This window comes from Equus caballus, unplaced genomic scaffold, assembly GCF_041296265.1.
Source record: "Equus caballus isolate H_3958 breed thoroughbred unplaced genomic scaffold, TB-T2T haplotype1-0000340, whole genome shotgun sequence".
In the NCBI taxonomy this organism is placed as follows: domain Eukaryota; kingdom Metazoa; phylum Chordata; class Mammalia; order Perissodactyla; family Equidae; genus Equus; species Equus caballus.
In genome coordinates, this window is record NW_027221872.1 from 429,923 (window position 1) to 502,011 (window position 72,089).

Genomic DNA, 72,089 nt, shown 5'->3' on the forward strand with positions numbered 1-72,089 from the left:
GGGAGCCCATTCAATCTGTTTCCTATTTCATTTTCACTTATCCCTTATTTTTGTGAATATTTCATTCCTTTCCAGCAAAAGATGCCCTAGGCTCATCTTGTACTTTCCCTTCCCAACCTCAATCTTGTACTTGCCCGCCTCAATCAATCGTTTCTCTAATTCAACACTTGAGACTTATCATCTGCTTCCCCATTATGTGTCTGCATTTCTTTTCTCCACTACTGGGAAACCTAGGCTCCACAACCTCAGTACATTTAATCGCATGCTCAGTCATACAATACATACAAAAATTTCAGAATTGCTACACTCACGCCACTGCAAAAAAATTAACTAGTCAAGCAGACTTAAAAATTCTTTGCAGTTACTGCTGTCTTTTTCTTGAGTGATGGTATATATTAAAACTACGGTGTTCAAAAATTGCTTGAATTTGTTTATTTCTTTTATGTGATTTTGATATTCATTTGAAATACAAATAGGCTCATTTATTACTTTGTTTTCAATTTCAAAGGTTTTTTCCCCATCCTTGTTGATTTAACTTTATTTTTTAATATATTAAAAGTTCCAAATGAAAACTGTACAAATGTCACCCTTCTATCACTTTCACTCTATTCCCTCCCACTCCTGTAGTCAACCATTTTATTAGTTACTGGTTATCTTTCTTTTGATTGTTTTTCCAAGCCAGCAGAATACCGTTTTTGGCTTGACTTCTTTCTGATTTCTTCTGTGTCTGATCTGTATACACTTTTAAAAGTGCTGACCCTGAGGGAACTCTCCCTTTTGATGATCTTATAGTCAACTAATTAGGGACCTTAATTACAGCTGGAAGACCCCCTTCAGCTTTGCCGTGTAATGTAACCTCATTAAGAGAATTATATCCCACCATATTCAAAGGTCTTGGCCACATTCATGGTGGATATGAGTTGTGTCCTTGGATCTAACCATAGCCCACATCAGCTGAATCACACTTGGAACACTTGCAGGACATTCATCTTGTTAAAAAAATGACACTTATTAATGATGGTAAGGATGACTTTATTCAAGGGAAAGACTATTGCAATAGGTATAGGGACCACTGCAATGGAGTTTGGAGCTGGGGAGAGAGATTGAGCACAACTCTGAACACAATAACGGCAAGTGGGAATTTATAGCCAAGGAGCAGGGTGGGGGTCAGTGGATGGAAAATTATGAAGAGGAAACATCAGGAGTAAAAGGAGCATTCTGGCTAAAGCAACCTAACAGGATTCTTGCAAAAGGCAAGTCAGAGTGATCAGACATCACCTGGGGGATGGTCGAGGATGAGGAACCTGGTCAGATATTGAAGGTGAAGGAGTATAGATAAAGTGATTTAGGAGGACTGTTGCCAAAATTGGAGAGTGCGGAGAGGAACAGGAAGCCCATGTGGAAATAAATGAAGGAAAGTCTCATTTAAAATGGAGTCAGGAAACCCTGAAGGGGGCCCCCTTCATGCATGTATTAGTCACTGCAGCGTGTGTAACCAGTACGAAGAAAGAAGATAACAAGGTCTATTTGTATAGAATTCTTTGTATAAAATTCTTTCAGTCTCCACTTCTTATCTGTGATGATAAGAATGTTAATTTTCTTCTGGACAAAGGAGGACATTTTTCACGTGGGAATTTCGTCTCCTGCTTTAAAAAGAAAGGAAGGAAGATTCCTTCAGCCCCAGCAACAATGCACTAACCACCGCTTGCAGCCTTTAAGAAACCACCACAACCTCAAACTCTTGCTCTCCTCCAATGAACTTTTATTCAAAACAATCCTCCCTAATTTCCTCCTAAAACCCAATGAAAGCTGAACTTGCCTTTGTCTCTTTGGATTTGCCTATGGTTTGCCATAGCCTGCTTCTTATGAATTTCAATTTCTCTGCTATTTCCAAATAAGTTCATTAGTTTCAGAGCCTGGCTCAATTTACCTCTTTATTTAGCTTGACATTACATGGTGATCAAACGAGACAAAACAATGAGGAACTAGCAACTCTTGAGATTGTGTGAGGTGCCCACTTGAGTCCTTTGTGCTCTTTGTTTCTGTGAGTCATCTTTTTTCTTTCAGTTTAGGAAGTCTTCTGTCAGATTCAATCTCCTTCCCTTTGGTTAAGCTCTCCGACTTTATTCAGAATCTGTTTTTGTTTTTGTGAATGCATCACCCTTCCTGGTGAGTATTCTTTTGTTTTCTATTTCTATTTATTGAAGCTCCCTGGTAATGCCGCACATTTTGTTCCAAAAGGGGGAAGGGATATTATTCCTTGTGTTTTATAACAGCTATTGAAAAACAGAGCCCCTCAAAGAAAAGGTGTTTTAGGGAATCCAAAGGCAAAATATGTTCCACCTGGTCTGTGGGCCAGGATCTTATGTCTTTCTTGAAATGAGTGAACTTTGGATAATTTGGAGTTGTAATGGCCATTCTGGAGAAACTTAGATAAATCCTCCTTAAGGGGCACCCTTAAAAGAGAGAATTCAAAACCTCTCAGAGGCAACAGAATTCATTCTTTCATTGGTATGCAGAACATTTGAAAAGACAAAATGACTCCAAAACAGGTCTAAAAGAATTCTTAGAGCATGCAAATAAAAAAAGTCTTTAGTAAACATCTTGGCCATCTGAGAAGGTAACCTTAACTTAGTCCATTTGCTAGAAACACAGTATGGATCCAACTATTCTTTTGAGTTTTGAACTTGAGACATGACTAAAATTTTTTAAATCTCTGTGTCTGTCTGTATGTCTATGTATGTACATCTATCTCTGTATATATTTTTCTTCCTCCAGATGGTATTGCTAAAATTAATTTGTAAAGAGCTCTACCTAATTGGCTTAAAAATTTAAACATTTATATAAATTAAGAATTCCTAAAACTGTTAGAAATATAGAAACCAGCCCTAATGTTTTTCAAGTTCGTGTGATCTTGACTAATCTTTAATAAATAAAAGCTAGCTTAAGTTTGTTGGTTTAATAAAACAGGCATGTATTCAGAATTATAAATATAAATTCAGAATGTAATGCAAACATACTTTTTCTACCTGGGTTTACTAGTCAGATAAGCTCATGCTATTTCTGCTACAAAATTTGTCAACAAGAAAAAGAACTTAAGATGATGGTTAACTATTTAGTGTCTAATCCAAGCATAATTGTCAAAAGCAAATAATTTAAATAAGTGTAGATAAGATCAAAGTTTATGCTAAGTTAAACTAAATAAAGTATATTCATTGAATATCTAAATTATTCCTAAATACAATAAATGTTAAATACTAAACATAAGTTTATCTACTTTTGGCTTTTTAATTTTTACAGAAAGACAAAAGATATTTTGGTCTCCTAATAAACACATTTTATGCCACATTAAAAAATATTATGAGGAAGAATATACTTCTAAAAATTTTGAAATGTATTTATAAATTGCTAATCTACTACAGGATGCTAAAATATGAGCGTTCACAGTTGCCTGCTTCCTAGTTTTCACTGGAAAGCAAACATTACACATAGTCTAAAAAGATGGAAGAAGAGCCGAAAATACAAAGTGGACCAAAGAGAAAATGTCAGAACACTTAAAATAATGAGCATGAATTAAGTCTGCACGAACTGTGTGCACAATTCAGACAAAGCCATAAGCACGCCTTTGAAAAAGTAGAAGTAGTGGAACTCCAATGAGAGTTTCTCCTACTGTGGAATGATTTACTTACAGTCCTTCTCATCCTTCCAACTGTGGTAACAGACCATTGGTGAGTTATAATTAATATTTATTTAAATAGAAAATATACATGTTATCTATATTTCTCTAAATAGATAAGTGGGTAATATATATATTCAATTTTATCTATATTCATAGATTTATTATAGAATTATTTATCTATATATAAATAAAAGAATAATTATATAAAGTACAAAATAGAGGTGTATACTGAAAATAGGAAATACACGTCAGTTTATTAAACTTTTATTTCAATTACTTTTATTGTTTTATATGAAGGTATGTGCTGAGTCATTATACATACTCTTTTTTTTGAGTAGATATTTCAGTTTTTGCAGGGAAAGATTCACCCTGAGGTGCATCTGTTGCCAATCTTCCTCTTTTCCTTTTCTGCTCCCCGAAGCCCCAGGACATGGTGGTATATCCTGGTTATAGGTAGTTCTAGTGCTATGTGAGCTGCCACTACAGCATGGAATGGAAACTGACAGACGGGTGGTGTGGTTCTGTGACTGGGGGTGAACCCAGGCTGCCAAATTGGTGAGCACCAAACTTTAACCACTAGGCTATCAGGGCTGGCTTTACACTATATTTCTTAATGTGGAATAATCCAACATGTTTGAAAGCCACTGCTCTTATACTACAGTAAGTTGAGCAACAAAAGGCTCTGTGTGGCCAGTTTAAAAAGCCTGTACAAGAACAACCACCCTTTCTGTCTCATACACGCACAGTGATAACTCCTCAAGGCCAGGCTATAATCACTCCTTAATAGGCTCATACTTTGTTGCTTTGTCTTCTCAGATTTATACAGCCTGGCAGCAATCTTTATTTAAAATAACTTTCTCCATTTCTTGTAACTTCATGGATGGTTGGGATGGCTTCCCCGATATCTATAGCTCTGCCATCAATTTAGAAATTCTTGTCCCATCTTTCAAATTTTCATGCTGCCTACTCAACTTATAGCAACCCTCTTCACAATAATGTGGGGATCTTGCTGCCCCTACCTATTCTATAATTTCCAGTCTAGCAAAGCAATGTTAGAATAACCCTGTAGACACAAGTAAATTTCATATGGCAATTTCCAAAAACCATATGGTTTATTTTAACCATATTATGTAGGAAGAGTTTACATATATTTAAAGTAATGCACATGCAGTTATGCTATCCTCTAAGAGTAAATCTATAATTATTCTGTCACAACTGCCTTGCATCACTTCTTTTCTAGATAAACTTTGTAAATTTTTGAAATTGAGAAAATGATTATGTATGAAAAGTAGGCAAAGAAAGTAGGATGCGTGTTTTCAATAAAAGAAGTATGAGGAATGAAGATGCATTTTTGTTCAAGGAAAAAGGAGAATAATTTTGTCCTAAAATAAAGTGATTGTTCCAGAATAAGACAGAAAAAGATAGGATAAAACCAAAATGGATGTAGAAAGTTGTAGAAGGTTTGTGGAAAAGGAAACTTGAGAAAGGAATGTTATGTGTGGTCAAGCTAAGATTGGAATAGATTTATTTAAATTAAAAAGAAAAAAAGGGAATTTTAATATCAAAAATACACTGATGCAAAGTTAGAATTTGGTTTTCTCTCTGTTAGGACAAAATTTTCTTAGATTACTAGTCTGCCCTTGGTTAAAAAAAAAAAAACAGTTTTCCTTTACCTTTAGTGTAATCTGCCTAGGAAGCGAAGATTCTGTGTCTTATGAAAATGTTTCCTGTGCTCCATGTTATCTTTATCAGAGCTTTGATTACTTAGAAAAACTAAGTCTTCTCAATATTAAAAAGCTAAAGCTTTTCACAATTGTATGACTTTCTGTATTTGCCTTTAAAATCTTTTGTCACTTTAGTTGAATGGATAGCTAAGTATTGCTTCACAGTGACCTTTTTGATCAAATGATTTAAAACCTTTTCTTATTTTTGACAAGCTTCCCAAGAATCAAATTATAAATAAAATCTTCTTGACCTTGAACTAACTTTGGAATTTTCCAGAGGGCCTCTGAAACATCTCAAAAGATTTGTTCTTTCTCCTTATAAAAGAGAGACATTACACTAATTAGGTTTATTTGGTATGTTAAATTATATAGGAAGCACTGTCCAATAAATTATGATAAATCTTTTTTAGGTTATATTGTATGGATGAATTTTATTAATATAAGTATTCTAGAAATTATATGAAATTCTTAAAATTATGATATAATGTTATCAGTCATAATTCTAACACTTAAGGTATTTTATATCACAGAAATAACTTGTCCTTGTCAATTGCATTATAATAAACTCTCATCAAATATTTAACCATTGCTCTTCTTAACTGTTTTGAAACTTACAGACAGTTTTAGTGTTTTACTCTGATGCTTTGGCAAAAAATTTCCTGCAAAAGTGCATCATCTTCAAAGAGATTCTTAGAAAATACTTTGACAAGTACTCTAGAACATAGCTTTTTGATAACTCTTAAGATGATAAGACTAAGCTAGGTGGGAACCTCTAAAACCCTAATGTGAAACTGGTTGCCTTGATATTTTGTTTTCCAGATTTAAAGGACCCTTTTTACTCCTCTCCTTTAAGCTATCTATAATTTGGTAAAGTGTATCTTTGCAACAAAGCTTGAAGCGTTTATGTTTTTCTCCCTACCTAATCCTTCCAGAATTCTCAAACTCTTATTAAATATCCTTATTTTCATGACAAATTATGTCTTTGCATAAGAATCTGTCGATAAGAAGCTGTTCTCCTTATGACAGTTTGCCCAATGCATGAGTAGCCCTTGCTTCCTTTGATCCACCGCTGACAAGAGGGGATATACTTCAGTTTTGCAAAGGTCTCATCAAATCCATAGAGAATAATCATACTTTGGTGAAACAATCTTTCTACAGTGTGCTCTCAGGAGACAAAAATACCAGACATCATAATCTGCTGCCCAGAGCTTTTCTCTGCTGGAAATGACAACTTCAGAAATCTCCCCTCCAACCTTGCTGGAAGGAATGTATCAGATACTATTAACCAACCCTTGAATCACCAAACTCCAAGGAATCGACTCTGGAATTCATGTGTCACATCTAAAGAAAGCACCAAATCTTGACTAGAGCTGCACACGGACTGGTAACCAGAAAGGGATGATTTCCAGGAATTAAAGCGGATGACAGCAGAAGGAGACAGCTTTACCAAGGTTACTGAACCAGGCCTGTATACCTTTTTCTCACTGTTGCTGTTTCACCTGATTTTCTCCCCCACTTTCTTGGAAAGACAATGCTCTTATCTTTATCTCCCAATCTATTCCCTAAAGGGGAAAGCTCCAGGTTTGCTTCTGTATGGAGACATTTTCTCCCATAGGCTGGAGTAAGTGCCAATGAATGCATGATCAGAAATCTCTCCCTAACATTTGGAGAATTATCCAATTCCTGGCCAAAGCAGGAGCAGCCCAACAACAATCACTTGACTTGTTGGCTAAGGAATTTTGGATTTTTGGGAATTGCATAGCCCTCGGTTAGCTACTTGCTGAGCAAAGGGGCATTTATGTGACAGTAAATATCACTTGTTGCACATGGATAGGTTTCTCTGAAGAAGTAAAAACCCAATTGCATAAAATCATAGAACAAGCACATTGGCTACAACAAATTTCATCTGACAATATGTGGTCCTTTAATCTCTTTAGCTGGTTATCTTCAGGTTTGGGCTTCTAATTTAAGACTGTTATACAAACTGAGATCATTATTCTGATCCTCATCTTATTTTGCATAATTATTTTTAAGCTTTGTACTTGTTGTCTGTCAAATCTTTGCAAAGTTATGCCCCCAATAGCATGATGTTAGCTCAGCACTTTGAGAGAATCTCCAATGCTTACCACCTTGACGAGATATAGACTTTATATGGTATGTACCTGAGAGCTCTCCCTCCTGCCCTTCCTTGTTACCCAGATATGGCCTCAATGGTTTCCAATTGCTATGCACTTTCCCTCTGATGTGGGACATGACAACCAGGAAAATTTCTTCCTGGCACCAAGGAACAAAAACCTCTAAATATGGACAACCTGATACTTGATCAGCAATGCTTTCAAGGAAAGATCTTGATGAAAGGGGTAAATGTAAAAATAAATAAAGGAAAATGTCATTTAAAGTGGACTCAGGAAGCCCTGAAAGGGAAGCTCCATGCATGTACCACTCATTGCTGCCTGAATAACCAAGAGAAATAAGGAAGAAAACAAGGTCTATTTGTATAGAGTTCTTTGTATAAAATTCTCTCTGTCTCAACTTCTGATCCATGATGATGAGAATATTACTTTTCTTCTGGTACAAGGGAGGACACTTTTCACATGGGAATTTCATCTCCTGCTGTTAAGAAAAGGAAGGAATATCTCTCCCTGCCCAGCAACAATGCACTAGCCATAGCTTGCACCCAATAAGAAACAACCATAAACTTGAACTCTTGTCCTTCTCCAGTAAACTTTGACTCAAAACAACCTCCCTAAATTCCCTCCTAAAACCTAACAAAAGCTGACCTTCCTTTTGTCTCTTTGGACTTGCCTATGGTTGCTGTATCCTGCTGTTCTGAATTACAATTCCTCTGCTATTCTCAAATAAACATTATTTTTTGAGGTTGATTCAGTTTACTTTTATTTAAATCGACACCCAAATGGCAGGCTTAGTTGAAAAAGAGCTCAGAAAAACCCGATAGGATTTGTTCAAGGAGAAACTCTTTGTCAGTCTTTACGCCTCACAAAAAGTGTTTTTAACTTAAACTATTTTCAACATAAGAAGAAAATTCAGCATTTAATGTAAGTGGGCCTCACAACTGTAAGACTTTATCTTGCATTTGTTGAAACATTCAACTTGAGTGTGATAGAGGCAGCTCTGCTCCACTGGATACCAACCTTCCAGATGAATCTGCTCCCAGAGACTGGAATTTCATTGAGGGGAAGGAAGGACAGAACCTGAGGAGGCCAGGGCAGGGTAGGAAGCCCAGGCTCCACTCATACTGGCCCCACCCTCTCAAGACCCCCCACCCTACTCTCACGGTTTCCTGCCTCCCAGGAAGCAGTTGCAGTAAGAGTTACTCTCTGGGGATTGAGTTTCCTTCTTTCCACTTCAAAACTGCCCTTTGGGGTACCCCCATTCCGTGTCCTGCACACCCTGGGTGTGTGTGGGGGGATTGCTGTGGATGTTAAAATCCAAGCCCCCACCCATCCTGCTGGCTGAAAGCTCAGCCCCACCGTGAGATGCTTCCAGGGGGTTCTCTTGGCTACAAGTTTCAGAACTGAGTCCCTTTCTGTTAAAATCTCAACTTGGCCTTTCTAACTTTGGCCATGTGGATGCCACCTGCTGCCTGACTATCCTGTTTAAAGCCCTTCGTCATCTCCCCTCTCTGCTCTACTCCCTGTGAAGTCCCCACTCTGGAGGTGGATACTCTCCCTGGTCCCCAGCCTCTCCCCTCAAGTCCCTGGACAGCAACCACAGGATGCCATGCCCTCCTGCATCCTAGGATTCTACAGGCCCCAATCCCCTTGGGAGATGCTCCCCCAACATCCTCCTCCTGCAGCCAGGCCCTACTACTCCCCAATGTTCTCCTTCACAGTCGTCCCTCTTAGAGGCCCCTGAACTTGGACTGGGGGAGGTGACTGGCCCCTGTCCTTTGACATCCTGTGTTCTGTTCCAAATTCCATCCAACTGACTGGGCCCACCAGGGTGTGATTATATTCCCATTGGCCCACTGGAAAGTGTGCCTTCCTGGGTAAGGTACATATTAATTTCATCCCTGTGAATGTATAGATGGGATAGGAGATGAGAAGAAAGGAGACAAAAAAGAACCAGAGAAATGGAGTGAGTAAGGGAGAGTTAGGGAGAAACAGATGGTAAAAGAGAGGATAGGGGATGGGTTGGGTAGAGATGACTTGGAAAGGCACAGTAAGAATGAAACAGCATGACCTAGGAAAGAAGCAGAGGGAGAAATGAAAATAGACAAAAACGGGAATCAAGCAGAGAGATGCAGGAGGGCAGAATAGAGAAGAGGGTCTTGATCAACAGTAGCAACATGGGCGACATCCAAATTTATTAGATGATGTGATGGTTAATTTCATGTGTCAACTTACTTGGGCTAAGGGATGCCCAGATAGCTGGTAAAACTTTATTTCTGGGTTTGTCTATGAGGTTGTTTCCAGAAGAGATTAGCAAGTGAATCAGTTGACTCAGTGAAGAAGATCGTCCTCACCAGCGAGGCTGGGCATCACCCAATCCATCAGGGCATGAATAGAACAAACAAGCAGATGAAGGGCAAACTTGCACTCTGCTTGAGCTGGGACTTCTGTCTTCTCCTGCTCTGGGACGTTGGCACTCCTGGGTTTTAGGCATTTGGACTCAGACTGTGACTTACACCATGGGCTCCCCAGGTTCTCAGGCCTTCAGGTTGAACTGGGGCTATACCACCTGCTTTCCTGGGCCTGCAGCTTGCAGATGGCTGAGGCTAGGACTTCTCAGCTTTCGCAATCGTGTGAGCCAGCCCACCTAATAAAGCTCATTCTAGATACCGTATATATCCTATTGGTTCTCTTTCTCTGGAGAACAGTGAATACAGATGCCATTTAAATTTCCAAATTATTTTTCCCTTTACATTTATTTTGTCAGACTCAGATTGACGTCTCAATGCGTTTCCGGTCTTTTTTATATGTTGAGATATTGTTTAGTGCTTAGTTGATGATTTTATGTACTTTAATCTGTACTTGGTAAGGATATTGATTTATTTTATATTAACAGACAAGCGTAGGTTAACCAGATAGTCTGATATTCAACAGATTTTCTTCCTCATGTTATCCGTTAGATTGATGGGCTGTGAGCTAAAGTCTCCAAAGAAGCATATGTTCTCTTCAAGTTCCTTTGGTCCTGTCTGCAGATGTTGAAGAATAGGCTGAGTTGACATGGAACTTGAAACCAACAGAGATCATCTGTTCATGGTGAATCAACTGCTCAGAGTTATTTTCATAGCTAACCCTCTTTCATGTTTTCCAGTGCCAATAATGAGGTCTTCTTAATTGCATATTTTTCACAGTTTAATGTGATTTTCTGGAAAAAAGCATTGAAATGATTGAGATCAATGTGATTAAAACCAGGAAAGAGAAGTCTCTCTCACTCAGGAGTATGAAATGTGGTCCGGAATCTTTAGCCTGTGCTAGTTACTCTCTACTGGCTTCTCCTACTCATCTCCTTGCCTGACTGAATATACACACAAGTCACAAGACTGGATGGGGGGAGAAAAAATGTTTTTCCTCAAATTTTTCTTATTGTGGTAAAATACACATAACATTTACCATCTTATCCATTTTTAAGTGTACAATTCAGTGGCGTTAAATACACTTATAATGCTGTGCAACCACCACCATCAGCCATCTCCAGAACTCTCTTTATCTTGTAAAACTGAAACACTATATCCATTAATCAATAACTACCCATTCCTCCCTGTCCCCATCTCCTGGCCACTACTGTTCTACTTTCTGTCTCTATGATTTTGACTATTCTAGGTACCTTAGAGAAGTGGAATCATGCAGTATTTGTCTTTTTATGACTGAATTACTTTGCTTAGCATAATGTCCTCAAGTTTTGTTCCTATCATAGCATAATTCCCTTCCTTTTCAAGGCAGAAAAGTATTTCATTGTATGTATAGACCATAGTTTGCTTATCCATTCACCCATTGATGGACACTTGGGTTGCTTCCACATTTTAGCTATTGTGAATAATGGTGCTATCAACATGGGTGCATTTTATTTAAAATCTCTTTTGTCTAATATTAGTATAGCCATCCCTGCTCCCTTTTGGGTGGTATTTGTGTAGAACATCTTTTCTATACTTTCACTTTCTATTTGTATCTTTCTATCTAAAGTGAGTCCCTTGTACAGAGTAAATTGTTAAATCATGTTTTTTAATCGAGTCTGCCAATTAAATAGTTTGATCCACTTACTTTTTTTTTTTTAAAGATTGGCACCTGAGCTAACATCTGTTGCCAATCTTCCTCTTTATTTCTTTCTCTCTCTCTCCACTTCCTTCCTTCCTTCCTTCCTTTCTTCTCCCCAAAGCCCCCCAGTACATAGTTGTACATTGCAGTTGCAGGTCCTTCTGGTTGTGCTATGTGGGATGCCACCTCAGCATGGCCTGATGAGTGGTGCCATGTCCATGCCCAGGATCTGAACCAGCAAAATCCTGGGCCACCAAAGCGGAGTGTGTGAACTTAACTACTCAGCCACAGGCTGTCCCCTGATCCACTTACTTTTATGTAATTACTGCAAGGGAGGGACTCGCTTCTATCATTTTGTTATTCATTTTCTATATGCCTTAGCACTTTTTTTGTCCCTCATTTCCTGCATTGCTGTCTTCCTTTGTGTTTAGCTGATTTCCTGGAGTGAAATATTTAAATTCTTTTCTCATTTCCTTTTGTATACATTCTATAGGTGTTTCTTTGTGGTTACCATGGGAATGACATTTAACATCTTAAAGTTATAATACTCTAATTAGAACTTATAGCAGTTTAACTTCAATAACATACAAAAACTCTGCTCCTTTACAACTCTGTTCCCACACCTTTCAGTTATTTATATCAAAAAATTACATCTTTATACATTTTATGCCTGAAAAGATAAACTAATAATTGTTTTTAAATGCATTAATCTTTTGATTTATATATAAAATAAAACATGGAGTTACAACCATGGTTATAATAATACTAGCTTTCAGATGAATAGTTGTTTTCAAAATGTATTAGTTTCTTAAATCACATAGAAAACAGAAATACAGTCAAAAATCATTGTTACACTACTAGTGGCCTTTATAATTGACCATATATTTACCTTTATTGAGATCTTTATTCAAATAGATATGAGTTATTGTCTCAACAGTGTATTTGAACATGCAGGCCTCTCTTGAGCATTTAATTTGGGGCAGGTGTCATGGTAGCTGACTCTCCAGACTTTTACCTGGGGATGCCTTCCCAGAACAGCTGGGACAATCTCTCTCTTCCATTCACAAAACTGTTTTGTTGGATGTAAGATTCTTGATTGACAGTCATTTTCTTTTGGCACTATGAATACAGCAGCCCACTGACATCTAGCCTCCAAAGTTTTTAATGAGAAGTCTGCTGATAATCTTATTGAGGATCACTTGTTTGTGAAGATTTTCTTCTCTCTTGTTGCTTTCAACATTCTCTCTTTTTGTTTTGAAAGTTTGATGGTGACAAATAAAAATGGCAAGCGATAGGATATATTGGATAATATGAGGAAGCCATTTGGTGTAAACCTAATGTGGCCTGACCTTGTCTTTCCAAAAGGGCCTGACCGAGGCCGTTGAGCATGCATTGTATATCTGCTTTAGAGATTCCCTATGGCAAGAACAAAGGCCCTTGAGATAAAGGTGCAACTTCCCTCCCCCTCCCAATGTTGGCATTTCCTTAAGGATTAAGCATTTTCCTTAGGCTAGAAACTGATTGCTGTGCTCACCTGTGACCACCCAGCTGGAGACAATAGACTTACCTCCTGCTACGCCCACTGAGATAGCAGACCCACTACCTGCTGTGTCCATCAAGTGCTCTGCCAACATGGCAATCTTGTGACTATTGTGGGAGGGACAATTCAATCATATGTGAAACATCCTGTTTGGGGTATATAATCACTCTGTATACCTCACTTCTTTGGTGCCCTTTTTTCCTTCAGGAAGAAAGGCCCTGGGCCACGGTCCTCAGATTTTAGCTCAGAATAAACTCTCCCAAATTTTCATTTATAGATTGGTTATGGAATATTTTCATTGACATTTCTTGGCGTAGCTGGTAGGATTTCAGAGAAACCCACCGAGACCACCTGGAATCTACACTGAGCCGGCATTCGGTACCAATAAGGGCCCACTGAGCCCCCGGATCACTGCATTCTTCAGGTGACCCTGGTGAGTTCTCCTGAAACCCGGACCTCCTTACTTTAAGTTGATGGTCGAAGAATTTATATGAGCTGGGTAAGGTCTTAAGACTAGAGGTTTTGAGGGGTACTGGTACATTTCCTAGGTGGAGAAAAACCTAGAGAGAATTCCTAAGCTGCAGGAGCTTAGAGGGAGCTTGGAGTGAGCTGAGTTGGTTGTCCTTTTAATTTGGCTTTAAATTGGAAAGAATTGTGTTTATAAAGTCTCAACAAACTGCTTGATAGAGAAATGAGAGACTGAACATGTTCAGCTCTGAAGAAAAGGGACATTAGCTCCTCCTGGCCTTTACCAAAAGGTGTCCTTAGGTGACTAAGGACCTCAGCGGGAGTGTCAGAGGATCAATCCTTGCGACGTGCAGCGGTCCCATAGGGAACGCCACTCTCATTCACGGTAATTAATTACAGGCTCATCCGGGGATGTGCACATAAGGGCTGGCCACCCGACGCTCCAAGCCCCACGGTGGTTTTTGGATAGCCAGAGGGAGAAACCAAGGCGTGTAAGAGAGTGTTTATGACCTTTCTATAGGGAGTAACACTCACAAGCAGCACACTTCTGACCCCTTACACTGTCGTTAGTTGTTCTGACTTTATAACAAAACAAAATTAAAAGAGAAGCAGGAAATCGAGCTTCTAAAACAGCCCGATCAGTTCCCGAATGGGCAGCGTCTCCTCTGGACTGCAGTTGGCTTCATGCTGTGACTGCAATTGCTTAACAAAGGGGGATCCCAAGCCAGATTGCTAAAGCCAAAAGAAAGAAAGTTAGAAAGAGGGAAAAAAAAAAAAAACTGGGAAAACAAGTTTTTTTCACCGTGGTCTGCTATGAGAACACCTAACTCAGAAATCTAAGGAAAATCTTTGTTCTATATGTCTGTCTGTCTATGTGTGTCTATATATGTTACAAAAGTTTTTATATTTTACCTCTGGATGGTACAATTTCTAAAGAGCTCTATTCAATTGACTTAAAGTGCTTACAAAAAGTTTTTCTAAATAGAACTAACCCAAATATCTTTCAAGTTAACATGATATAGGTTGATCTTTGGTTAATGAAAGTGTAAGTTGTCGGTTTGATTGAAAAGGCATGTCCTCAAAAGTTGTTGGTATTTGAATATGGTGCAGATGTGCAGCCTGGGTTTACTAGTCAAACAAGTTCATGTTGTCTGTTAGAAATTTGTCAGCAAAATAATAGTTTTAAATGATAGCTGTTTGTGTAATGTCTCATGAGGTTTTTGTGGGTAACTTGAACATAATTGTTGGAAACAAATGATTTAAATAGATAAAAGTGGGTAAAATAACTTTTATGGTCCGTATACTTGGGGAAAAAACAGATTCCAAATTCTTTTTGGTAACAATCTTGAGTTTTGCTAAGTTAAATGATAAAAATCTGAGTATCTGGGTCATTTTTGGATTGGATAGAACACTGAAACATTATTGCTAAGTGTATCTGAGTTATCTACTTTTGCCTTCTTATTGCAGAGGGGCTAAAAGTCTTTGGGTGTTTTACTGTAAAGTGGCGTGTCTCTAGAAATTATGAAAAGTGTTTGGAATGCTGATAAAAAGACACTTCATAATTGCTTACCTTTTTAGTGTTTACTAGGGAATGTTAAGTGTTAAAAGTTCTAATTAACATATATAATTAAAGCTACTGGAAATTTAATAAGAAAACAGCCCTGTATTCAAGGAAAGTTAAAATGTATGTTTTCAGTAAAGAGCGTATAAAGAATGGAAATATTTTGTTTGATGGGTTAGGAAAGATAAATTTGTCCTAATGTACTAGAAGGGAAGAAAGAAAGCATGGGACAAATTCTGAATGTAAAAAGAAAGTTATAGAAGGTCTGTGTGAAAGAAATTCTGAAAAGAGTTTTATGCCTGGTCGAGTTGGCTAAGATTGAAATGAATCTAATTAAGTATATGGATTTTAATATGAAAAAGTAAACTGGCACAAAAATTAGAATTTGACTTTCTCTCTTAAAAGGATAATTTTCTTAAACTCTTAGTCTGCTCTTGATGAAGAGGTTATAAAAAGTTTTTCCTTCTGAGTAAGTTTACAGAAGATCTATGTTTTGTTAAGGTAATTTCCTATGTACAAAAAGACAGATCTCTCTATCAAGGTTTTTTGTTTTTTTTTTGCTGTTGTCACTTTGGTTAAATATTATGAGCCTTGTTTCAGTGACCCTTGTTTTACAATGGCAAGATCAGCAACCTCTTGATCTTGTTTAAGTAAGTGTTTAAAAATCTTTTGATATTTTTGATAAGCTTCTCCCTCAAACAAATAGTCATGTCCTAAATAAAGGTTTTCTTTTGACCTGGATAAAGGAAGAGAACTTCTCTGAGGATTTTCAGAGGGCCCCTGGGACTTCTCAAAGAAATTTGTTCTCTCTTCCCATAAAGGAGGGATACTAATTAGGCTTGTTTGGAATGCTAAATTGCATGGGAAGCATTGTGAAATAAATGATGATAAACCTTAGGTTATATTGTGTAGGTAAATATTATTCACTATTTTAACCTTGCTACTGATGAGGATTATTTTAGGCTGGTTACTGTTGAAACTGCAGATGAGGAGGAGGCTTTGAGGAGTGGAAATTGCTTGCCCTTTGATAGGAGACATTTGCATTTGTGAAGGAAGTCTCCATCTGTGGGGTGCCTCCTCTCTGCACCAGGAGGAAGGGAGGATGACCTTATATCTAGAAACTCTTAATGGGGATGGCAAGGACTTAAGTCTTGTTTATTGTGCTTCTCTGGTGACTTCATGTAGCTGACTTCCCCCACCACCAACGTCCTCTTTTGTCTTTAGCTGAAGATAGTATTTAGGGTGGTGGCTTCTGGCATTTACTTAATCCAATTTTATTCTTATCTAAAAGTTATAGGACCACCCAATAGCCAGACCCCACCTGCACTGATACCATTTTAACTTTTTTACATATTCTTTCGTCTTGTAAAGAGATAACTCACATACCTATGCCTTAGCTTTAGCTCTACTGTCAACCCATGTTTGCAGCAGCAGCTCCTCCTGCCCGTGGGTCCTGTCTCCATGCCTGTAGCTTTTCACTGCCCATGGGTCCTGTCCTCATGCTATTCTCTAAATAAAAGAGCACTACTGCCAGACGTTGAGAGTCCAAAAAAATCTTTCTTTTGACTCGTTGGCTCACCGACCTTGCATCAGCTACGTTGCTTCCAATATCACAAGGGGAGAAGACCACGACTGCATTCTATTGTTTATTTAGGTTTACAAATAGGTCTTACTTAAATGATAAACAAGGATGGTTATCAAGCTGTATATGCTGTCCAGCCTCAAGAATCCCTGCTACTTTCTGTTAACTCTGCTAATCCAGTAAAAAATATTTCCTTCTACAGGCTTAAGAAATAACCACGGAAGAAGAAAAATATATATATAGGTTACAGCAAAAGGGAAAAATAATACTTTTGGAAACTTTCTCCCAAGGGTTCATATGGCCTCTACTTGTTGTGCTATATGCCCAAAGTATAATCCAGAGAAGCCACTTCATGAGTCATGAGGCCACTTTCCCCTTCCTAAGAGACCCTTTGAGGTATGACAATTGGACCACTATCTCAAGGATAAATATATCTTGTAATGATCTGTATGTTCTCACATTGTTTTGAGGCTTTGCCTTGCAGAAGAGCAATGGCTTTAGGTAAATTATTATTGAAAAGAATAAATTCCTGTTTGAGGAATTCCTCCTGAGTTACACAGTGACTGGGGAACTCAAATCTATTTGTAATATTTGGCAAATATTGCAGCATTTCTACTGTGCTTACCATTCTCAATCCTCAGGATTGGTAAAAAGAACTAACGGCACAACCAAAACTTAATTGGCAAAGCTTTCAAAAGCATTTACTCTTTCATGGCCAAAAGCTCTTGTGCTAGTGCTCCTTAATCTTAGATCTATACTTTTTGTAAACATCGGCTGTCTCCTTTTGAAATAATAATAAAACAGCCTATGCAATTAGATGAAGAAATATATGAACCAACTTTGCTTAAGGGATATATTACATTGTTGTCATGGTTTTATTGAGGTGCCTTAAAAAGAAATGAAAGATTGCTAGCTGATTCTTTCACAGAGAATTCCTAAAACTTAAGGATCTTGGACTATAACCTGGAGAATTTATTTATTGAAAGAGACACCAAATAAGACTGTTTGCAGCCCTGTTGGAAAGGACCATATGAGGAAGAGAAGAAGAGGCGTCTGTTGTAGACAGCTGTCCCAAGACTCCGGACCAGACCTGTATTCCTGACCTTATATCTCCTCATTTAAACATTTGTTATGCTTAAACTATACCTATTTTATAATTTGTTTGGGATGCTATCATACTTAAAAAAAAGTGATTAATTTGGAACAGACTGATCTTGAAGGCCAGGAATTTATTGAGTGACTCCTAATGGAATTCAGTGGTTATGTGGAACAAATCTTTGGTCTTGGCTACTGCCTGGATGGCTAAGAGACCACACCTTGAGTTTCCTTTAAAAGCAGGGAAGGAGTCAGGCTGAGTTAAAACCTGTTGTCAATCTCTATCTCTTTATGGCCAGATGGGCTTGTTCAGTGTTCCATTGGTATGGCTGTATTTTCAGCTATATGTGCTTCTTCTTTGGGACTAAAAGAAAGATGTCATTATTACATATGGAACTCTGACTAAATTTACTCAGGAAGCCCTTAATGATAGTCAAGCAGGAATAGCCTTATTAAATACTGAAATGTCTTTAATGCGAAAGGCTGTCCTTCAAAACAGAATGGCTTTAGATATTCTTACTGCATCCCAAGGTGGTACATATACAGTCATTCAGACTGGATGCTGTGCTTTTATACGTGATGAATCTTCCAGTGTGTCATCTCTGCTAAAGCACATGAAGAAGCAAGTGGATGCCTTATGTGATCCGACACCCAGTTTGATTTGTTTGGTTCCTTTTTAGTATAGGTTCCCTTTTTCAATCTGGATTGGAATTCCTATTTCTACTACTTGGAACTCTTGTACTGGTCATAATATTCAAGCTAATTGTTGTTTTCTATACTCAGTGTTGTAAGAGTAGCATGCAAACTAAAGTAATGATTGTTTGATGGCTTGGGATGATCGATCTGTCTTATAATCTTGGACAAATTTCCTTTTCTGATAAAGACTTTACCTAAGAACTCATTTTAAACTAATGTCTTCAAAATATGTTGAATTATTATTGTTACTGTACTTGTTCTGTAATCATATACAATGTAAATGCAAAGTGTCATAGAGAAGCACATATACAATGTTTGTGAAACAATCTAAAATTAATTGGAAATTACATGACGTATGAAATGCTTCCTCTGTTAACACATATATCTCCATGCTTGTCTACTATTTCCCGCTAACGTGGACGACTAGGCAAATAAAGGAGATAAAAGCCTAGCACCAAGGGACATGATGAACCCAGGGCAGGCAGCAACCACCCTGGCGCCGAGGGACAATATTTTGATCATCAATGCTTTCTATTGAAAGATTAGAGATCAAAAGGGGAAAATGACAAATTAAAATGGCAAGCAATAGGATATATTAGAGTATATGAGGAAGCCGTTTGGTATAAGCCTAATTTGGCCTGACTTTGTTTTTTCCAAAAGGGCCTGACTGTGGCCATTGAGCATGCATTGTATATCTGCTTAGACATTTCCTATGAGAAGAACAAAGGCCCTTGAGATAAAGGTGCAACTTCCCTCCCCCTCCCAACGTTGGCATTTCCTTAAGGATTAAGCATCTTTCCTTAGGCTAGAAACTGCTGTGCTCACCTGTGACCACCCAGCTCAAGACAATAGACTTGCCTCCTGCTACGCCCACTGAGACAGCAGACCCACTACCTGCTGTGTCAGTCAAGCGCTGTGCTGACAGGGCAATCTTGTGACTATTGTGGGAGGGAAATTTCAATCATATGTGAAACGTCCTGCTTGGGGGTATATAACCACTCTGTATACTGCACTTCTTCGGTGCCCTTTCTTCTTTCAGGAAGAAAGGCCCCGGGCCATGGTCCTCAGATTTTAGCTCAGGATAAACTCTCTCAAATTTTCATTTATAGGTTGGTTATGGATTATTTTCGTCGATAATGGTAATATGTCTTGGCATGGATCTCTTTGAATTCAATTAACTTGCAGATCTTTGAACTTCTTGGATGTTTATATTTGTGGCCTTTCATCAAATATGGTATGTTTTCAGCCATAGACTCTTTGTCCCTTTCTCTCTCTCTTCTTCTTGGACTCCCACAGTGTATGTGTTGGTCTGCTGGGTGGTGTCCCACAAGTCCCTTAGTCTCTGTTCACTTTTCTTCAATCTTTTTTCTTTCTGTTCCTCAAACTCAATAATTTCCATTGTCCTATCTTCAAGTTCATTGATTCTTTCTTCTGACTGGTCAAATCTGCCTTTGAAATCCTCTAGTGAATTTTTCATTTCAATTATCTTCAGCTCCAGAGTTTCTTTTCAGGTTTTATGCCTCTTTATTGATATTTCCATTTCATTCATATATCGTTTGTTTTCTTGACTTTCTCCACATCTTCCATTAGACCTTCAAGATCTTTAAGATAGTTGTTTTAAAGTCTTTGTCTAGTTTATTTCCCATCAAGTCTTTCTCATGGACAGTTTTTGTTAACTTTTTCCTTTGAATGGGCTGTACTTTCCTTTTCTTTGTATGCTTTGAGATTTTCTCCCTGAAAACTGGACATTTGAATCTGATAATATGGTAACTCTGAAAATCAGATTCTTCTCCGACCCCAGGGTTTGCTGGATTTTATCACTGTTTTGGGTTATTATTATTATTTGTAATGTTGTAGGCTGTCTCTGAGCCAAGTATCAGCCTGATGTGTAACTTCACATCAGGTCTTCTCAGGTCTTTTTCTGAGCCTGCCTTCAGATCCTTTTTAGAGAAATTTGTGTTGAATTATTTTTTCCCTTTGAATGGGCCATACAGTCCTGTTTCTTTGTATGTCTTGTAACGTTTTTCTATCTTTATTGATATACAATATTGTGTAAGTTTAAGGTGTACAAAGTGATGATTTGATACATGTGTATATTGCTAAATGGTTATCGCAATATGGTAAATTAAAACCTCTATCACCTCACTTTTTTGTGGTAAGAACATTTAAGATTTACTCTCTTAGCAACTTTCAAGTATATAATATAGTATTTTTAATTACAGTCATGACACCATGTGTTAAATCCCCAGAATTTATTCATATAATAAGTGGAAGTTTATACATTTGACCAACATCTTTCTATTTTCTACCACCTCCTAGCCTCTGGCCATAACCATTCTACTCTCTATTTCTATGAATTCAGCTGTTTTAGATCCCACGTATAAATGAGATCATACAATATTTGTCCTTTTGTGTCTGACATGTCACTTAGCATAGTGTCCTCAAGTTCCATCCACATCACAAATGGCAGGATTTCCTTTTCATTTTGCTGAATGTCTTTATCCATTCATTTGTCAATGGACACAGGTGTTTCCATGTCTTAGCTATTGTGAATAACGGTCTAACAAACATTGGAGTGCACATATTTCTTTCTTTTAAAAAAAAAAAAAGATTGGCACCTGAGCTATCTGCTGCCAATCTTTTTCTTCTTCTCCTTCTCCTTCTTCTTCTCCCCAAAGCCCCCCAGTACATAGTTGTATATTCTACTTGTAGGTCCTCTAGTTCTGCTATGAGGGACACCACCACAGCAGGACTGATGAGTTGTGCTAGGTCCGTGCCCAGGATCCAAAACAGCAAAACCCTGGGCCACAAAAGCAGAACACACAAACCCAACCGCTCAGCCATGGGGCTGGCCCCAGGAGTGCACATATTTCTTGAAGACACTCATTTCCATCCTCCAGCTATATACCAAGAACTGAGATTGCTGGATCATACGATAGTTCTATTTTTAATTTTTTGAAGAACATTTAATAATAGCAATTTTTAATAGCAGCTGTAAGTATCAACTCACATTCCCACCAACAAGGTCTCCCTTTTCTTCATATCGTTTCCAAGGTTTATCCCTTGTCTTTTTGATAATAGCCATTCTAACAGGTGTGAGGTGATATTGTGGTTTTGATTTGCATTCTCATGATGATTAGTAATGTTGAACATCTTTTCATGTTGTTGTTGGCCATTCATATGTCTTATTTAAAAAAATGTCTATAAGGTCCTCAGCCCATTTTTTAATTACATTGTTGGGGTGCTTTTTGCTGTTGAGTTGTATGAGTTCCTTATATGTTTTGGCTATTAACCCTTATCAGATAGATGGGTTACAAATATTTTATAGCATTTCATTCATTTATTTGTGTGTGTTGAACCATCCTTGCAACCCAAGGATAAATTTTACTTGATCCTGGTGTATCCTTTTCATGCATTGTTGAATTTGACTTGCTACTATTTTCTTGAGAATTTTTGTTTCTATATTCATCAGGAATATTGGCTTGTAGATTTTTTGCTTGTTGTATCCTTATCTGGCTTTGGTAGTAGGGTATTTGTGGCCTCATAACATGATTTTGGGAGTGCTCTCTCCTATCAAATTTTTGGAAGAGTTTAAGAAGGATTGGCATTAATTCTCTTTTAAATATTTGGTAAAATTCACCAGTGAAGCAATCTGGTCCTGGGCTTTTTTTGTTGGGAAGTTTTAATTACTGATTCAATCTCTTACTAATTATTGTTCTGTTCAGATTTTAATTTCTTAATGATCAGTCTTGGTGGATGGTATGTTTCTAGGAATTCATCTACTTCTTCTATGCTATCCAATTTGTGGGTGTGTAATTTTTCATAGTAGCCTTTAATGATTCTTCATATTTCTGTGGGATCAGTTGCAATGTCTCCTCTTTTATTTCTGTTTTTATTTATTTGAGTCCTCTCTTTTTTCTTTAGGTACTCTTGCTAAAGTTTTGTCAAATTTTTTTGTCTTTTCAAAAATTATCTCTTAATTAAGTGATAATTTCTAGAGCTTTTCTGGTCTGTATTCCATTTGTATTTGCTCTGATCTTTATTTCCTTTCTTTTTCTAACTGTAGGTTTAATTTGTTCTTCTTTTTCTAGTTCCTTTGGTGTAAAGATATGTTATTTATTTGAGATCTCTCTTTTTTCTTAATGTAGGCATTTATCAGTATAAACTTCCCTCTTACAACTGCTTTTGCTCCATCCCACAAGTTTTGGTATATTTTGTTTCCATTTTTATTTGTTTCAGGATTATTTTACCGTATGATTTACGGTGTTTTTTTGTTTTTTCGTTTTTTTTTTTTTGTCCTATTGGTTGTTTAGGAATCTGTTTCCTAATTTTTACCTATTTGTGGAATTATCCAGTTTTGCTCCTCTTATTGATATCTAGTTTCATACCATTGTGGTCAGAAAAGATACTTAGTATGATTTAAATCTTAAATTTGCTAAGACTTGTTTTGTGACCTAATATATTATCTATCCTCGAGAATATTCTGTATGTGCTTGAGAAGAATGCATATTATGTTGCCGTTGGATGTAACGTTTTATATATTTCTGTTGATCCATTTGCCCTAAAGTATAGCTCAATTCCAATATTTCTTTATTGATTTTTGTCTCAATGATTGTTCCACTGTTGAAAGTGGGGTATTGTAATCCCCTACTATTATTGTATTGTTGTCAATTCTTCCCTACATATCTGTTAGTATTTGCTAAATATATTTATGTATCTGATGTTGGGTGCGTTTATATGTATGGTTGTTATATCTTTTTGATTGATTGACTCTTTTCTCACTATATAATGATCTTCTTTGTCTTTTGTTATGGCTCTTGAGTCTATTTTGTCTTATATAACTATAGTTACTCATGCTCTCCTTTGCTTTCCATTTGCGTGGAATATCTTTTTCCATCTCTTCACTTTTAGCCTATGTGTGTCTTTAAAGCTGAATGAATATTGGCAGCATATTGTTGGGTTGTTTTTATTTTTTATCTCTTCAGTCACTCTATGCCTTCTGATTGGAGAATGTAATCTGTTTACATTTAAAGTAATAGGTAAGGACTTACTAATGTTATTTTATTAGTTGTTTTCTGGCTGTTTTGTAGTCGTATTGTTTCTGTATTCCCCTTTTGCTATAGTCCTTTGTAAATCTTTGCTTTTCCATAGTGCTATGCTTTGATTCCTTGTTCTTATCTTTTGGTCACTTACTATGATTTTTGCTTTGTAGTTACCATGAGGCTCATATAAAACATCTTATAGCTATAACAGTCTATTTTACACTAACAGCAACTTGATTTTGATTGCATACTAAAACTCTACCTTTTTACTCCCCCTCACCTTTCACATTTTTTTTTAAGTTTGGCCCTGAGCTAACATCTATTGCCAATCTGTTTTTCTTTTCTTCTTCTCTCCAAAGCCCCCCAGTACGTAGTTGTATATTCTAGTTGTAGGACCTTCTGGCTCTGCTATGTGGGACGCCGCCTCAGCATGGCTTGATGAGTGGTGCTAGGTTTGCACCCAGGATCCGAACTGGAGAAACCCTGGGTCACTGAAGCAGAGCACATGACCTTAACCACTCAGCCACAGTGGTTTTTCTTTTTGATGTTATAGCCTCTCTTTTTATATTGCATATACACTAACAGATTTTATAGTAATAGTTCCTTTTAATACTTTTGTCCTTTAACATTTATATTATATTAGAGTGAAGTGGTTAACACACCACCATATTCAGTATCTGAGTATTCTAAATTTGACTTATAATTTACCTTTACCAGTGGGTTGTATATTTTCATGTGACTATGATATTTTCTCATTTCAATTTGAAGATCTCCTTTCAGCATATCCTGTAAGGCATGTCTAGTGGTGATGAACACCCTCAGCTTTGTTTGGGAAAGTCTACCTACTTCATTTCTGAAGGAAAACTTTACCAGGTAAAGTATTTTCTGTTGGCAGTTTTCCCCCCCCAGAATTTTGACTATGTCATCATATTCTCTTCTGGCCTGCAAGATTTCTGCTGAGAAATCCGCTGATAGCCTTATGGGGATTCCCTTGCATGAGACAATTTTTTTCCTCTGGTTGCTTTTAAAATTCTTTCTTTGTCTTCGATTTTGGACAGTTTTATTATAATGTACCTGGGATAAAATTATCTTGTATTAAAATTTGAGGGTGATCTATTGACTTCATAAACTTGGATGTCCAAATCTCTCCCAAGATTTGGGAAGTTTTCAGGCTTTACGTCTTTAAATAAGCCTTCTGCCCCTTCTCCCTCTCTTCTACTTCTGTTTTTTTTGTTGTTGTTATTGAGTTGATTACAACTCCTAGTGACCCTGTGTACAGCCGAGTAGAACCCTGCCTGGACTTTTGGTGCCATCCTCTCACTTTCTGCCACTATATCAGAGAAAATTCTGCTGCTTTTCATAAGGTTTTCATTCCAATTTTTTCAGAAGTGGGTGGTCAGGTCCTTCTTCCTAGTCCGTCTCAGTCTGGAAGCTCTGTTGAAACCTGTATACCATGGATGATTGCTGGCTATTTGAAATACCAGTGGCACAGCTTTCAGCATTATAGAAACACACAGCCACCACAATATGGCAACTAACAGATGGGTGGGGGGAACCATTCCCAGGCCACGGCAGTGAGAGCAACAAATGGTAACCACTAGACTGCCAGGGCTGGCTTCTCCTAGTGAGAATCTAATAATTTTTAGATTGTTCCTCTTAGTGGTATCCATAGTTCATGTAGGATTTTTTTCTCTTTCCTTCTTTTTTTCTGTGTTCTCCTGTGACTGGATAAAGTCCTATCTTCTACTTCGCTGATTCTTTCTTCTTCTTGACTCATTCTGATGTTGATGCTGTCTATTGCACATTTTATTGCATTTATTGTATTTTTTCAGCTCATGAATTTCTGCTTGGTTCTTTTTGTAATTTCTATCTCTCTGTTAAACTTCTCAGTTGTTCATGTATTGTGTTCCTGATTTTGTTGAATTGTCTTTCTATATTTTCTTGTAGCTCAGTGAGCTTCCTTAAAACAACTATTTTGAATTCTTTGTCAGGTAAATGACAGGGCTTTATTTCTTTGGGATTGGTTACTGGACCCTTATTAAGGCCCTCCCCTTTCACTGATCCCCACAAGTCCCTCCCCAGCCTTCCTGGTTCAGCTGAAGGCCTTTGTGCACCCAGTGAAATGCAGTTATAGTGAGCCCGCTGGTGCCACCTGGTCCTGCGGAGCAGAAAATCAGTGGCCTGAGGAGGACTGGGAATCAGCTGCAGGTGGGAGTAGTGCAAGAAGTACACTGTATGTGCAAGTATACCCAGGTAAGGGGACTTGGTCAAGTAGATGATGGAGATGTGCAAACTGCTGTGGCATTCTCTGCATGGGATTCAAATCAAGAGGGTATCTGACACCTCCTGGCCTTTAGAAAAATCATACCCAAAATACCTGGTGAGCTTAGAGGATGGCCTGGAGGTGCCTTGGGGAGAGCAGAGGCCACCCTGGCTGCAGGTCTGTCCCTGGCCTCCAGCTGGGTGAGACCTCAGAGACTGGACTGCTTTTCCTGGGGCACTTTTCCCCTCCCATGCTCTTCTCCATCTTTTCTTCCACGTTTGCAGGGGTGGGCGATAGTTCTTATAAGGTGCTTAATTCTTCCAACTCTTGTAATAAAATTGATGCTCCAAAACCTGTATCACAGATACACTGTTTTCATCCTTCCTGCACAGAATTGGGGCTGTGCATGCTCCAGCTTGAGAGCATGTAGTGATGTAGTACTTGGAGTTAATCAGAACAACTAAACAGAAAAATGACTGAAGAGAATTATCCTAGTAATCTCCAATAGCAATGAATGTGGTCCTGAAGGGACAAGGCTGTGAGCCATATTGCAGGGCAGAAAGGCAACAACTGTGTACTAACATTACCACACATTTTCAGAAGAACCAAGGGAAATTTCTGATCCTATGACCTTTATTATCTAAAACCAAGAGGTCCATAATAGGATAACAAAGTCCTGTGAGCCAGCCTGTGTGGGGAGTCAGAGAAGTGGCATGGGTTTGGGCCCCCAAAGTGGGCTAAGTGTCACTTCCATGTGCAGCTGAGTTTTCTGACTGTAATGAAGAGTTGGGCCTGTCCACTGTGATGATTGCGCCTTTTACATCAGTAGCACAGAGCAGTAACTCTAAGAGTCCTGACCGAGGTATGAGCTGTTCAGCCTGCTCAAGGTTCCAAGGGAGCTCCACGGGAAGCCAGACCTCCTGGGGTTCCAGAGGGAGCATTCATGGTAAGAGACAGCAGCCCAGAAGGATGGAGGGGATGGCAGAAAGATGGCTTTTAAAAGACAAGTTCAAGATTCCCAGGAATCTCCCTGGCATTTCCATTTTAAGCAGTGGATTTGTCATTTCAGATATCTATCAAGAAGCTTCCTGAGGAACATCCAGGAGGCCCCTGGCTGCTTCCCATGAGGCTGAGTTGCACTGCGTGCAGTCTTTCAACATTCTCATGAGATGGCCCAGGGACAGTCCTGGCATCTGACCAGTCAGAGAAGATTTTCCTTCACCCACTGAATGCAGGGCCAGGAGAAGTGAGAAGAGGGCTGGGGGTGGGCTGGGAGTCTTGTCACTCTCCCTTCATGTCCCCCATTTTGGTTTTCTTTATGCTAAACAGCCCCATTGTGTGGTCAACCAGTGTTGCTCTCCTTGAAATCTGTCCATGGCTCCCATTCCCTTCAGGGCAAGTCCCAGGTTCTTACTGGGCTTTCAGGATGCTCTGTGACCTGTCCCCTTGCAGACCTTTTCATTACCACCCCTCCTTGCACTTTATACTCACATTGAGTTGTTCAGTTTCCCACAGATACTCTGTCCATGAGGTTTACTCTGTTCTGGGAAGTTGGCCAAACTCCACTGGGCTCTCCGAGATGAATCAGACATAGATCCAACCTGAAGAGCATGGTCCAGCTGGGAAGACAAGACAGGAAGCTAACTACAGTACAGTCACCTGTTCACAGGTACAGAGGAAGGACATGCCCAGCACAGCAGACACTCACCTGCTGCTGGCAGCATCAGGACAGTGTTTTGAAGGAGGTGGCATCTAGCTGGGCCCCAGTGCATGGCTCTGACCTCAAGAAATGGACAGGAGGCATTCTAAACAGAAGGAAGCTGGAGTGTTAGGCACACACAAGAGAGGTGGGGAGCGAGGCTAGGGAGTGGGGGGTAGGACAAGCACACCTTGTTTCAGTGACCGCTTCCCACTAGTGCATTTTGCTCTGTGTATCCAAACTTACATATCCCCCAGCTCAGGCCTGAAAAGCAGCCAGCTTTGATAATACAACACTCTGCTAACAAGACTTTCTCCTTCTCTTCTGTGAGCTTTGGGCCTTAGCTGGCTGGGCCGGTGGCTGCCTCTGGTCTCCTTCAGTAGTCCAAGCTCAGTTCTGCAGGAAGGGCTTTGGGGTTTGTTCTAAGGAGCAGGGGATCCACTGGAGAGGTTGGGGAGGGAGTGACATGATTGACTTCCATTGGAGAGGATGTCTCCGGCTGCATGTGCACAGTGGGCTCTGGGTGGGAGAGTGGAAGTCAGAGCCCCTCCCCCCACCCCCGGAGGAGGAGGTCACTGGTCATCTGAGAAAGAAGACCTAGTCTGGACCGGAAATTTGGGGGGGGGGGCAGGAGGGGGAGAGCATGGATGAGCAGAGAAGGGATGGAGTAGGGAGGGGAGGGGACGGGAGGCATTAGAAGGTAGCCCCTGCAACTGGTTGAGGAAGTGGCTGCCCAGTGAGAGAGAAAAGGAAGAATCAAGAGCAAGTTTTTTATTTTTGACTTGAACTGGGAAGATAGTGGTACTTTTTACTGAGATAGAGAAGAAACAAGATTTGAGGGAGAAAACCAAGAGTCCCCTTTGGAATCCAGGAAGTCTAACAGCCCTCATTAGAAAGTTCTATTTTATTCCCCCATGGTGCCAAAACTCCTTCAAAAGTAGGTTTTTAAGCAATATAGTATTTATTGTATAGTACATTCTGATTGTCTTTACAGTTTTCTTATTAATAGGGCATTTAAGCTGCTTCCAATTTTCAGTCATTATACATAATGCTGTAGTAAGCATTTTGTACATAAATCTTTGCCAGCACCTTTGGTTATTTTCTTCCTCTAAATTCCCAGAAGTAAAATTACTAGGTAAAAGGCTATGAACATTTCACATTGTTTTTGCTGAGGAAGATTAGCCCTGAGCTAACATCTGTGCCAATCTTCCTCCGCTTTGTATGTGGGATGCCTCCACAGCATGGCTGACGAGTGATTTAAGTCCATGCCTGGGACCCAGCCCCATGAACCTAGGACACCAAAGCAGAGCTCACTGGATTTAAACACTATGCCTCAGGGCTGGCTCCTACATTTTTATTTAATACATATTGGCAAAGGATGCTCCAGAAAAGTGGCACCATCCAGAGGATGCACCTAAGAGTGCCGGTCCCACTGCATCCTCACCACCTTGATTAGTGCAAGTTTTCTGAATCCTAGCTGATTAGATACGGAAAATAATATACTACTTTCAACTCCAGATGTAGTACCCATGGAGGTTCTGGCTGATGGGGAATAGAGGAGGAGAATCTTGCCTAAGTCTTTAAATCTGGCTTCACTGAATTGTGGGTGTTTTCTTCCCTGTGACATTATCTCAGGGAATTGAATGCAGGTGGGTGCCTATGTTCCTTTCCTCCTGGGGTTTGGAGCCTCCACCTGAGCCCTCCTGCTCCCCTTTGGTACTTCAGTATTGTTCCCCCACTTCCCTGCCCTGTTGCCTATGCGAGGCAGAAATCCTGAGTTAGTAATCGGGTTCCACCAGTGATTTGCCATCAAATATAATAAAAAGCACCCACTGGCCCATGATTTTCAGCTTGTTCTTGAATTATGAATTATTTAATGCAGCTTATCTGATGAACAATCTCTAATAAAACATAAATTTAGGGTAAGGAGTGGTTGGGTGGTGTGAGGAAATGTTAAAAGGGGTGTGGCAGAGAGGTCCAGGTGTCTCTCAATAGCATTGTCCACTTCTCAGAGCAACCAAACACCTGAATTTTAGCTGTGCATGTGGCCACCCGGGACTACAGAGTTCCAAGCCTCCTCTGCAGCTAGGCTAGGTGTGTAACAAAGCTCTCTCTCCAGAAAGGGAAAGGAAACAATTTGTGAGGATTCTAGGATATTTCTAGGAGAGAGAAGCAGGCCCTTCTTTCTGCTTCCTCTGTCCTGCTGCTGGGAGCATGAGCTCGGAAGCTGGAGCTCCGTCCTGATGCACATTGATGAGGGCAACTCCTCTGGAATGACAGGGCAACACGGAGAGGAGGCTCCTGGAGCAGCCCTGCCAGACCAATGTTAGACCGTTTGCCTCCAGACTGAGTGTATGAGAGGGGCTAGCTCTGTGCACCGCTCTTCTGTGGGGTCCTTTGTTACAGCAGCTGGACCTTGATCAGGATGGCGGTCTTGGAGGGGACTTTCTGTGGGACTTCCTTGGGACAAGCTGCTCCCGGGGTCACATCTGTCTGAAATTTTCAGCCCTGCTTTCCATGGGGTGTCAGCCAAGCTCCGCTTCCACCCACCCCCCTCTCCAGGCACTTCTCTGGAAATCTAATGCATGAAGGTTGATTCCCGCAAGTAAACAAGTCTGGAGCTGGTGTCTCCCAGGCCCACCCACTTCTCCCAAAGATGCACCTTGTTCTGAAATGGGCTGGGCTATTTCCCTGCTAATATCTGCAGATTCTCATTATATAACTCAGGGAACGGGCTGTCTCATGTGTAGTATAACTTGATTATTGCTAGAAAGTTGAGTTTGGAACTGACGAGTTCCTTGCTAAACTGACAAATCTGAAAGCTGAATTTGAAAAACTAAGCAATGCCACTTGCAGGATGAAAGCAGTGACTGGGAATCGGTGAAAGCTTGTCCCGTGTTCTCAGTTTGGGGAAAGATATTTAGGACTTCCCAGGTGTCTGGTCTTGTCCATGTAATTTCCGATATGCCCTCCACTCTTATGAAGCTTGCGATTTTAAGAGGAAAAGGAACTAATTCTAATATATATTAAAAATATTAAACTGGAAAATATTATGAAAAGACGTATAGTTCATTCATCATTTGTTCATTCTTCAAAGTGCCTAATTGGTGCTTTGTCATTCATTACTATTTTAAAATATCATGTATTTATAGTGTATATAGTAAGGTCAACAGATCAGGAGACAATCACCACCGAAAAGAGAGTTTTTCTCAGAGTCCCCAGAGGAGGGCACACGCTACATTGGGAATGGCCACACAGGGAAACACCAGGGTGGTCGGGAGGCAGAGAGGGTTGGGGGGAATGTGGGCAAGAGTCTTTATTGAGGTTTCCTCAGGAATTAATAGCGAGGCAGGGTAAGCAGGCTTAAGATTGGTTGGTTTGAATAATTTCAGGACTCTGGGGCATAAGGGCTGTCCCTCATTTTCCGGTATGTGGCCCTAGGTGATTGGGGCAGGTGAATAGAGGACCAGAGTGTGAGAGTCTGATAGAAGAAGTGGTTGGGGGTATAGACACTGGATTGGTGGGTTTGCATTTGAAAAGTGCACCCCTTGCAGAAGGATTCCTCCCAAGATGGGGCTGCAGACAACTGTCTTCTTGCTGTATTCTCACATGGTAGGAGAAGAGGGCTCTCACCAGTGCACGGGAGACGCTCTCTGGGGTCTCTTTTATAAGGGCACTAATCCCGTTTATGAGGGCTCCACCCTCATGACCTAATTATGTCCCAAAGATCCCATCTCCTAGCACCATCACAATGGGGGTTAGGGTTTCAGCATACTCTGAATAGGCAAATCCATACAGAGAGAAACAAGTCAGACTGGTGGCTTCCCCGGGTTTGGGAGAGTGTGGAATAGGAAGTTTAGTCAGTGCTGAGTTTCTTCCAGTGCCCTCCCCACCACCCCCAGGTTTTATTGAGATTTAATTGACATACAACATTGTGTAAGCGTAAGGTGTACAATGTGATGATTTGATAGATGGATACATCGTGAAACACTTATTACAATAAGCGTAACACATACTTTGTCTCACATAATTACTATTTTGTTGTTTTTACAGCGAGAATATTGAAGCTCTGCTCTTGTAGCCACTTTCTAGTACACGATACAGCGTTGGTCACTGGAGTCACCATGCTGTATCAGATGCCCTGAACCTCACTTTCTTTTTGAGGTGATGAAAATGTTCTGGAATAATGGTGATGGTTGCATAATTTTGTGAATAGACTATGAATAACTGAGTTGTATACTTTTAAAAGAGTAAATTTTATAGTATGTGAATTATATCTCAATTTCTAAGATTGTATGGATAAATAAATAAAGCATTTTGAAAAAAAGAGTTAATAAGAGAAACCCTATTATTCTGAGTCCTTTATTTGGCTCCCACACTGCTAGCCTCTGGAGACGAGCCAAGACCACCCAACTCAGAAGGAGCACTGTTTCTCAGAGCTAGCTCTAAAGCTGCCACCACTCAGAGTTTCCAGAGACTCAAAGGCAGGTGGAGTTGGCAAGCTTTCTTGCGGAAAAAAAGAAGATGCAGTCCTGATCAGAGCTTGTGAGGGGGGAAGCTGGAGGCCGGGCAGCTAGACCCGGGCCATCTTATGTGATTACTTAGGGGAACATGTTCGTCGTTCCCTACTTGTTCCTAAATTAGAAGTGGGATTAAAAATGAGGGAAACTGTCAGTCATTGACCAAATCTTCCCCTTTGGGGCGGATTGCTGTGAGGGCTGTGGTCTGGTTTTCTGGTTGCCGAAGGCTGTGGGTCAGGGCCCACTCCTCTCCCAGGTTAGAGCAAGAAGTCCCCGGCTCTCAGGCCGACTTAGCAAATTCCGCACACTGAACCCCTCTTTCATCTTCTTCAATCAGATAGTCTTTGTGGATAGAGAAATTTTATTCAGTGTTTTTATAACAACTACAATTAACTACAATCATTGGTAATACTTACAATAATGGTAAGGAACAACAATACCAATTATTATTACTATAAACCTCAGGATCTTCTCACTCTCCAGTCCTCACCCCAGGGTGAATCACAACCCTAACAGAATTTAACTAGTTCGCTTTAATGCCGCCACATTTCCATCTCTTCTGGGGATACAAAAGCCACGCCGGGCGGCGCCTAACGCCCAGTTGGAATATCACCGGGAGGGATGCAGGTCGCAGGCAGGTGAGGTCGCCCTGCCGTTCAGCCGGCCGCCGGCTGGGGCCGTTCCTGCTCCGGTTGCATTTTTCCACCCAAGGCGTCCTCCCTGGCCAGCGCGGGTGCAGAAGCCGTCACTGTCTCCGGAGTGGGTCTTGGAAAAACTCCGTGGAGGAACTTCCGACGACCGGCCCCACGCAGGACCGCAGCCGAGCCTGTGGAGTTTACTTGTGGCAGTACGGGGGACCGCCAGGTGGAGGGGACCCGCGCGTGCCGGCGGACGCCCAAGGTTGCCGGGGACAGCAGTAGTGATGACCGCTCCCCACATAGCCGCATTCCAATCTCCCAGGAGTCGCTCCTCCCACCCTCATCTCTATCCACCCCCAGCGCAGGGACGACCCCGCCCTCGCGGATGACCTCCCTGAACTCTGCCTGAGCTGCCGCGGCCAGATCAACTGCTATAACAGATTCGCAAGGAGCTCCAAGGGAGATTAAAAGTGACCACCAGGTAACGCAGTACCACCAATGCTTTCTGCACGGGAACCGATGTGGGTGCCCTTGACGGCGAGGGCGCACTGCCAGTGGCCTGTGAGCCCGGGTTGTCACGATGCCCCCTTGGAAAGAAGACAGGGAGGCCCTGGGACGCTCTCCAGGGGCCTCCTCACCTCGTGGATAGGGGCAGGTCCTCAGATTCGGAAAGGAAATTTGGGGGGAGTTCCGCCGACCAAGGTCCCCGCAGGACTGTAGTCAGGCTGGTGGCACCCTCGCCACCCTCTCGGTACAGCCTGGGCTGGTCCCCACGTCCGGCACGAGACTTGGAAAGATGGAAGGATGACTGGGCCCTCGGCTGGTCGTCTTCCAGGTGCGGGACACACTCTCCAGTCCCTGCGCGGTGGCCAGGTTGGTCCCCGCGGGCGGAGGGCACCGGGGTGTGCTGGTCGACCTGCCCCGGCAGCCCCACACCCTGGCTCGGGAGTTTGGCCATGGCCTTCCCCGTTGGATCTGCATCTCCACTTGTTCAGGATGGCCGCCGATGCCCTAGCCTGGCCAGCTCCCTCGTGCCAGCGCCGCCGGCCTTCTGGAACTCTGCCTCTGGTCTCACGGCCACACACCACCCCTTGCTGGTGCCACAGGAGCTCCGGAGGAAAAAAATGCTAAAAGCGGCCGACTATTTATTGAAAAGACTTTCCTTTCTCCATTGTATATTCTTGGATCTTTTGTCAAAAATTAGTTGTCCATACATGTGTTGGTTTATTTCTGGGCTCTCAATTCTTTTCCATTGAGTGGTGTGTCTGGTTTTCTGCCGGTGTCATGCATTGTAGTATATTTTGACCTCATGGAGTGTGATGCCTCCATCTTTGCCCTTTTTTCTCAGGATTGCTTTAGCTATTTGGGCTTTTTTGTTTTTCCATATAAAGTTTTGTTCTGTTTCTGTTAAAAATGTCGTTGGGATTCTGCTTGAGATTGCATTGAATCTGTAGATTGCTTTAGGTACTATGGGCGTGTTAACTGCATTAACTCTTCCAACCTGTGAGCATGTAGTGTCTTTCTCTTTATGTCTTCCTTAAAAGCATAAAGCTCCTAGAAGGAAACATAAGCAGTACAGTGTTTGACACCAGTCGTAACAGTATCTTTTTGAATATCATGTCTCCTCAGGCAAAGGAAACAAAAGGAAAAATAAACAAATGGGACTACATTAAACTAAAAAGCTTCTGCTGGATGAAGGAAACCATCAACAAAACAAAAAGACAGCCTACCAACTGGGAGGAAATATTTGTCAATAATATATCCATTAAGGGGTTAATTTCCAAAATATATGAACTACTATTATGACTCAACAAGAAAAAGACAAAAACCCAATCAAAAAATGGGCAGAGGATATGAGCAGACCTTTTTCCAAAGAAGATATACAGATAGGCAATAGGCACGTGAAAAGATGTTCATCATCACTAATTATTAGGGAAATGCAAATCAAAACTACAATGAGATAGCACCTCACTCCAATTGGAATAGCTATTATTAAAAAGACAAGAGGGGCCAACCCAGTGGCACAGTGGTTAAGTACACATGTTCTGCTTCGGCGGCCTGGGGTTTGCCTGTTCGAATCCCGGGTGTAGACTTGGCAAGCCATGCTGTGGTAGGCATCCCACATATAAAGTAGAGGAAGATGGGCATGGATGTTAGCTCAGGGCCAGTCTTCCTCAGCAAAAAGAGGAGGATTGGCAGCAGATGTTAGCTCAGGGCTAATCTTCCTCAAAAAAAATAAAATAAATAAAAGACAAGAAATAGCAAGTGTTGGAGAGGATGTGAAGAAAAGGGAATGAAGGGAATGCAAACTGGTGCAACCATTATGGAAAACAGTATAGAGATTCATCAAAAAATTAAGAATAGAAATACCATATGATCCAGCTATTCCACTTCTGGGTATTTATCCAAGGAACACAAAAACACTAATTCAAAAAGATATATGCACTTCTATGCTCATTGCAGCATTATTCACAACAGCCAACACTTGGAAGCAACATAACTGCCCATCAATGGATAAAGAAGATGTGGTATATATACAGAGTGGAATACTACTCAACCATAAAAGAGACGAAATCGTGCCTCTTGCAATAACATGGATGGACCTTGAGGGTATTGTGGTAAGTGACATAATTCAGACAAAGAAAATTACCATATGATTTCACTCATATGTGGAAGGTAAACAAACACATAGATGTGGAGAACAGATTGGTGGTTACAAAAGGGGAAAGAGGCAAGGGGAGTGCAAAAGGGGTAAAGAGGCACATCTGTGTGGTGGAGGACACCACCTAGATTTTTGGTGGTGAACATAATACAGTCTATACTGAAGTGAAAATACAATGATGTACACCTGAAATGTACATAACGTTATAAACCAATGTGTCTTCAATAGAAAAAGAACCGGGGCACCCCCAGCTGCAGCTGGGGATGGGGCTGAATCTGGCTGGCCGCAGAGCAAGCTATGAGCTTATTCCTTCCTCCACTATAAGCCCTCGTGGGCCCTTTAATCTGCAGGTGTCACTAATCAATTTCTTTCCAGCTCTGAGATGCTCCCTCCTCCCTAGGGCCAAGAAGCCTGCAGGAAAGGCATCCTCATGGCACTTTTGAATGTGTGATTCCCAGCCTTATGGGCATTTATCTTCCTCCAGTTGCTGAGAAATGTCTGCATTCTTTGGTGGTAATTCCTCTGAGCTGTATTTATTTTGGTGCTAAAACAAAACACATCAGCAATAAGTCATGGAAAGAGGATATAGCTCACCAGAGGGAGGTAGTGTTACTGAGCCAAAGTAGATTTGCCTCCTGGTGACTTAAAATCATACTCTCCACCGGAATTAGTTGTCACAAAAAGTGGGGTATATTTGCTGCAAATAAGAGGCCACGTGGAATCAATTCCAAAACCATTGCTGTCCCCAAACATGGGAAAGCAGAGACCTTTTCTTTTCAATGGGGAATGAATATTTAAAAGGGAGAGGTGGGCTTTCACTTGAGCAGGCTCAGTTAGAAAACATGCTTCCACGTACACTGCAGGTTATGGTAACAAGGCCTAAGCTCCTCCCAGAGAGAAGATATTAGCATTAAAGGTTAGGCAAAGGTCACAGTCATCACTTGGGTAGTGGGGCTTGATCTGGTTCAGGGTGGTTGGTGATTACACCTCTTAAACAGTTACTTCCAAACCTACCCTTGAGTTCCTCGGGCAATCAGTGACAGTAGTTTTCTCCTAAGAGGAGGGATGGAGATTTTCTTTCTGTCACAATTCTCAGGCCAATTTTGTTTTAGTAGGTGGGACACTGTCCTTAGTCTCTGTTGTGAAAGTCAGGAAGCTGCAAAGTAAACTCCTAGTTCTAGGGATTTGTAGCCAGAATGAAGCCCCTGCAGTTGCCTGAAAATCAGCTAACAGTCTAAGACTCCCAGGTGCAGAGACATGCCCAGTGCAGTCCTCCCGGACACCGTGGCTGGTGGGAGGTAAAGTTTATGGCAAAAATCACCATTTTTCAAAAGCACGTGCACTAGTGTTCTGCAATTGATTTTGCAGCCAGCGCCAATGTGATCTGAATACAAAATGTGGAAATAAATCCCCAGGCTTGAAAGGCTGCCTGCCAACTTCATCATTAGGGACCACTGTGCAGGAGGGGTTTACCTAATTGAATATTTTCCAGTGTTTGGCCATTTCCTAGTCTGGAAAGAGCCCGAGGTGTGAGTTTGGGAAATCCCTCTTCATTGTCTCAAATCTAGCACAGTTTGGCTTGACAACTTAGCAAAATAAAAAGCTCAGAAAGAAGTTGGGTACTGACCTGCACTATCCGTGACCTAAAGTTAAACTTCTCTGCAAAGAAAAAACAAAGACCTGGGTGCCTCAAGGTAATGCTGAGTCTACAGCCAAATAGGGCACTTTAGAACTGATTTGTGTTTTAGGAAATTAGTCTTGGGGCTCAGGGCAGGCAACCCCAAAATATCCCACAATGGCATACTGATTATTTTGAATTAAAGTTACTTGTGAAGCTAAAAGGACTTTCTGACCCTCCTGTCTCTGTTCCCCTGAAAGCAGGAATGAATCTCCCATGTGAAAGGTGCTCCCCCTGCATCCTTGTCACCAGAGCTAGGGGATTGAGGGCCGAGAAGCTGCATAAACAAACCTTGCTAATTTACTATCTCATCCTAAATTCCCCACTAATTACATGCCCCACACCTAAGTTTCTTTGTCCTGTCAAGTTTTCACAAATTTATGTTTCTTGGTGTAAAAGATATATATCCTGGCTGTTTTCTTCACTCTCTGAACATCATTTCTTTATGGTCTCCAAAAGGTATGTAGTAAACTTGGTTTTTCTCTTGTTAATCTGGTCTTGTGTCAATTTTACTATTAGTCCAGCCATAAGAACCTAAGAAGGGAAGAAAGGGGATTTTCCCTGCCCTGACACTATTTCATATCTCAAAGTGCTCCAGAAATCCATAAGAAACTCTGAAAGTTGGCTATATTTCCTGATGACATAAAAGAGATATCAGGAAAAGGAGAGACCAAAAGATTTCTGGAGTCCTTTACCTGTGAAATAAGATCAAAACACAGAAGCTTTCTTTTCTGTATGTACCAGACTGCCCTGTTCCCCCTCTAGGGAGGGACATGCTATCTAAGTTAGGGGCCAATAAGCTGGGAACAAGATAGAGATCCAAGCCCCTAAAACTTGGGGAGTTGAGCTCATGGCCCTATTGCAAGATACACCAGCACCTGAGAGAGAAGAGGTTCCCCTATCACTGGCCCCAGTGAAATAATATCCCTTGAAGGCAGAAGCCATAAGAGGACTCTTTCCTGTAATCAATAGGCTTTTGAAACAGGGATTGATCAGGAGATTCCCATGGAACACACCCATTTCACCCATTAAAAGGCTATAAACAGAGGAATGTAGATTTGTTGAAGAACTTAGGGCTGTCAATGCTATGCGGTGCTGGATTTAAAAGATGCTTTTGGATCCTCACCCCCACCACCCCCAGGTGATGTCTGATCACCCTTCAGCAGGAATCCTGATAGGATGTTGTGATATTGTGATTTATAATCAGAAATGTCTTCATTTCATTTCTGGCACAGAACTCCTAAAACCCTTGTCATTTCTGATATAAGGGGCATCTTTTGTTATAACAATTATTTTGTCCTTGGTTCCTGAAATAACTCCAGAGTAATAAAGGTGAAACGGGTTCTCTTTGTTATCTATAAGAAGCCCCTTTCATAAATACACCTGTATTTATGTAAATAAGGTGACTTTTGGAAAGCCCCTAAGGGTTGAGGTTGGTAGTCAGGGGAACAATTGTGTGATTAGAGAGTTGGGACTTTCAGCCCCATCCCCCTCCCTACATCTCCAAGGTGGGGAGAGGGGCTTAACATTGAGCTCAATATGAGGTTCAGAGGGCTTCTGGGCTGTGAACATAGGGAGACTCGGGGAGAGTGCCATGCCCAGAGAGAGCGTGGGAGCTCCACATCCTTCTCCCACATATCTTGCTTTATGCATCTCTTCCATCTGGCTGTTAAGTAAAATGTTTTCCTGAGTTCTATGTGTCACTCTATGAAAATCGTTAAATTGAATCCAAGGGAAGCGGGTCATGGGAAGTTCTGGTCTGTGGCAGGTTGGTCAGAAGCACAGGTGACAACCTAGACTTGGAATTGGTATCTAAAATGGAAGCCAAAGGGTAATCTTGTGGGATCTGATGCTATCTCTAGGTAGATAGTGTCACAAATATCTAAAAATACAATTGAATACTTAGGGTTTGAATCATCAGAAGCCCAGAGAATCCTGTTCCCAGACAAGAGGGAAGCAATCGCTTGAGTTGCGACTCAGACTACCTATTGACAATTTTGGGGATTTTTTGTTAGGAAAGATAGGTTTCTGTTGAATCTGGATACTCGACTTAAGAGTAATTATAAAACCTCTATTTGAGGCCTTAGAGGGAGGAGACCTCGAGCCTTTGATGTGGACTTGAGAGTGTCAGAATGCATTCAATCAGGTTAAAGAAAAACTATTAACTGCCCCAGCCTTGGGACTCCCAGTTTTGAGAAAGCCCTTTCATCTTTTTGTAAAGGGAAAAACAGGATCTTAGTTTGGGAGTCCTGACCCAGAACCTTGGACCCACCAGGAGGCCTGTGGCCTATTTTACTAAGCATTTGGATCAGATGGTCAAAGGATAGTTGCCTTGCCTCTTAGCCATTGCCACCACCTGTGACATACTACAAGAAGTGGAAAAACTCAGGTTTGGGCAGCCCACCATGGTGCACACTCTCCATTGTGTCCTCTTTTTATTAGAACAGAACAAGGATATTGGCTAACCTCAGGATCAGGCTATTTTAGACAACCCAGTGGTAAAGTTACAGGCTATTTCTACCTTAAACCCTGCAATCCTTCTATCTACCAAAGTCAAACAGACTCCCTTTCATGATTGTGTTCAGATGATTGAACAGGTGTTCTCAAGCTGACCTGATCTGACTGACCAACTGTTGGAGCAGTCAGACTGGTAACTGTTCACTGATGGAAGCAGCTTCATGGATCAAGGGCAACAGTGAGCAGGGTATGCAGTTGTCACGCTACAGGACACCATGGAAGCAAAGGCTCTACCTCCAGGTACTTCAGCTCAAACGGCTGAGCCTATAGCCCTAATTAGGGCTCTTCAAATAGGTAAAATCAAAAGAGTACAGACTCAAAATGTGCATTTTTAGTGGTCCATGCTGTAGGGGAGGAAGACATTTCCTCTACCCTGTCTGGGTTCTTCTGGCCGGAGAATGAATTAAATTCACATGAGACAGAATGGCAGGAGAAAATTAAACAAAGCTTTATAACATGTATGCATGGGAGAGGCTCAGGCAAGCTGAACAACTTGCCAAAATGGCTGAAGCCACCACCTTAAATATCATATCCAGCTAAAGACAAAGGAGGATGTTGGGGGTGGGGGGAGTCAGTTACAGGAGCTTACCAGACAAGCACAAAACAGGAGTAAGAAGGAGTAAGATTATTATGCAGATTTAAGTCCTTGCCTTTGGCATTGATTAAGGGTTTCTAGAGATAAGGTCATCCCCCCTTCTTCCTGGTACAGAGAGGGAGGCATCTTTACAGATGGAGATTTCCTTTACAATGTAAATGTCTCCTAACAAAGGGTAAGTAAACTCTGATTCACAGAGCTCCTTTCCTGTCTGCAGTTTTTATTAAAAGTAACCAGCCCAAAATAATCCTCATGCCAAAGAGACATATCTTGGGGTGGCCAATTCTAGGCCTCCACAATGCTCATGGGGCCATATGGAAAGTGAGGGGATTCTTGCCTTCTAGAAAGAGGGACATCAAATATTCCCAGGAAATATTGAACTTATTAGAGGTCATTAACGACCTATGGCAGTAGCCATCATGTACTGCCATGAACATCAGAAAGGGGACACTTTGGAAGTCAGACATAATCAACTGCCTGATCAGGCAATGAAGTCTGCTGCTAGGACTATGAGTTTCAGGGCACTCAGGTCCCTTAGTCCTCAAATTGACCTTGTTAAATTCCAGCCTAGCTACACCCAGAAAGATTTAGAGAGAGCCAGAGAATGGGGATTTGACTCCTCTTCTCTGGAGCATCCTGTCTGGAAGTGTAACTCAGAAGGACTCACCCTGGTGCCTGAAGCCCTTCCTGGAGAAATTGTTAATTAAATCCATCAGAGCACTCACTATGGGAGGGATGCCACCTTACAGTGGATACAAAGGTATTTAATTGGTCTGAATTTGCAGTGAACCATTCAGAAAGTTACCGACAATGTGTTATTTGTGCCAAAAACAATCCCAGGACAGGGCCACTTTCCTTGAACATGGTGGTTCAACATCAAGAAGCAGTCCCCTGTGAGGACTGGCAAGTGGAATTTAATATGATGACTTAGCCTCTGGGAATGTCAAGTAGCTCCTATTATTTGTAGATACTTTCACAGGGTGGGTTGAAGCTCTCCCTTCCAGATCAAAGAAGGCTGCCAAAGTGATAAAAGCTTTGCTGAAGGAGATCATTCCCAAGTACAGACTTCTAGTGTTGATCCAGAATGACAGTGGAGTGACATTTATCTCACAAATAACTCAGGAAGCATCAAGAGCCTTGGGGACCACTTGGAAACTCCCCAGCTCATGGGGGAACCACTTGGCAAAAAAGACTGAAAAGATGAACCACATATTAAAGAAGATGACTAGGAAAATCTGTCAGGAGACTAATTTAACCTGGGACGAGTTTCCATTTAAGGGATTTTAAGCTTTTCTCTCCATCTTGGACAGAACACCTATAACATACATTCAAAGAAAGAACAAGGTGTGAAACATTCTTGCTTCTACGTCTTTCGGAACATCTTTATGGTACACAGGCAATAAAGAGTACTGCCTGAAAAATGTTCTTAAAGAGGTTCCCAAAGACCTAGAAGGATGAGTGTTTCTTTCTTCTGTTATCTTGAGGGATGGATGTAATAGACATTCTGTCCCAGCTGTAGTCAAATGTTTGAAACATCTGACACAAAATATGACTTCAGAGAAAGATGTGTGCTGAGTGCTGCAAGAGAATTCTTTCACTGCACATGGGTGAGAGCTTGCTTGAACACAGTATAGTGCAATATTGAATGAGGTATATGAAAATCTTCAGAAAGCACAAGAAGCAAGAGTGTTTCTCCTCCACGTGATCTCATGGAATGGAAGTGTTAGATATTCTATCTTGGCTCTAGTGAAGTTTGAAATCTCTCACTGCACAAGGTTCCCGAGAAGCTACATAGTTATACGCTGTGTTCAGACACAGCATTCTTATTGTATGTGAGGGAGATTCTGTCTGTATGCCATCAACAGCAGTTTGTTAAAGATATCTCTGAAGACATTCCCAAAGATGTAGAAACAAGAGTGTGTCTACCATGTGTTTGTTCTTAGAATGTATGTTACAGGCATTCTGTCCTCACTGTAGTTAAAGATTAAAATCTCTGAATGGGAAAAGTTACTAAGTGGCAAGTTTTAAGCTGGGGTAAGAGAGAGCGTTCTTCACGCTTATGAAGGAGAGACTGACTGCTGTAAAGAGCACTGTTTGAAAGTTGTTCTTTAAGAGATTCCTAAAGACCTAAAAAGAAGAGTGTTTCTTCCATCGTCTCAAGGGATGGATGTAATAGATATTCTGTCCCAGCTGTAGTCCAATGTTTGAAACCTCTGACACAAGTGGTGCCTTCTGAGAAAGCTACAGGCTGAGCGCTGGGAGAGAATTCTTTCACTGTATGCAGGGGATGGCTTGGCTGAAGGCAGTAAAGGGCAGTATTGAATGAGTTACATGAAGATCTTTGGAAAGAGACAGAAGCAAGACTGTTTCTCCTCTGTGTGATCTCTTGGAACGGAAGTGATAGGTGTTCTGTCCTGGCTCTAGTGAAAAGTTCATATTCTCTAATCCAACAAGCTTCCCAAGCAGCTGCTTCTTCACTGTGTTCAGAGTGTTCTTATTGTGTGTGAGGGAGAGCCTGTCTGAATGTCATCAAGTGAATTTTGTCAGAAATGTTCTCTGAAGGTGTTCCTAAAGATGCAGAATCTAGAATATTTCTACCCTGTGTTCGTTCTTTGAAGGTATGTTATAGGCATTCCATCCTAGCTGTAGTGAAAAGAATGAAATCTCTGAAAGGAGTTCTGGGAGAGAATTCTTTAATTGTATGTGAGCCAGAGTTTGGCTGAAGGCAGTCAAGTGCAATATTGAATGAGTTATATGAGGATCTTCAGAAAGAGCCAGGAGCAAGAGGGTCTCTCCTTGTGATCTCACAGAATGGAAGTGACAGATATTCTGTCTTGGCTATAGTGAAGTTTGAAATCTGTCCCAGATGTAGTGAAATGTTTTGAATATCCCCTTGGTAGAGGTCCCTTCACAGCTACATGGCTGCTGGATTCAGCCAGTATACGACTTCATGACATGGGAGAGGCAGGCTGGGTGAAGGCCGTAAACTGTACTGTGTGTAAAGGAACTTACTAGGATAATCCTAAACAGCTACAGGTCAGAGTATTTCTGCACATTGTACTTTCCTTCAGTGGATGTCATAGATATTCTCTCCCAGCTCTGGTGAAGTTTAAAAGCTCTCCTAGGAAAGTGTCCCTTCCAGCTCCTGGCAAGCTGAGCTCAGCAATAGTGGTTTTCATTCATCACATGCCCTTGAGCCTGTGTGTAAACTGCTTGGCATTGAATTAAAATCCACTTATCAGGAAAATCCTAAAGAGCCAAGAGCAGGAGAGTTCCCTGACCATGTAACCTCATTGAAGGAATATACAGATAATCTGTCCCAGCTGCAGTGAATGATTTTAAACCTCTCCTTGGAAGTAGACCCTTCACAGCTACACGCAGCTGAGTTCACCAGGAACATGCTTTCATGACAGACGAGAGGGAGCCTGAGTGAAGCCCCTGTCCTTCCGTGTGTGAGAAGGCACTTAACCAGGTGATCCAAAAAAGCTAGAGGCCAGAGATTTTCTGCACAGTGTCCTTTCCTTGAATGGATATGATAGCTATTCTCTCCCAGCTGTAGTGAAATTTTTAGTAGCTCTCCTGGGAACACGCCAATCCCAGCTCCTGGCAAGCTGAGCTTCTCAATAGTTTTCTGTGAACTGCAGTGTGTGAAGCCTTACCTAGGCAATCTGAAGCAGCTAGAAGCCATGGCGATTCTGCAGAGTGCACTTTCCTTGAATGGAGCTTATAGATATTCTCTCCGAGCTGTAGGGAAATGTTTAAAAACTCTCCTGGGAGGGCCAGCCCCCATGGCCGAGTGGTTAAGTTTGCTACGGAAAACTTAAGGCTCTGCTACGGCAGCCCAGGGTTTCCTTGGTTCAGATCCTGGGTGCGGACATGGCACTGCTAATCAGGCCACGTTGAGGCAGCATCTCACATGCCAACTAGAAGGACCCACAACTAAAATATACAACTGTGTACCGGGGCGGAGGGGTTTGGGGAGAAAAAGCAGAAAAAAAAGTTTGCAACAGTTGTTAGCTCAGGTGTCAATCTTAAAAAAAACTCTCCCGGGAAAATTTCACTTCCTGCTCCTGGCAGGCTGAGTTCAGCAATCTTCTTTCTTCCTCACATGAAAGTGAGAGCCTGTGTCTAAACTTGAACAGGAACTTATTAAAAGTCACTTATGAGATCATCCTAAAGACCTACAGGCAGGAGTTTTTTCTCAACACTGTACTCTCTTCAATGGATGTTACAGATAATGTGTCCCAGCTGTAGTGGAAATTTTAAAGGAAAATTTTAAATCTCTTCTACAAACAAAACCTTTAACACCTACCAGGAATCAGAGTTCAGCAGGAACATTCTTACTTCTCTTTTTTTGATTTTTTATTCTTTTTTTAAATTGTGGTAACTGGTTTATAGCAGCATACAAATTTCAGGTGTACATCATTATATATTTTGATTTCTGTGTAGATTACATCATGCTCACCACCCAAAGACTAATTACAGCTCATTACCACACACATGTGCCTAATGATCCCATTTGCCTTCCTCCTTCCCCACTTCCCCTCTGGTAACCACCAATCCACTCTGTCTCTATGCTTTTGTCTGTAATTTTTAAAAATCTTCTACTTATGAGTGAGATCACATGATATTTGAATTTCTCCCTCTGATATTTCACTTAGCGTAATGCCCTCAAGGTCCATCCATGTTGTCACAAATGGCCGGATTTCATCATTTCTCATGGCTGAGTAGTATTCCATTGTGTATAAATACCACATCTTCTTTATCCATTCGTCCCTTGGTGGGCACGTAGGTTTCTTCCAAGTCTTGTCTATTGTGTATAATTCTGTAATGAACATAGGGGTGCATGTATCTTTACACATTTGTGTTTTCAAGTTTTTGGATAAATACCCAGCAGTGGAATAGCTGGATCATATAGTAGATCTATTTTTAATTTTTTGAGGCATCTCCATACTGTTTTCCACAGTTGCTGCACTCCCACCAGCAATGTTTGAGGGTTCCCTTCTCTCCACATCCCCTCCAATGCTTATTGTTTCTTCTCTTGTTGATTATAGCCATTCTGACAGTAGTGAGGTGATATCTCATTGTAGTTTTGATTTGCATTTCCCTGATAGTTAATGATATTGAACATCTTTTCATTAGCCTGTTGGTCACCTGTATATTTTCTTTGGAGAAATTTATGTACAGATCTTTTGTCCATTTTTTAAGGGGTTGTTAGTTTTTTTGTTGTTCAGATGTATGAATTCTTTATATTTTTTGGATATTAACCCCTTATCAGATATATGATTTGCAAATATCTTCTCCCAGTTGTTAGATTGTCCTTTTGTTTAGTGATGCTATTCTTTACTTTGAAAAAGCTTTTTAGTTTGATGTAGTCCCATTTGTTTATTTTTTCTATTGTTTCCCTTGCCCGGTCATGCACGATACTTGAAAATATGCTTCTAAGACCCGTGTTGAAGAGCGTACTGACTGTTTTCTTCCAGAAGTTTAATAGTTCCAGGTCTTACCTTCAAGTCTTTGGTCCATTTTGAGTTGATTTTTGTGTATGGTTTAAGATAGTGGTCTAGTTTCATTCTTTTGCATGTTTTCCCAACACCGTTTATTAGACTTTCCTTTCTCCATTGTAGGTTCTTGCCTCCCTTGTGGAAAATTAGTTGATATAATCCATAGATGTCTGGGTATACTTATGGTCTCCTGATTTTGTTCCATTGAGCTGTGTGTCTGTTTGTGCCAGTACCACGCTGTTTTGGTACTATAGCTTTGTAGTATACTTTGAAATCAGGGAGTGTGATACCTCCAGCTTTGTTCTTTTTTTCTCAGGATTCCAATTACTTTGGGGTCTTTTGTTGTTCCATATAAGTTTTAGGATTCTTTGATCTATTTCTATGAAAAATGTTGCTGGAACTTTGATAGGGATTGTATTGAATCAGTAGATTGCTTTAGGAAGTATGGACATTTAAACTATGTTAATTCTTCCAATTCAAGAGCATGGAATATCTTTCCATTTCTTTGTGTCTTCTTCGACTTCTTTCAACAATGTTTTCTAGTTTTCAGTGTACAGATCATTCCCCTTTTGCTTAAATTTATTCCTAGATATTTTATTGTTTTTGTCATAATTGTGAATGGGATTATATTCTTAATTTCTCTTTCTGCTACTTCATGGTTAGTGCATAGAAATGCAACTGATTTTTCTTTGTTGACATTGTATCCTGTAAATTGACTGTATTCATTTATTATTTATGAAAGGTTTTTAGTGGATTCTTTTGGGCTTTCTATATAAAAAATCATGTCACCTACAAATAGTGACAGTTTTATTTCTTCCTTTCCAATGTGGATCCCTTTTGTTTCTTTTTCTTGCCTGATTGCCCTGGGTAAGCCTTCCAATATGATGTTAAATAAGAGTGGTGACAGTGGGCATCCTTGTCTGGTTCCTGTTCTTAGAGGGATAGATTTCAGTTTTTCTCCACTGAGAATGATATTAGCTGTGGGCTTATCATACATGGCCTTTATTATATTGAGGTTGTTTCCTTCTATACCCATTTTATTCCAAGTTTTTTCATAAATGGGTGTTGTAACTTGTCAAATGCATTCTCTTCACCTATTCAGATGATCACGTGATTTTTTTAATTTTTTTAATTAAGATTATGATAGTTTACAACCTTGTGAAATTGCAGTTGTACATTATTGTTAGTCATGTTGTGGGTACACCACTTCCCCCTTTGTGCCCTCTCCCCAGCCCCCCCTTTCCTCTGGTAACCACTAATAAGTTCTCCTTGTCCATATGTTAACTACCACCTATGAGTGGAGTCATACAGAGTTCATCTTTCTCTGTCTGGCTTATTTCACTTAACATAATACCCTCAAGGTCCATCCATGTTGATGTGAATGGGACGATTTTGTCCTTTTTATGGCTGAGTAGTATTCCATTGTATATATATATATATATATACACCATATCTTCTTTATCCAATCATCAGTTGCTGGGCACTTAGGTTGGTTCCACGTCTTGGCTATTGTAAATAATGCTGCGATGAACATAGGGGTGCATGGGACTCTTGGAATCGCTGATTTCAGGTTCTTAGGATAGATACACAGTAGTGGCGTGGCTGGGTCATAAGGTATTTCTATTTTTAAGTTTTTGAGAAATCTCCATACCGTTTTTCATAGTGGCTGCACCAGTTTGCATTCCCACCAACAGTGTATGAGGGTTCCTTTTTCTCCACAACCTCTCCAACATTTGTCACTCTTGGTTTTGGATATTTTTGCCATTCTAACAGGTGTAAGGTGATATCTTAGTGTAGTTTTGATTTGCATTTCCCTTATGATTAGTGATGCTGAGCATCTTTTCATGTGTCTATTGGCCATCCGTATATCTTTGGAGAAATGTCTGTTCATGTCCTCTGTCCATTCTTTGATTGGGTTGTTTGATTTTTTTTGTTGTTCAGCTGTGTGAGTTCTTTATATATTATGGAGATTAACCCTTTGTCAGATAAGTAACTTGTAAATATTTTTTCCCAATTAGTGGGCTGTGTTTTTGTTTCAATCCTGTTTTCCTTTGCCTTGAAGAAGCTCTATAATCTGATGAAGTCTCATTTGTTTATTCTTTCTATTGTTTCTCTCATCTGAGGAGTTATGGTGTCCGAAAGATTCTTTTGAAACTGATGTCAAAGAGTGTGCTGCCTATATTCTCTTCTAGAAGACTTATTGTTCCAGGCCTAATCTTTAGGTCTTTGATCCATTTTGAGTTTATTTTGGTGAATGGTGAAAAAGAATGGTCAATTTTCATTCTTTTACATGTGCCTATCCAGTTTTCCCAGCATCATTTGTTGAAGAGACTTTCTTTTCTCCATTGTAGGCCCTCAGCTCCTTTGTCGAAGATTAGCTGTCCATAGATGTGTGGTTTTATTTCTGGGCTTTTAATTCTGTTCCATTGATCTGTGCACCTGTTTTTGTACTAGTACCATGCTGTTTTGATTACTGTAGCTTTGTAGTATGTTTTGAAGTCAGGGATTTTGATGCCTCTGGCTTTGTTCTTCTTACTCAGGATTGCTTTAGCAATTCAGGGTCTTTTCTTGCCCCATATGAATTTTAGGATTCTTTGTTCTATTTCTGTAAAGAATGTCATTGGGATTCTGATTGGGATAGCGTTGAATCTGTAGATTGCCTTAGGTAGTATGGACATTTTAACTATGTTTATTCTTCCAATCCATGTGCATGGAATGTCTTTTCATCTCTTTATGTCGCCATCAATTTCTTTCAAGAAAGTCTTGTAGTTTTCATTGTATAGATCTTTCACTTCCTTGGTTAAATTTATCCCAAGGTATTTTATTCTTTTCGTTGCAATTGTGAATGGGATTGAGTTCTTGAGTTCTTTTTCTGTTAGTTCATTGTTAGCATATAGAAATGCTACGGATTTATGTATGTTGATTTCATACCCTGCAACTTTGCTGTAGCTGTTGATTGTTTCTAATAGTTTTCCTATGGATTCTTTGGGGTTTTCTATATATAAGATCATGTCATCTGCAAACAGTGAGAGTTTTACTTCTTCATTGCCTATTTGGATACCTTTTATTTCTTTTTCCTGCCAAATTGCTCTGGCCAACACCTCCAGTACTATGTTGAATAGGAGTGGTGAAAGTGGGCACCCTTGTCTGGTTCCTGTTCTCAGAGGGATTGCTTTCAGTTTTTGTCCGTTGAATATGATGTTGGCTGTGTGTTTGTCAGATATGGCCTTTATTAGTTGAGATGCTTTCCTTCTATACCTATTTTATTGAGGGTTTTTTATCATAAATGGATGTTGGATCTTGTTGAATGCTTTCTCTGCATCTATTGAGATGATCATGTGGTTTTTGTTTCTCATTTTGTTAATGTAGTGAATCACGTTGATTGACTTGCGGATGTTGAGCCATCCCTGTGTCCCTGGTATAAATCCCACTTGATCATGGTGTATAATCTTTTTGATGTATTGCTGTATTCGGTTTGCCAGAATTTTGTTGAGGATTTCTGCATCTATGTTCTTCAGTGATATTGGCCTGTAGTTTTCCTTCTTTGTGTTATCCTTGTCAGGTTTGGGGGTCAGAGTGATTATGGCTTCATAGAATGTGTTAGGGAGTGCTCCATCTTCCTCAATTTTCTGGAATAGTTTGAGAAGGATAGGTATTAAATCTTCTTTGAATGTTTGGTAGAATTCTCCAGAGAAGCCGTCTGGTCCTGGACTCTTATTTTTGGGGAGGTTTTTGATTACTGTTTCTATTTCTTTACTTGTGATTGGTCTATTCAGATTCTCTATTTCTTCCTGATTCAGTTTGGGGAGGTTGTAAGAGTCTAAGAATTTATCCATTTCTTCTAGGTTGTTCAATTTGTTGGCATATAGTTTTTCATAGTATTCTCTTATGATCCCTTGTATTTCTATGGTATCCGTTGTGATTTCTCCTCTCTCATTCCTAATTTTATGTGAGACTTCTCTCCTTTTTTCTTAGTGAGTCTGGCTAAGGGTTTGTCAATTTCGTTAAATTTTCGAAGAACCAACTCTTTGTTTCATTGATCCTTTCTATTGTCTTTTTTGTTTCAATATCATTTGTTTCTGCTCTGATTTTTATTATTTCCCTCCATCTACTGACTTTGGGCTTTGTTTGTTCTTCTTTTTCTAATTCTGTTAGGTGTCGCTTGAGGTTGCTTATGTGAGATTTTTCTTGTTTATTGAGGTGAGCCTGTATTGCAATGAATTTCCCTCTTAGGACTGCTTTTGCTGCATCCCAAATGAGTTGGTATGGCATGTTTTCATTTTCTTTTGTCTCCAGATAATATTTGATTTTTTCTTTAGTTTCTTCAATAATCCATTGTTTGTTCAGTAGCATGTTGTTTCATCTCCACATTTTTGCCCCTTTCCAAGCTTTATTCTTGTAGTTGATTTCTAGTTTCATAGCATTAGATCAGAAAAGATGCTTGATATTATTTCAACCCTCTTGAATTTATTGATGCTTGCTTTGTTTCCCAAGATATGGTCTATCCTTGAGAATGTTCCATGCACACTTGAGAAGAATGTATAACCTGCTGTTTTTTGATGAAGTGTTCTATATATATCTATTAAGTCCATCTGGTCTAATTTTTCATTTAATTCTATTATTTCCTTGTTGATTTTCTGTCTGGATGATCTATCTATTGGTGTTAATGGGGTGTTGAGGTCCCCTACTATTATTGTATTGTTGTTGATGTCTTCTTTTAGTTCTGTTAAGAGTTGCTTTACAAATTTTGGTGCTCCTGTGTTGGGTGCGTATATATTTATAAGTGTTATGTCATCTTGGTGGAGTGTACCTTTTATCATTATATACTGCCCCTCTTTGTCTTTCTTTATCTGTTTTGCTTTGAAGTCTACTTTCCTGATATTAGTATAGCGACACCTGCTTTCTTTTGTTCATTATTAGCTTGGAGTATTGTCTTCCATCCCTTCACTCTGAGTCTGTGTTTGTCTTTGGGGCTGAGGTGTGTTTCCTGGAGGCAGTATATTGTTGGGTCTTGTTCTTTGATCCATCCTGCCACTCTGTGTCTTTTGATTGGAGAGTTCAATCCGTTTACATTTAGAGTGATTATTGAAATGTGGGGGCCTACTGATGCCATTTTATCTCTTGTTTTCCAGTTCTCTTGAATTTCCTTTGATTCTCGTCCCATGATTTTTGGATTAGTAATTCAGGTATTTAAATTTCTGTATTGGGTTTCTTCTTATTTCTAATTTGTGTCTTTATTCTTGTTAATTGTTTAGTGGTTACCAGGTGGTTTGTATAAAACATCTCATAGATGTGATAGTCCATTTTCTGATAGCCTGTTATTTCCTTGAATTAAAACATTCCATCCCTTTTCTCTTCCCCTTCTAGGTTGGTATTGTCAGATTTTTTTTCTCTTCTTTCTTGTGTTGTGAGTTTGTGGTTAAAATTACTGGGTTATATTTATTCTTGATGTTTCCCTTCCTTTTATCTTTAATGTTTTATTTAACTTTTGCTAACCTGTTCTGACGGAGAGCTGCTACTTTCTATTATTGTCCTCCTACTTATCTCCCTTGCTCTTGGTTTCATAACCCTTTTCCTTTTTTTTTTGATTTTTCTGGTATGATGGTTTTCCTGAGCATTTCTTGAAGAGGAGGTTTTGTGGCAATGAACTCCCTTAACTTTTGTTTATCTGGGGAAGTTTTTATTTCTCCATCGTATTTGAAGGATGTTTTCGCTGGGTAGAGTATTCTTGGCTGCAGGTTTTTGTCCTTCAGAGTTTTGAATATATCATTCCACTCTCTTCTAGCCTGTAAAGTTTCTGCTGAGAAATCTGCTGATAGCCTTATGGGGGTTCCTTTGTAGGTTATTTTCTTCTGCCTGGCTGCCCTTAGTATTTTTTCTTTGTCATTGACTTTTGCTAGCTTCACTACTATATGCCTTGGGGTTGGTCTTCTTACATTGATAAAGTTTGGAGATCTATTGGCTTCTGTCACATGAAGTTCCATCTCTCTCCCCAGGTTTTGGAAGTTCTCAGCCATTATTTCTTTGAAAAAGTTTTCTGCCCCCTTCTTCTCTTCTCCCTCTGGTATACCTATAATCCTTATGTTGCATCTCCTAATTGAGTCAGATAATTCATTTCTTTTTAGTCTTAGTTCTCTCTCCTCCTCTGCCTGTAGCATTTCTATATTCCTATCCTCCAAATTGATAATTCTGTCCTCCATATTATTATGTCCTCCCTACTGTTCAGAGAATCCAGATTTTTCTTAATCTCCTTCATTGTGTTCTTCATTTCCAGTATTTCTGTTTGGTTCTTCTTTATAGTATCAAGCTGTTTTGTGACATAGCTCCTGAACTTGTTGAGTTGTCTATCTGTATTCTCTTTTAACTCATTGAGTGTTTTAATAATGGCTGTTTTGAAGTCATCATCATTTAGGTTATAGATTTCATTGTCTTTGGGATTGTTTTCTGGGTATTTGTCATTTTCCTTCTGTTCTGGAGATTTAACATATTTTTTCGTACTGCTGGACGGTGTATATTTGTGCCTCCGCATAGAGATAGAGTTTAGTTACTGCTTCCACTGGTTTCTACTGGTGTGGAGGGGGAGAAGCTGTTTAGACTGCACCAACCAGGAACCCTGTCAGCTGTTGCTAACTGGACCTGGGCTCCTCCTCATAGTCACAGTGGTCCTGTGTGGTCCCTCTTCAGCTGTGGGGGCAGTCGCAAGGGGGCTTCAGGCTGCTGGTGCCTACTGTTGCAGACCACCTAGACGTGATCACTCCTTAGGGTCTGCAGTGGTGTTATGGGCTTTCCCAGCAGCCGGGAGCAGGATCACCTATATTTGCAGCTCTGTCACTGTCGGAGCCCACAAAATCTCACTTGCCCGCTATAGGTCACAGGAGAGCTATGGGTATCTTCTGCTGTCTGTGCTTAGCTCACCTAGCTATGCTACTTTTGCCTCTGGGCCTTCCAGCCTTGTGATTGCCTAGTGGGGCTTCTCTACTAATGCTGTGCAGAGGCTTTCGCTGAGGCTGCTGTGAGACTGTAGAGTTTCCCCCTGGGCCACAGAGCCAGGCCGCTGGGACTCCACCCAGCCCCAGTCCTCTCCCACGGGATCTCCAGGAACCCCTTGCCCCGTCTGGGGGACAACTGGTGTTGGTGAGTCTGGTGGCAGCTGGCTGGCTGCTGCCCTGCCAGAGAGTCTCCTCTTCTGGACCCTCCCAGTGTTCTGAATGCTGGGAAGGGCCTCTCAGCTAATGACGAGTAGAGGCTTTCCCTGCCGCTGGTGTGGGACCCTGGAGTTTCCCCCTGGGCTTAGGTGTAATCTCGGGGGGCTTAGGTAGGGCTGTAGTCACCTGTTTCCACTCTCACTCCTCCAGTGTGTGCACACTCCTGCCCTTGGTGTGTGGCAATGCTGTGGGGGAGTTCGCTGGAAAAAAGCCACTTGCAGGTACTAGGCTGTTTGGGGGTCGGGGGTCTGAGAGTTTTCGCCTATCTCCACCTCCTCCCGGGGGAGAAGTCTGTCTGCCTTCCGATGTATAGCAGCATGGGTCTCTCAGGCATCCTGAGATGCTATATGGATATCCTTTGTTAAGCGATGAATGTCCAATTAGTTGTAGATTTGAATGGGGAGAGAGAAAGAAGACTAGTCACTCTGCCATCTTGGTCCTGTTTCCTGATTACATGATTTTTATTCTTCATTTTGTTAAGTGTGGTCTATCACATTGATTTGCAAATGTTGAACCATCCCTTCATCCCTGGAATAAATCCCACTTGATCATGGTATATGATCTTTTTAATATATTGCTGTATTTGATTTGCTAGCCTTTTGTTGAGGATTTTTACATCAATGTTCATCAGTGATAGTGTCCTGTAATTTTCTCTTTTTGTGTTGTCCTTGTCTGGTTTCATTATCAGGGTGATGTTGGCTTCTTAGAATGAATTAAGAAGGTTCCCTCCTCTTCAATTTTTTGGAAGAATTTGAGAAGGATAGGTGTTACTTCTTTAAATGTTTGGTAGAAGTCAACAGGAAAGCCATGGAGTCTTTGACTTTTATTTTCTGGGAGGTTTTTCTTTTCTTTTTTTTTTTGAGGAAGATCAGCCCTGAGCTAACATCTGCCAATCCTCCTCTTTTCGCTGAGGAAGCCTGGCTCTGAGTTAACATCCGTGCCCATCTTCCTCTACTTTATATGTGGGACGCCTACCACAGCATGGTTTTTTGCCAAGCGGTGCCATGTCCGCACCTGGGATCTGAACCGGCGAAGCCCAGGCTGCTGAAAAGCGGAACGTGTGCACTTAACCTCTGCGCCACTGGGCCGGCCCCATGGGAGGTTTTTGATTAATGTTTCAATATCCTTACTAGTGATTGGTCTATTCAAATTCTCTGTTTCTTATTGATTCAGTTTTGGAGGGTTATATGATTTTAAGAATTTGTCCATTTCTTCTAGTTTATCCAATTAGTTGACATATAGGTTTTCATAGTATTCTCTTATAATCTTTTGCATTTCTGAGGTGTCCATTGAAATTTCTCCTCTAGATTTCTGATTTTATTTATTTGAGCCTTCTCTCTATTTTTCTTGGTGAGTCTAAGGTTTGTCAATTTTGTTTATCTTTTCAAAGAACCAGCTCTTGGTTTCATTGATTTTTTTAGTCTCCATTTCATTTATTTCTGCTCTGATTTTTATTATTTCCTTTCTTCTACTGATTTAGGATATTTTCGTTCTTCTTTTCCAGATCCTTTAGGTGCACTGTTAGGTTGTTTATTTCATATTTTTCTTGTTTGTTGAGTTTCACCTGTATTGCTATAAACTTCCCTTTTAGAACCAATTTTGCTGTATCCCACAGGTTTTGGCATGTTTTATTTTCATTTTCATTTGTCTCCAGATATTTTTTGATTTCTCCTTTGATTTCTTCATTGACCCAATCATTCATCAGTAGCATTTTGTTTAATCCCACCTATTTGTGGCTTTTCTGGTTTTCTTCCTTTTGTTGATTTCTAGTTTCATACTGTGTGGTCAGAAAAGATGCTTGGTATTATTTCAAACTTCTTAAATTTATTGAGACTTGTTTTGTGGCCCAGTATGTGATCAGTCCTGGAGAATGTTCCATGTGGATGTGAAGAGTGTGTATTCTGTGGTTTTTGGATGGAATGTTCTGTTAATATCTACTAAGTCCATCTGGTCAAATGTGTGGTTTAAGGCCAGTGTTTCCTTATTGATCTTCTGTTTGGATGATCTATCCATTGGTGTAAGTGGAGTGTTAAAGTCCCCTACTATTATTGTGTTACTGTCTATTTCTCCTTGTACGTCTGTTAATAATTGCTTTATATATTTAGGTGCTCCTGTATTGGGTGCATAGATAGTTACAAGTGTTATATCCTCTTGTTGGATTGTTCCCTTTATAATTATGTAGTGCCCTTCCTTGTCTCTTGTTACGGTTTTTGTTTAAAAGCCTGTTTTGTCTGATATAAATATTGCTACCCCCGCTTTATTTTCTTTGCCATTTGCATGGAATATCATTTTCCATCCCTTCACTTTCAGTTGTGAATGTCTTTAGGTCTGAAGGGTGTTTCTGGTATGTGGCATACATATGGGTCTTACTTTTTTATCCAATCGGCCACTCTATGCCTTTTAATTGGAGCATTCATCCACTGACACTTGAAATAGCTATTGATACATATGTACTTATTGCCATTTTGTTACTTTTTTCTGGGTGTTTTAGTGATTCTTCTCTGTTCCTTTCTTCTTCTCTTACTCCCTTCCCCTGTGGTTTGATGGCTTTCTTTAGTATTATGTTCGGTTCCCTTCTTTTAATTATGTGTGTATTTATTATAGTTTTCTGGTTTGTGATTACCATGAGGTTCATACATAATAATCTATGTATATAGCAATCTATATTGAGTTGATGGTCTTTTAGTTTGACCTCTTTATAAAAGCTCTTCTCTTTTACTCCTCTCTGCCCATGTTTTATGTTTTTGATATCATATCTAACCTCTTATTTTGTGTGCATGTATCCATTATCCTCCTATCATTGAAACAGGGAATTTTAACACTTCGTTTTTTAGATTGGCATCTGAGCTAACAACTGTTGCCAATCTTCTTTTTCTTTTCTTCCCAAAGCCCGCCACTACACAGCTGTATGTTCTAGTTGTGAGTGCCTCTGGTTGTGCTATGTGGGCCACTGCCTCAGTGTGGCCTGATGAGTGCTGCCATGTCTGCATCCAGAATCCGAACTGGCAAAACCCTGGGCCGCTGAAGTGGAGCGCAAAAACTTAACCACTCGGCCACGGGGCCAGCTCCAGCACTTTTTTCTTTAGATCTTCATATTATCTTCATAGGTGGTTGATCTACCTTTACTGTATTTTTGCCATTATCAGTTATTTTATTGCCGCATTTTTTTCTTTTGATAATTTTCTAATTCCTATTGGTGGTCTTCTCTTTCCCACTTAAATAAGTCACTTTATCATTTCCTCTAAGGCTGGCTTCTTAAAGATAAACTTTAATATTGCTTGTCTGGGAAACTGTCTCTCCTTTCAGTCTGAATGGTAACCTTGCCAGGTAGAGTATTCTTGGCTGTAGTGCTTTTCCTTTCAGCACTTTAAATAGATATATCATGCCACTCCCTTCTATCTTGTAAGGTTTCTGATGAAAAGTCAGCTGATAACCTTATGGGATTTCCTTTGTATATCACTTGTTGCCTTTCTCTTGTGGCTTTTAGGATTCTCTCTTTCTCTTTAACTTTGGACATTTTAATTATAATATGTCTTGGTGTGGGCCTCTTTGGGTGTATATTGTTTGGGGCTCTCTGTGCTTCCTGTACTTGAGTGTCTTTTTCCCTCCTTAAGTTAAGAAAGTTTTCAGCTATTGATTCTTCAAATAGATTCTCTGCCCCTTTGTCTCTCCCTTCTCCTTCTGGGACACCTATAATATGAATGTCATCAATTTTAGTGCACTTGATGTTGTCTCAGAGTTCCCTTAGACTGTTACCATTCTTTACAATCTTTTTTCTTTTATCTGATTAGCATGGGTGATTTCCTCTAGCCTTTCATCCAGCTTGCTGATCTGTTTTTCTGTATCATCTACTCTGCTATTAAATCTCTCTAGTGAATTTTTCATTTCCAGTATTGTATTCTTCTTTTGTGATTTGTTCTTTTTTATATTTTACAGTTCTTTGTTGACATTCTCACTGTATTCATCCATTTTTCTCCCAAGATTAGTGAGCATCCGTATGACTTTTTACTTGAACTCTTTGTTAGATAGATTGTTTATTTCTTTTCCATTTAGTTCTTTTTCTGGGGTTTTGTCCTGTTTCCTTGCTTAGAGTATACTCCTCTCCCTCCTCATTTAGCCTCTTTCTCTGTGTATTAGGTGGGTCTGCTACATGTCTTGATCTTGTAGAGGTGGCCTTATGTAGGAGGCATCTTTGGAGACCCAGCAGTGTGCTTCCCTCTTGTCACCAGTTCCAAATGTTCCAGGAGTGACCTCTGCATGTGCTATGTGTGTCCTCCTGTCATGTCAGGATTTCTCTTGCTGTAGGTGCCCAGGGAGTCTAGGCTGTGCCCTTGGCTGACTGGTTGTAGTGCTCTGCTGCGTGTGGCTGATATGGATGCTTAAGTCTGTTTATTGGCTTTGGGGAGCCTCAGTAGAGCTGACCAAAAGGTCTAATAGCACATTTCTGTTGCAGATTTTCTGTTAAGTGGGTGGGTCAAGAACAGAGCTGATCCTGAGGCTCATGGGCTTACAATTGCTGCAGGACTTTGGCCTGCAAAAATGTTGTCAGCTCTCTCAGGATTGCAGCTGTGTGGGGCTGGCACCAGGCGTGGGGGTACCCAGTTGTTCCAGGCTTTGGAAGGTGGGACCAATGTCCTATGTGGCTGTTTGAAAAGGACAGAACTTCTGCCTCCGACAAGCCCCATAGCCCACAGGTCCACATCCACTATCAACACAGTCCTGGCCCTGTGGACACTTCTCAACTCCCTGGAACAGACCTAGTCATTCCACTTTAGAGCCACCCACACACTCCACCAGTGACCCACACTCTCCACCCACTTCTCACGCATGCCCTTCCCCACAGAGGCAGACCCACTTGCCTGCAGAAGATGCACGTACAGAGACTATGCAGGCTTAAAAGTTGCTTGAGGGCTTGCTGTTGGGTTGGGCCAGTCTCTAGGGTGGGCTGTCTGCTCTGGCTGAGCTGGATTTATTCTACACTCTAGTGGGTGGGGCAGACTCTGAGCTAACATGCCAGGGGAAGAACTCCAAGGGCATCTGCCAGCATCTGTGTCAGCACACCTGTACTAGGTCACAACAAAGGCTGCTGCCAATGTCTCAGTCCTTGAAGAGGTCTTACATCTCACTGAGATGCACCCAGAGGCTATCAGGTGAGTCTCTTTTTACCAAAGGACCTTGCACCTTTCTTTCTGGTAATTTTAGGTTGCTTTCCAAAACAGGGGGGTTTTGCCTGTGGGCCTTTTGAGAGCTGGCTTTTTTCTGCTTCTGTCCAATAGCTTTCTAGGGATAATCCTCATTGTGGTTAGTAGTCAACAAAGCCAGGTATTATAACACTCATTGCAGTTGTGCTGAGTCTGAAGGATGCTTATGGGGCAGTGTTCTTCTGGTCAGGTACCCCGCTCCCCTGGGGAAGACTGCACACCTTAGGGCTCCTCCCACCCAGTGTGAAGCTCTGCAGCTCGCAAAGTTGGCTGTTTTTTTTTCCAGACAGGAATTTCTGCCTCTTCTGCCTCAGTCAGGAATGTCTCATGATGCGGGGGTTCCTTTTATCCAGTTTTCAGTTCTTCCTTAGGGGTAATTGCTTCAAACATAATTGTAACTTCGTTGTGCTCATGGGAAGAGGTGAGTTCAGAGTCCACCTACAACACCATCTCGACACCACTCTCTTCAGGAACACTCTTTCAATAAATGTGAGAGAGAGCCCGAGTGAAGGCCGAGAACTGCAAAGATTGAAAAGGCAAATATCAAGATGATTCTCAAGAGGGAGAAGCAAGAGTTTTCCCCACCACCGTACTCTACTCGATGGATGTTATAGATATTCTTGCACAGCTAGAGTGAGAAGTCTTAAATCTCTTCTAGAAACAAAACCTTTCACACCTACCAGGAAGCAGAGTTCAGGAGGAACATTCTTCCAATACATGTGAGCAAGAGGCTGAGTGAAGGGCCTGAGCTGCAATGTGGGAAAAGACACTTGCTGATGATCCTAGAGAGCTAGAGTTGAGAGCTCTTCTGCACAGTGCACTTTCCTTCAATAGATATTATAGATATTCTCTTCAAGTTGTAGTGAAATGTTTAAAAGCCTTTTTAGGAAAATATCAACACAACTCTGAGCAAGAAGAGCTCAGCAAGTGTTTTCCTTCATCACACGTGAGAGCCTGTGTGTAGCCTGAAGGGTAATGTATTAAAAGTCACTTATCAAGAAGATCCAAAACAGCCACAAGCAGGACCTTTTCCACACTGTATACCCTCTTTGAATGACGTTACAGATAACCTGTCCTGGCTGTAGTGAAGACTTTTAAATCTCCCCATGGAAGAAACACTTTCACAGGTACAGGCAGCTGAGTTCAGCAGGAACATGCTTTCATGCAATGGAAGAGAGAATCCTAGTGAAGGCTCAGAACTGCAGTGTGTGAGAAGGCACTTAGAAGGACAATCCCAACGAGCTACAAGCCAGAGATTTTCTGCACAGTATGCTTTCCTTGAATGGATGCTATAGATATTCTCTCCCACTGTAGTAAAATGTTAAAAAGCTCTCCTAGGAAAGTGTCACCTCCAGCTCCTGTCAAGGTGAGCTCAGCAATAGTTTTCCTTCATCACATGAGAGCGAGAGAATCTGTGTAGACTGAATGGCATGTATGAAAAGTCAATTATGAAGACGATACTAAAGAGCCACAAGCCAGAGATTTTCTACACAGTGTAACCTCATTGAATGAAAGTTACAGATAATCTGGCCCAGCTGAAGTGAAAGCTTTTAAATCTCTCCTTCGAAGCAGCCCCTTCACAGCTATGGGCATCTGAGTTCAGCAGGAAGATGCTTTCATGACCTGGGAGAGAGCCTGAGGGAAGGCGGTGAACTGCAGTGTGTGCAAAAGCCCTTACTAGGACCATCCTAAACAGCTACAGGCCAGAGATTTTCTGCACAGTGTACTTTCCTTGAATGGATTTTATAGGTATTCTCTCCCAGCTGTAGTGAAAATTTAGGAGCTCTTCCAGGAAAATGTGACTGCAAGCACCTGGCAAGCAGAGCTTAGCAATAGTTTTCCTTCATCACATGCGAGTGAGAGCCTCTGTGTAGATGAATGACAATGTCTGAAATGTCACTTATCAAGAAGATCTTACAGAGCTACAAGCAGGAGGTTTTCTATACCGTGTGCCCTTGTTGAATAGATGTGACAAATAATATGTCTTGGCTCCAGAGAAAACCTTCAAATCTCTCCTTGGAAGAGGTCCCTCCAGCCATATGGGCAGCTGAGGTCAGCAGGAGCATGATTTCATGATGTGGGAGAGAGAGCCTGCGTGAAGGCTGTGAGCTGCAATGTGTATAAAGGAACTTAACAGCATGTTCCTTACAGCTACAGGACAGAGCTTTTCTGCACATTGTACTTTCCAACAATGGATGTTATAGATATTCTCTCCAAGCTGTACTGAAGTATTTAAAAGCTCTCAAAGGGCTGGCCTCATGGCCAAGTGGTTAAGTTCGCAAGCTCCACTTTGACCGCCCAGGGTTTCACCAGTTTGGATCCTGGGCATGGATGTGGCACAGCACATCAGGCCATGCTGAGGCAGCATCCTACATAGCACAACCAGGAGGACCCACAGCTAGAACACACAACTATGTACTGGGGGGCTTTGGGGAGAAGAAGAAGAAAAAAAAAAGATTGGCGACAGATGTTAGCTCAGGTGCCAATCTTTAAAAAAATAAAAAATAAAATAAAATCTCTCAAAGGAAAATGTCACTTCCAGCTCTTGGCAAGCTGAGCTCAGCAAGAGTTTTCCTTCATCACATGCGATCAGAACCTGTGTGTAGACTGAACTGCGGTGTATTAAAAGTCACTTATCAAGAAGATACTAAAGAGGTAGAAGCAGGAGGTTTTCTATGAACCCTCACTGAATATTTCTTACAGATAATCTGTCCCAGGTATAGTGAAAACTTATAAATCTCTCCCTGGAAGAAGTCCCTTCACAGCTATGGGCAACTGAGTTCAGTAAGAAGGTGCTTTCATGACATGGGAGAGAGACTGAGTGAAGGCAGTGAACTGCAAGCTGTGAAAAGGCACTTTCCAGGATGATCCTAAAGAGCTACAGGCCAGAGATTTTCTGCACAGTGTACTTTGCTTGAATGTGTGTTATAGATAATCTCTCCCAGCTGTAATAAAATCTTAAAGCTCTCCTGGGAAGTGTCACATCTTGCTTCTGACAAGGTGGTTTCAGCAATAGTTTTCCTTCCTCATATGGGTATGACAGCCTGTGACTAGACTGCTTGGCACTGAGTTAAAAGTCACTTATGAAGACAAAATGAAACAGCCACAAGTAGCACGTTTTCCAATGTGTGTGCTAGCACTGAATGAATGTTACAGATAATCTGTCCCAGAGAAAGTGAAAGCTTTTCAGTCTCTCCTTGGAAGATGTCCCTTCACAGCTATGGGGGGCTGAGTACAGCAGGAACAAGCTTTCATGATGTGAAAGGCCACAAACTGCAATACGTGAGGCACTTACCTAGATGATCTGAAACAGCCAGAAGCCAGAGCTTTTCTGCACAGTGTACTTTGCTTGAACGTGTTATAGTTATTTTCTCCCAGCTGTAGTGAAATGCTTAAGTGCTCTCCTGGGAAAATGTCACTTCCAGCTCCTTGCAAGCTGAGCTCAGCAATAGTTTTCCTTCATCACATGCAATCCGAGCCTGTGTGTAGACTGAATGGCTGTCTATTAAAAGTCACTTACAAATATGATCTGGAAGAGCCACAGCTTGAGAGGTCATGTTGGAGGTGTAGGGGGACTTTGAACTCTCCTCCTCCAACAAACACAACCAAGATACAACTTGAACTGAAAAGTGGATAAAAAGAACCCCTGCTTCATGAGACTTTCCTGACTGAGTCAGAAGAGCCAGAATTTCCTGTCTGAGAGAAAAAAAGCCAACTTCCTGAGCTGCAGAGCTTCACAGCTAGCTAGGAGCAATCCTAAGGTGTACAGCCTTCCCTGGAGGAGTGGGGGACCTGGTGGGGATTGTTACCCCTAAAGCATCCTTTACATTCAGCATAACTGAAAGTAGTGTCATAATATCTGATGTTGCTGGCTATTAACTACAATGGGGAATACCACTAGAAAAGTTACTGGACAGAAGAGGCAAAAAAGTCTGCTTTTAAAGGGCCCACACACAAACTTCCCTGTTTTGGGAAGCAACCTAAATTCAGAAAGAAAGGTATAAAGTTCTTTGGTGAAAAGAGACTCATCTGATAGGCTCTGGGTGCATCTCTGTGAGATGTAAGACCTCTCCAGTGACGGGGACATGGACAGTAGCCGTTATTATGACCTAGTACAGGTGTGCTGACACAGATGCTGGCAGATGCCCATGGAGTTCTTCCCCTGGCATGTTAGCCCAGAGTCTGCCCCACCCACTAGAGTGTAGAATAAATCCAGCTCAGCCAGGGCAGACAGCCCACCCTAGAGACTGGCCCCACCCAACTGCAAGCCCTAAAGCAACATTTTGGCCTGCATAGATTGTGTGCCTGGATCTTCTGCAGTCACGTGAGTGGGTCCACCTCTGCAGGGCAGGGTGGGCATGAGAAGTGGGTGGAGTGTGCGCAGCATTGGTTGAGTGTGTGTGGGCCTCTGCAGTGGGGAAAGTGGATCTGCTCCAGTTGATCTGGATGTGTATATGTGCCAGCACTGTCTTGAAAGTGGGTGTGGACATGTGGGCTGTGGGGCTTATCAAGTTAGAAGACCTGTGCTTCTCAAACAGCCACATAGTGGATTGGCACTGCCTTCCAAGGCCTGAAACAATTGGGTAGTCCTGTGCCTGGGGCCAGGCCCACTCAGCTGCAATCCTGACAGAGCTGACATCAGCGTTGCAAGCAAGAGGCCTGCAGCAGTTTTAAGCCCCTGAGCTGGCCACACTGGGGGTCTACCCACTTAACAGAAAACTGCAACAGGAATGCGCTATTACATCTTGCATCCAACTGTGCTGGGGCTCCTCAACCCTGGTAAACAGATTGAAGGGTCCATACCAGCCACATGCAACTAAGCATTACAACCAGCTGGCCAGGGGGACAGGCTAGGCTCCCTGGGCACCTGCAGCAAGAGCAGCTCTACCACCACAACAGAAAGACACATGTAGCCCACAGGGTTCACACCTGGGACATTTGGAACTGGTGACAAGAGGGAAGCACACTGCTGAGCCTGAAAATGTGTCTCCTACATAAAACCACTTCTCCAAGATCTTGAGACACAGCTGACCCACCTGATACTTAGCTATATACGCTAAGAAAGAGGCAAAATGAGGAGGCAAAGGAGTACATCCTGATCAAGGAAACAAGGCAAAACCCTAGAAAAAGTACTAAATGAAACAGAAATAAACAATCTACCTGACAAAGACTTTAAGCAAAAGGTCATAAGGATGCTCACTGATCTTGGGAGAAGAATGGATGAACACAGTGAGAATATCAACAAAGAACTGGAAAATATATGAAAAGAATGAATCAGAAATGAAGAATACAATACTGGAAGCAAAAAATTCAGTAGAGGAACTCAATAGTAGAGTAGGTGATACAGAAGAACGGATCAGCGAGCTGGACCAAAGAATAGAGGAAATCACCCAAGCTGAACAGATGACAGAAAAAAGAATTAAAAAGAACAAGAGCAGTCTAAGGGACCTCTGGGACAATATCAAGTGCACTAACATCCATATTATAGGTGTCCCAGAAGGAGAAGAGAGAGACAAAGGGACAGAGAATCTATTTGAAGAAACAATAGCTGAATACTTTCCTAACCTAAGGAAGGAAACAGACATCCCTGTATGGGAAGCACAGAGATCACCAAACAAGATAAACCCAAACAGGCCCACACGAAGACACATAATTAAAATGTCCAAAGTTAAAGAGAAAGAGAGAATCCTAAAAGCCACAAGAGAAAGGCAACAAATGACATACAAAGGAAACTCTGTAAGGTTATCAGCTGACTTTTCAGCAGAAACCTTACAAGATAGAAAGGAATGGCATGATATATTTTCTGCCCCCTCCTACGCACCATTTGATTGTTAATTTGCTCTTTTCATCCTTGCTATGTAATGCCTAATACCCCTTTGTGACTTGTAGCTCTAATAAAGTATTGAATTCTCTCATTTTAAAACTTGCTTCTCCCATCTACTTTTATACAGAACAGAAACTGCTGTCCTGAAAGCATGAACTAAAGAATTATTCTCGAGGTCAGGTAAAATCTTCCCTGAAGACATGACCAGACGACACAGCTCGCCAGAGGAGAGCACAGGGGATGTGATGGAGAGGGGGCAGAGGTGTGGGTGAGAGAGCAGGGTTGTCAAGGACCCGCCTTTATTTTGGGCACACACAACCAAAAGGACAAATGTCATTCACTCCAATGTGGAACAGTTCAGTTCCATGCTGGAGAGAAATGAATAAGAGCTCCAGGGCCTGCTATGTGAGCTTATATTCTAGTTGAGGGGGGGAGACCATGACAAAGCAAGGGATCAATATACAAATATGGATGGATCAGATAGCCACTGTGCTGAGCTGTGAAGGGACAGCAATTGGTGACATGGCAACTTTAGACCTCTCTGAGATGCCCTAACTGAAATCTTCATAGCAAGAATAATCAGTCAGGCCAAGATCAGGAAAAATGTCCCAAGGTAGAGAAAGAACTGAATCAATGGCACTAAGTCAGGATAGGGACATTCCGTGTGTATTAATCAGAGTTCTCTTGAGAAACAGAACCAGTGGGAAATATACATAGGAAAAGGATGTCAGAGAAAGAGACTATAAGAAATTGGCTCACATATGTGTGACCAAGACAGGAGAAGACAGCCAGACAGAGAGAAGGACTTGCCCTTGCTCAGCCTTGTTGTTCTGTTCTGATCTTCAATTGATTGGATGAGGCCCACTCACATTAGGGAGGGCAATCTACTCTTCTCAGTACCAGTTCAGATGTTAATATCATCCCAAAATATCCTCATAGACACACCCAGAATAATGTTCACCCAAATGGGGCACCCTGTGGCCCAATCAAGTTGACGCATAAAGTTAACTGTTGCAACATGTTCCACAAGAGTGAATGAAGCTTACAAGGTATGGGGAAGATGGTACCAAATGAGGTCAATGAGGAAGAAAAGAAAGATTCCCACCCCAATAGGCCTTGGAAGTGAGCACAAGTTTATAAGTGCTTCGAAATTCCACGGAGAGTTTTACACTAACATTTTCCATCTTTTTATCCCTGTGGCACAGTTGATAATATCTTCAAATCTGGCTTCCAGTTCACTAATTCTCTTGTATGTGCTTAGCCCACTAGCTGAGTTTATAATTTCAGTGACGTGTTAATTCTACAAGTTTCATTTGGTTCTTTTAAATTGTACCTTTTTGGTAATCTTTCATCTTGATGTCGATACACTCTTTTGAAAATAAGACAGTAAATATATAGATTTTGTCATTTTCAATTTTCCGTCTTGAGGATCTGCTTTGTTTTCACTTTTTTTCTTCTCATCTTTTATTAACATATTGTACGGCTTTGGATTGTTTCCTTAAAACTTTTTTCAATAGAAGAAATTTGTTTTAAAGTACATTCCTGTAGAATAAATTTCATATGTTTTCTGTTAGATATCTTCAAATTTGGTACGTGTAAACTAACATTTTTAGTCCACAAAGGTAGTGTTAATTCTAACCTAAAACTAAAGAGTGAGTTTGCTATATGGGAAGTGGGAGACAGTTGGGTTTTATTTTGTTCCTTTTGGTGAATAAAAATGGTAAAGGAAGAATTCCTAATCCTCCTTCTCTGGATCGAGATTTTTCTGGCTCATCCACTGGGTTCCTGACTTCACGCAAGAAAGGTCTGATCCTTTTTCCCCATTGGTCTATTTCCTGCCTTGTGGACACAGCCTGTAAAATGCCTGCCTCTCACCCACAGAATAAGAGAAAATATTTGTAAATCACATATATGATAAGGAATTAATATCCAGAATATATAGAGAACTACTAAAACCCAACAGCAACAACAAAAGGTTAAAAATTGGCAGAAAACTTCAATAGGCTTTTCTCCAAAGAAGATATACAAATGGCCAATAAGCACATGAAAAGATGTTCAACAGTTACTACTCTTTAAGGGGATATAAATCAAAATCACAATGAGTTACTACTTCCCTAGGATGACTACTGTGCAAAAAACAGAAAAAAAGTGTTGGCAAGGTTGTGGAGAAATTGGAACCCTTGTGCACTGCTGGTGGGTATGTGAAAAGGTGCAGCTGCTGTGGAAAACAATGTAGGGGTTCCTCAAAAAGTTAAACATAGAACTCTCATATGATCGGGCAACACCACTTCTGGAGATCCATCTATATATCTATCTATCTACATATAAAGAATTGAAAGCAGGAACTCGAATAGAGTTTTGTACACCAATGTTCATAGCCCCATTATTCACAATAGCCAAAAGATTGAAACAACCCGTGTCCATTGATGGATGAATGGATAAATAAAATACTGTATATACTGTGAAACAGAATAAAGGAAACCTCATTTGAAATGATACTGGGAGGCAAGAAGGGGCAGCCCTCATGTGCTACCACTTGATATCAATTACAAGAAGAATCATCAATTACAGACCCCAACAGGAAAAGATGTCCATTGCATTCCCAACAAGAAATTGACTACCCCAGCAACTCAGCCAATGAGAAATCATCACTGTGAACTCTCGCTTTCCTCCAATGGACTTTTGTTCAAATCAAACCCTCCCAAATCACTCCTCTTTCTCTATAAAATAGCATTCCTCTCCTTTGTGTGCTGGACTTGCCTATGGCTTTTGCAATCGTTTGCTTGTCCTGAATCGTAATTCCTCTGCTATTCCTGAATAACCCCCTTTTTTATTTTCTTAAATCAACAGTACATAAAATAAATATTATCCAGTCTCAAAAAGATAGGAAATTCTGATACATGCTAAAACATGGATGAACCTTGAAGATATTATGTTAAGTGAAAGAAGCCAGACACAAAAGGACAAATACTGCTTGATTCCATTAATATGAGGTACCTAGAATAGTCAAATTCATAGAGACAGAAAGTAAAACAGTAGTTACCAGAGGCTGGGGGAGGAGGGAATGGAGAGTCAGTGTTTAATTGATACAGAGTTTCAGTTTGAATGGTGAAAGTTCTGGAGATGGATGGTGGTAATGATTGCACAACAAGGTGAATGTATATAATGCCACTGAACTGTATACTTAAATATGGTGAATTTTATGTTATGTATATTTTATCAAACACACAAAATGCCTGCCTCTCAGCTTCCATAGACCAGAATTGCTCCCAAGACCCAGAGTCAATTCTGAAATATATTTCTGGATTCACACTGTCTCCTGATTTCTGGCTTCTCTGGATTTTCTTTGCTTGTATCATCAGAATAGTAAATTAATTTTTTTCTGTATCATCACTTAGGAAAATACAATAGGAAACATCTCAGAAGAAATCTAGTCCCTCTTATTTCCAGAAACAAAAGTCTATTTGCATGAGTTTAAAAGGGTAGGTGAAATAGTTATACTGATGTTTTTAAACAATTGTGCCACCCGTTGAGGAGAGTAGATGTAGAAGAGTGGAAGCAGAGAGGTCAGAAGATGTCTTTGCAGTTTTTTAGGGAGATATGACAGTCCCTGGGACTAGCCTGGCAGTGTTGGCATTAGAGGGGCGTGGTCGTTTTGCAGATTTAGTAGGTGAGATATATTGAGTAGATGTGGTGGACGAGGGAGACAGAAGAACCATGGTTACTATCTGTATTTTCATGGATGGTGGTACCATCTACTGAGATGAAAATTACCGGAGAGAAGTAAGTTGGGCATGGGAGGAACCTTGAGTTGTTTTTCTCATATTACATTGGAAACACATATTTGACCTCCTTGGAGACGATGAAATGGTTAGTTGGATGGGTCTGCAGCTCCAAAGCTGGAGATGTGGATTTGGACATCATTAGCACATAGCTAATGCACACAGCCAACCATCTGACTGGGTGAGGTGAGCTAGACCAAGTATGGAGACAGAGAAAGAAGGGGTCCAGGTCAGAGCCCTGAGTAACTCCAAAGCTTAGAGGAGCCAGAAAGTGCCACTAGTTTCTTTCCCAGATGCACTCCCAAGCACAAACACTGATCCTTCAGATCAGTTTTATAAGCACATGCATATCCTTAAAATTTTTTTGAGTTTTGGTTGTGTGACTAACATTTGTGTACAGAACTTACTCTGCAGCTTATTTTTTTTTTGATTCAATAGTATGTCTTGTAGATCTTAACACGCATATTCTTGTAGCAATACAATAATAATCTTAGAATATTTTTTCATAACTTGTATTGCAGGACCCTCTTATTTTTGTTCACTCCAAGAGTTCTTTGTTCTCCTTGCTCCTTCACTCTTCCATATGTAGTTTAGTATTAGCTGGTGAAGAGTCAGGAAAAGTGCTTTTTTTGGGAATTGCATTCAACTAACATTAATTTAGAAACAATTCACACTCACAATAACATTCTCTTCCTAGTTACCTAGGAATAGTACTCATTTTATTTTGTACTATTTTGTACACTTTTTTGTTGTTTCATAGTTTTTTTCTCCCACAAATCTGACATGTTTCTGATTCAGCTTCTTCTTGGATCTTTTATATGATTGGTTCCTATTGATGGGGTTCAGGGCAGGCTGCTCCAAGATGTGCCACACCGGTATGTGGACTATTTCAAGCTGAATGTCCCTCTGTGCCAGGAAGAACCATTGCTGGTTGTTGTGTCCCATGTTGGAGGTAAAATACCTAGAGGTTGGAAACTATTTAGGCCACATTTGAGTACCAAGGAAGGTTAGGAGGGGGAACGCTGAGGCATTTCTCATCTAAAGTCTATATTTCTCCAAGGTCATAGGCATTGGAGTTTATCTCAAAGTGCTGGGATAACATCACCTTATTGGGCACGTCATTTTTACAGAGGTTTGACAGGCAAAGGGGACAGAACTTCACAACAGGTTTACAGAGCAAGATGAAGAGCAACACTATAAGCCTAGTTCTCAGGATGGTTCTAAGCCAGGAGCCCAGACCAGAAGGCAGCCAGCTGGACAGATCAAAAGACAATGGGCTAAGCGAAATTAATGGTAGCCAATGTGCTTTCTCTCTAATCTTATGTAATTGGGTTTCTACTTCCCTGGAGGCATTTATCCAAGTGAACAGGAGGTGTTCACCACAGCACAGACATCTTCTTGCTCAGCAAGTAGATAATCAAGGGCTATATGATTATCTAAAACTACCTCAGCCAGTGAGTTAAGCAACCTTTGCTGAGCTGAAATTGCTTTGGCTGTGGAATCAGCCAGTTCTGCTAGTATCAAGGAGAGATTTCTGGTCATTTTTTCTCTGGCACTCACTCTGATCCATCGGAAGAAAGCTCTGCCCACGAAGGCAAACCCAGAGTCATGTAGACCTCCTGGAAGTTCTCATTTAAAGGAACTATGGAGATTCAATGGGAGAGACCAATGAGAGCCCTCTGATTCATTATGCAGCAAGAACAGGACAGTGAATATGGCCAGGGCACACTGTCCTTGTATTCTCCAGCTGCTGTCAAAGCAACGAGTTGTCCAAGCATAAAGGCCTTTACTGAAACCTCCATAGATGACATAAATCAGGGAGTGTAAATAAGGTCCCAGCATAAGTGATATCATCTATAGACTCGTTCATCGACATAGAGGAATTAGCATTATATAACCAAGGCTCAGATAGTATGTTGTTAGATACTGAAAGGTTGCCTAAATACATGGGCATGTTAAGAAATACGCAAATGATTCAACTTACATTGATGGTCCCACAAAATTTTTCATACAAATATTCAAAACATCTTGTTTTCTCCTCCCAAGGATGGATTAAAGTAAAGGAAGGACAAGTTTAGGCGAGCATAGCATCCTGACTTGGCAAAATGGACCAGCAGAGCAACTTAGACAAACAGCAGCATCTGGAATCTCAGTGAAAATACTTATAGGGTGAACTAAGGGGTCATTACTGTCTTGGACAGACAGAGGTTTTTGATGGTAAACCCAACAATCAGAGAAGTTTCCCTCTTGTGAAAGGGATTGGGAAATGTGAACAAGGGCATTTTTCTTCCAGGAAAGGGAAGGAGAAAATAAATAAGAAACAACAGTGGGATGAGGGAATATAGGAGTGGTCCGGTCATCTTGGGAAACCTGCCTGCCTCAGATGTCAGCTGCTTCTCTTCCTAGCCAATTTGATTCGGAGATCCCCAGGGTTTGTACAGGACCAGATGTCAGGTGGAGCCTTCTTCGGCTGTGAGATGTGCACCCAAGTCTCAAGTCCCTGAAGTTTGGCTGCCTTCTGGTGGTCAGGACGGCCTGGTATAGTCCCTTCTAAGAGTCTCAAGGGCAGTAAAATTGGGAACATCACTTTGGAGTATTGTATCCAGACATTTAAGGAAACAGGAAGAATTTAGGATCCAATTTAGCTTACAGGTATAACAAAGCATTAAAGGCAATTAATAGGGCTAGAATTTAATATCTATACAGGTGAAAACAGAATTTTTTCCTCCACAATTAGCCTGGCTTTTATTAAAGGTAATCAAAGTAAAACTAATTTGTTTGTATTAAACTTCGCCTGATTATTATATAAATGAAACAAGGATAGTGATTGACCATATAAGCTCTTTTTAAAGATTGCTTTTCTGGAACCTTGTAAGCAAGGTACTATGCTGATTTTTCAAGCAGTTTCTTAAAGCCATCAGTCAGGTCTGAGTCTACGTACATTTTTCTTAAATATAACATTCTAGTCAAAGCTTTGGCAATGTAACCAATGTTTCTAATTGTGTTTTGTTACAAGGAGAACAGATCTTCACTGAGCCTGTGCAAATACATATATCATCATAAAAAGAATACTTAAAAGTCCCTAAATTCTGGAGGGATCAGGTAGAGAAAACAAATGTTTCAACCTTGTTGCAAAGATACACTTTACCAAAATGTTGTAAGTTATGGATTGCTCAAAGTGGAGGAGAAAAAGGGGTCCTTTACATCTGGAAAACAAAATGTCAAAGCAATCAGTCTTCCACTCGAGTTCCAGAAATTTCCACCCAGTTCAGAGTTATGATCTTAAAGTTATCAAAATCTGTGTTCCAGGGTACTTGTCAGTCTTTTTCAAGAATCTCCTTGAAAATGAAACACATTTGTAGAAGCATCAGCGTAAAATAATAACTGACTGTGACTGACGAAAGGCTTTCAGAAAGGTGGTGAGGAAATACAATTGACAAGGAAATTCAGGTATTTTTTGACATACATTTTAGATAGTAACTAGAATTGCAGTCAATAACATTAGAATAGGGCATATCAGATTTTTAGGAATTATATACAATTTCTACAACACTTTAGTAACGTTCACCCATACAATAAACCTAAAATGATTTATTATTGCTTATTTGGCCATGTTTCTCATGTAATTTGATATATCAAATAAGCCTAATTAGTGTAATATGTCTCTTTTTATAAGGAGAGGGAATAAATCTTTTGAGATGTCCCAGGTGCCACTCAGAAAATCCCAAAATTATATCCAGGTTGAAAAAAACTTCATTTAGAATTTGAATATTTTGGGAAGCTTGTCAAAAATAGCAAAAGGTTTGGACATTTGACCAAATAGGATCACACATCAGTATAAAATAATATTTAAGTATCTATTTGACCAAAGTTACAGAGCAGGTTTCAAAGGCAAATAAAAAAGTCACGTGGTGATAAGCAAAACTCAACTTCAACCCTAAGAAGATTCAGTTTTCCTAGGAAAGTAGAGACCTAATTTAAAAAAGCATAAGAAATCACTTTGATAAAACATAAAATCTCTGTTTCGTAGGCATATTACTTAAAGGCAAAGAAGCTTTCCAAATCTGTTATCACGAGCAGACCAATAGTCCAAGAAAACCTTGTCCTTTCCATAGAAAAGAAGGCCAAGTTTTAATTTTGCATCACCTTATTTTAGTATTAAAGCTCATTTTAATAAATTCATTTTAATCTTATCCAGCTTGACCACACATTAAAATTCTTTTCTCAAGATTCTTTTCCATAAACCTTCTACAGCTTTCTTTTTACATTTAGATTTTGTCCTATGATTCCCTCTTTCCCATTCCAAAATAGCCAGCTTCTTTTAAAGACAAAATTACTTTCTTTTTGCTCAATAAAATGCATTTCCAATCCTTATACCTTCTTTTACCGAAAA

At 40.6% G+C, this 72,089-nt stretch overlaps 1 long non-coding RNA gene across 1 annotated transcript; it reads left to right on the plus strand.

Annotated features, from left to right (window-relative positions):
• Positions 1 to 1,823: 1,823 nt before the first annotated feature.
• Positions 1,824 to 8,285, plus strand: LOC138922041 (uncharacterized). The gene is made up of 2 exons (XR_011435149.1): positions 1,824 to 2,169; positions 6,562 to 8,285. It is a non-coding gene; the product is annotated as an uncharacterized lncRNA (long non-coding RNA).
• The last annotated feature ends 63,804 nt before the right edge of the window (positions 8,286 to 72,089 follow it).